Source organism: Phocoena phocoena, chromosome 2 (assembly GCF_963924675.1).
Source record: "Phocoena phocoena chromosome 2, mPhoPho1.1, whole genome shotgun sequence".
NCBI lineage: Eukaryota > Metazoa > Chordata > Mammalia > Artiodactyla > Phocoenidae > Phocoena > Phocoena phocoena.
In genome coordinates, this window is record NC_089220.1 from 93,554,304 (window position 1) to 93,626,392 (window position 72,089).

General features: G+C 44.7%; 1 protein-coding gene across 1 annotated transcript; it reads right to left on the minus strand.

The window, feature by feature from the left end:
- Nucleotides 1-1,172: 1,172 nt before the first annotated feature.
- Nucleotides 1,173-50,411, minus strand: TNFAIP8L3 (TNF alpha induced protein 8 like 3). The gene is given in 6 exon segments (XM_065872567.1): nucleotides 1,173-1,735; nucleotides 40,331-40,384; nucleotides 40,387-40,455; nucleotides 40,785-40,809; nucleotides 48,909-48,922; nucleotides 50,264-50,411. Coding segments are annotated over 6 exon segments (873 nt in total).
- Nucleotides 50,412-72,089: the final 21,678 nt, after the last annotated feature.

The following is a 72,089-nucleotide window of genomic DNA, read 5'->3' on the forward strand; positions in this document are numbered from 1 at the left end:
CGGTCACAGTGTCTATGAACTAGCTCCCCACTAACCAGGGGAACAGGCTCCACCCTATACGTGCTACCCCAGGGGCTACTTTCCCTTAGGGTCTGAGTGCAAAGCTCTTACTCTTCATTGTCTTCTTCCTTTCAATCCCATTATTCCTAACACTGTATCTAACTCCAAGGAATTTGATTTTTGAATCACAACTCCAAAACCTCTTATTTGAAGGGTAATTTCAGTTTATTAACAAACCAGAGAAAACAGCACAGAATGACTGTGAAAGACCAAGAAAGATGGATAGGGCTTCATTCTGCCCAACTCTCCTGTGCGTGCCAGCATAAACCTTCCCTGTGCCTCCCGGATGGTGCCCCTCAGATGGGGAGAGGCCAGTCCTGCAGGGGCAGGGGGAGCACAGTTCTTCTCTGCTTCTGCATGATGGGTGGGAAACTCTCTCTCCATTCTCCCCCTCCCCACCCCAGAAAGTTTCCCTCTGCAGGACCATAAACCTGCACATCTAAGACCTAAAAAACATAGCTCTTGAAAAATATTTTTCCAATTTGCAGCTATACTTTTTCACACCTTTGGATTCATTTTTATTTTGTTTGAAACAGCACATCTAGAGACAAATTGCAAACCCAGCCCATTAGAAACTATTGTTCTTTTCTCTGCTGCTTAATAGTCTAGATCCAGGTTGATCCCTGCCACATGCCAAAGAGAAACTAGTTAGACCTTTTATTAGTTTTTAAAAGCATGAACATAATCTCATTTGATCCTCACAGCAGCCCTGGGAGGTAGGCAGGTGGGCATGATGGTTCCAGGATCCAGAGGACAAGATTGTAACCGATGGAGCTGGGAACCAAACCAATGTCCTCTGACCCCTGGTCCAGGGCTCCTTCCATTCCACAAGATGAACTGGGCCCACCTAGATGAGTAGGGCAGCTTTTCTGCTTAGAATAGATGAGATGTCCTTTGGGCTTGCAAACAAAGGAGATTTTAAGTACAGACCTCAGCAGAGAGCTTAGGTGATAAACACACCTGAGCTCAATCTAGCATCAACATCAGAGGGATGAACAGGACAGAACATGGGCATCTTTGACAAGGGTTTCTTCTTGTTTTCCTGATTCTCACCTGGAACACGCTGGGTGCTGTAACACGAATGCAGCCAAGTCCAGGAGGAGGGAAGACATTCAGAGGACTTTCTCATCTAGCAATTTATTGATTCCTTCACAAATCCTCTTGAGGTTGGGCCTACAGTCTCCATCCAGGCTATAAAGGGTGGAGAGGAACTCCATATCAGCAAAGTGGTTGAAGACATGGTTGATGCGCCCGTGGCTCCTGGGTGTCAGGTGTCTCTGTACCAGTTCATGCACCAGGTCCTTGCACTCATGTAGGAGCTTGGAGAGCACATTTCTATCGAAGGTGTATTCTACCTCATAGAAGCTGACGATTGTCATGGCTGTCTGGTTCAGTTTCTTCCTGAGCTTCTCCACGATAACAACCTCCTCCTGGCTGAACTGGCTGTTCCGGTAGAGGATCCCAATTTTGATCGCCACCTTGATTAAGTCTTTCATGATCTTGTGGGCTTCCTTCTTGTTGTGTGTGTGCTCTTTGGTGACTTTGTAGAGCTCATCAAAGATCTCGCTGCTGGTGTCATCAATCAGCATGTTGGCCACAGTTTTACTGGCTATTTTGCTCAGAATCTTCTTCTGGGCTTGAAGGGCAAGGTTCTTTGAACTAAAAACATCAGGACCTATGGTAAGAAAAGAAATAAAAGTTATAGAAATACTGGAACTGTTTATTATGTTTCTACAAGTGAAACATACTAACTTGAGCTTACGTTCTTACAGCAAAAATTCATGCCTTCATACCCCACGACTCTTTTATGGAACCCCACCCCAGCCCGGTTACTCCACTGTGCTTGCCACATGACATGCTTGTCTACCCTCTTGAACCTTTTAAATTGTGCTCTTTCCTCTCTAGACGTGGTCTCCTCATGTCCGGGCCAAATCTCACGCTTTTGACTTACTTCATGCAAAAAGCCTCCTTGACTCTATTTGCTCACAAAGAACTCCCTACAATGATTACTGCCCAGGAAACTATTCAGTTTTGCAAATTTACAGAAGGAAATTATTGCTTAATGATAAGAACGTAGCACCAATGCCAACCCCATTCTTAGGACAGACCTGGGTGGTTGATCATGGTAGTATTTTTTCTTTTCTTTTTTTTTTTTTTTTTTTTTGCGGTACGTGGGCCTCTCACTGTTGTGGCCTCTCCCGTTGCGGAGCACAGGCTCCGGACGCGCAGGCTCAGTGGCCATGGCTCGCGGGTCCAGCCACTCCGCGGCATGTGGGATCTTCCTGGACCGGGGCACGAACCCGTGTCCCATGCATCGGCAGGCGGACTCTCAACCACTGTGCCACCAGGGAAGCCCCGTGGTAGTGTTTTTTGACTGACTCTCAGAATTCATATTTCATTGAGTCTAAGATGTATTTTTTTTCATGTTTGATATCTTGGAAATTGGGATGTGTCTTATAGTCACTGTTGCGAGGTGGTACTTGTGCTGTGGTTGCATTACCTGTGTGTGCATCAGTTTACACAATAGGAGACAGATTTGGAATAAGTCATGAGTACTCTTGTAAGAAATGTTGCTCACCAATGTTCTCGATGGCACACAGAACCACATTTTGTGGGAAACACAGACATCAACAGTTCTAAGCAAAGATGCTTCAGCTGAGTACAGAAGTACCCTGAATGTGGGGAAGCTTAGAAAAACCAAAGCCACTTTATTTCCCCGTTACTTTCCACTTTATGAACGAATGAGAACAATATATGTTAAAAGAAATAACACTATGTACAAGTAAGTCTAAAAGGGATCTTTCAATAAGTATAAAATAAAAATTCTAAGCAATAAGAATGCAACCATTTGCAGTTTAATTGGCAGCATTTTCTTCTTTCTTAAGAGCATAAAAGGCATCTTATAATCGATGGTGTCTTAGATTGGATCGAATACTCCATGAAGTCACCAGTTAGCTGGAACTGATATTTGACAGTCAGCAGTACGTGTGTGCATCGTTCTTATCTTCCCAAGGACATTCAAGTCCCTGGAGGACAGAGACAACATCTCCTACAGCACCTAGCTCAGTTCTGGGCACAGGGATGGAATGGTGTTTGTTAAGTTAAATGCCAGAATAATACTGCAGAAGAATAAATTTTCCTTTGAGAACTGACGGCTCTAGGATCTCTAGAGTTTTTGTCCAGTGCTCTGTGGCAACATGGAAGTGACAGGCAGCATGGACAGATAGGTGGCCACACATACTAGCTTTTGCAATCCTGTCTGGCCCCTCCCCAACTCATATCCCACCCCCTCTGCCCACCTCAGACCCATCCCCTCAGTGGAATGCTATTAATCCCTGGTGCTTAGGTCTTGCAGACACGGACTCAGTTAACACTTAAACACAATTCAGACATATGCCGCAGCACTTCCTCCACCCGCATATCCCCTCATGGACTGACTCCCTCCCTCCCAGCCCAGGCTTGCTCCCTCAGCCCTGGGTCTTTCCAGGACAGGTACTTCTGCTAACGGACCTCTTCCAGATGTAAGCTGCAGGGTCATGGCCTTGAGTGGGGTCACTAAAGTGGGATCAGCAGAACTAAAGCAGCAGGCACCACGGGTCTCCCACAGCCCCAGGAAGCTCTCTCCTAAAAGTCTGAGACCATAGACTCTTTAAGCAACTTTGGAGCAAGTGACTCTGATACAGCCAGGATTTTCCCTTCAGCTTCAGTGTGAAGGGAATAAACAGTAATTCTTGACTTTTCCTTACGGTGAGATTTATGCCCTTCCAGAGTTTGAGACAAATAATATTTCTGCCCGGTCTGATCATCTACCATGGTCACCCAGACCTTTGTGTAAATAACCTTTGTTCCAAAAACATCAAATTCCTCCTCCCCAAACAAATATTTACCAGCATTAAGGATGTTTAAAAGATTGTGCTGTATGCTTTGAAATCAGTTCCACAGGAGAAACTTAAAGACTTTGAGCTTTGGCCCTGTCACCGAAATAAGTATATGCCTCCTTAGGTGATTATTTTGATGGGAACAATGGAATCTAGATGGATCTGTTCTGGAATATCAAAAAATGAGTCATTTCTTTGTAGACACAACTCCTAAAAACTGCTTGAGAAGAAGGTATTTGAAGAGGTTCTCTGGAAATGCAGCACACACGCATTTACACAGACGCAACAGACCAACTGTGTGTCCACTGGAATGTAAGCTCTGTGGGAGCAGGGATTTGTGTCCAAGCCCCACTGGACGTCCCAAGCCCAGGGCATTGGTGGCCCATGGCAGCTGTTGTTGAATGAGGAAGCACTGGCTCTGTGCCAGGCACTTCATGGCTTTAACCCTAAGAGCTGGGTGAAGCTGGTGTTTTTAACCAAGGCTTCCCTGCTAGCTGGATTCCAAACCCTGCTCTTTTCACCACCAGCATTCCCAGAAGTTTTATCCAGAGCAGTGGTCATCACACCTTTTGCTGTTACAGCCCCATAAGAATTTTGAAAAGATAGTGCCTCCTTGCATATTTTTTAACTTGACAGCAAGTATTTTTCACCTTATGGTTAAATAGTTAGAATTTCTAAGTAGATTAAATGTCTAGATATTATAAATATTGATACTTTAAAATCAATGTGTTAAATTATTCTTTTAAAAGTGTCCAGTGTACATACCACATACCACAGTGATACAACATCCATTATTGTCCGTTTTAAAATGACAGGAGCAAGCTCTCCTTTAAAAATTAGAGCTGCTGCCATAAACAAGACAAAAAGACAACCCTCAGAATGGGAGAAAATATTTGCAAACGAAGCAACTGACAAAGGATTAATCTCCAAAATTTACAAGTAGCTCATGCAGCTCAATGTCAAAAGAACAAACAACCCAATCCAAAAATGGGCAGAAAACCTAAATAGACATTTCTCCAAAGAAGATATACAGATTGCCAGCAAACACATGAAAGGATCTCAACATCACTAATCATTAGAGACATGCAAATCAAAACTACAATGAGGTATCACCTCACACCGGTCAGAATGGCCATCATCAAAAAATCTACAAACAATAAATGCTGAAGAGGGTGTGGAGAAAAGGAACCCTCTTGCACTGTTGGTGGGAATGTAAATTGATACAGCCACTATGGAGAACAGTATGGAGGTTCCTTAAAAAACTAAAAATAGAACTACCATACGACCCAGCAATCCCACTATTGGGCATATACCCTGAGAAAACCATAATTCAAGAAGAGTCATGTACCACAAGGTTCACTGCAGCTCTATTTACAATAGCCAGGACATGGAAGCAACCTACGTGTCCATCATCGGATGAATGGATAAAGAGGATGTGGCAGATATATACAATGGAATATTACTCAGCCATAAAAGGAAACAAAATTGAGTTATTTGTGGTGAGGTGGATGGACCTAGAGACTCATACAGAGTGAAATTAAGTCAGAAAGAGAAAAACAAATACCGTATGCTAACACATATATATGTCATCTAAAAAAAAAAAAGGTTCTCCAGAACCTAGGGGCAGGACAGGAATAAAGATGCAGACGTAGAGAACGGACTTGAGGACATGGGAACGGGTAACGGTAAGCTGGGACGAAGTGAGAGAGTGGTATGGACATATATACACTACGAAATGTAAGTAGATAGCTAGTGGGAAGCAGCTGCATAGCACAGGGAGAGCAGCTCGGCGCTTTGTGTCCATCTAGAGGGGTGGGATAGGGAGGGTGGGAGGGAGACGCAAGAGGGAGGGGATATGGGGATATATGTATATGTATAGCTGATTCACTTTGTTATAAAGCAGAAACTAACACACCACTGTAAAGCAATTATACTCCAATAAAGATGTTAAAAAAAATTAGAGTTGCTACATTATTCTTTTTTCTCCTTGAAATTGTATCTCTATTCTATGACATTCAGAAACTTTAACTTGATATCTGTTTTTATGCTTGAAAATGTTTTATTTGATCAATCTGTCATAATTCTCTATAGCCAAAGGATCCATACATATTGAAATTTAAATTAAAAGACGATTCCAGTGATCAAAATCTCCAGTCCTTAAAAAAATTCCTTCTGGAGTGAGTTATCATTCTAATTATTTTGGGTACAAGTATTAAACTTTTGATAAATACTAAACATAAAAAATAAAGTTTTAATGGAAATGCACCTCCAAATGAGATGGGGTAGGGGCAGGTTATAGTGCTTTGATTAAGAGAGGCATCACCAACACCAAAGCTTCACATCATCCCTTTGTTTGACCAGGTTTTCCAACCCAGGAAAATGTATTTGTTGCAATAAGATTCCTTATGGGTGGGAACCCCATGACTGAAACAGTGGAAAGAAGGAAAGTTCACCACCCTGTGACCTCATATTGTTGCTCTCACAGATGAATTTCGAAGAGTATTGCGGCTTCCTTGGTGGCGCAGTGGTTAAGAATCCGCCTGCCAACACAGGGGACACAGCTTCAAGTCCTTGTCTGGGAAGATCCCACATGCCATGGAGCAACTAAGCCCGTGTGCCACAACTACTGAAGCCTACACGCCTAGAGCATGTGCCCCACAACAAGAGAAGCCACCGCAATGAGAAGCCCTCGCACCTCAACGAAGAGTAGCCCCTGCTCGCTGCAACTAGAGAAAGCCCACACGCAGCAACGAAGACCCAACGCAGCCAAAAAAAAAAAAATTAAATACTTTTATATAAGAAAAGAGTATTGAAGTGAGAAAGAGGAATTGGATTTATAAATCAGTTCCCCCAAAACTCTCCTCATCTGCTCATCGCATGGAAAGTCTCTGGTCTCTCCGTGGTGCGCACACCAGTTTGAGTCCTGCTCTTTTGTAAGAGCAGCAGCATTCCATGAGATGTTAAGTGGTGTTCTTTGGGGGATGGGGGTGGGAGAGGGGAGTAAAGAGGTTTTTTTTTTTTTTTTAAAGGTTATACTCCATTTATAATTATAAAATATTGGCTATATTCCCCATGTTGTACAATATATCCTTGTAGCTTATTCTTTGCATAATAGTTTGTACCTCTGAATTCTCTACCCCTATCTTGCCCCTCCCCTCTTCCCTCTCCCCACTGGTAACCATTAGTCTGTTTTCTGTATCTGTGAGTCTGCTTCTTTTTTGTTATATTCACTAGTTTGTTGCTGTATGTTTTAGATCCCACATGAGTGATATCATACAGTATTTGCCTTTCCCTGACCGACTCATTTCACTTCTCATAGTACTCTCTGAATAAAGTTTCTTGATCAAATAAGTTTGGAAAACACTGGGTTAAGCAACATTAAACAGAATCTTGTAAGACTTTTAAAATATTTCTTTAATTGATTAGGGTGTTTTATCAACTGTCAGAGAGGCGTGGGTATGGTAGGCAGAATCATGACCCCCAAAGATGTCCACATCCTAGTCCTGGAACCTGTGCGTGTGTTACCTCATCTGGTAAAAGAGACTTTGCAGACATGACTAAAGTTAAGGATTTGGGGATGGAGAAATCACCCTGGATTAGCCAGTGAGCCTGATGCAATCACAGGGGCCTTTATCAGTGAAAGAGGGAGAGAGAGTCAGAAAAGGAGATGTGGTGGTGGGAGGAGAGGATCGAAGGGATGTAAAATGGCTGGCTTCAAAGATGGAGGAGGGAACCGCCAGCCAAGGAACATAGGCAGCCTCTAGAAGCTGAAAAAGGCAAGGGAACAGATTACCCCTAGAGCCTCCAGAAAAAATGCAGCCCTGCTGACACAATGATTTTCAGACCTGTATAACTCATTTAGGATGTCTGACCTCCAAAGCTGTGAGATGATAAATTTATGTTGTTTTAAATCACTGAGTTTGTGGTAATTTGTTTCTGTAGCTCTAGGAAACTACTTCAGGTGAGTAGAGTGTGGTAAAGCATTTCTCAGTTTTATCTGGTCAGGAAACTCTGGTTTATTCATTGTTGTTTTTTTGTTTTTTGGCGCACTGCAAGGCGTGCGGGATCTTAGTTCCCCGACCAGCAATTGAACCTGTGCCCCCTGCAGTGGAAGCACTGGACGGTCAGGGAAGTCCCAGAAAACTGTGTTTTTTGAGTAGAGTTACCAACTGCCCTGATTTGCCAGGATTGAGGGGTTTCCTGCATGGTAGACTTTCAGGGCTAAAATTGGAAAAGTCCAGACAACTTGAGACAAGTTGGTCACCCTATTCCTGAGCCACTAGTGATACATATTATCATTGACCTAAAAAATGAAGAACAGGGAAGTAACAAAGGAAAAATTCCAGAGGGAGGAAGATGATACATACCTAATATTGAAGATCCTATCATCTCAGCAGGGTAAGCTGTATACTCTTGTTGCCACACTTATTTTTTGCGGTACACGGGCCTCTCACCGTTGTGGCCTCTCCTGTTGCAGAGCACAGGCTCCGGACGCGCAGGCTCAGTGGCCGTGGCTCACAGGCCTAGCCGCTCCGCGGCATGTGGGATCCTCCCGGATCAGGGCACAAACCTGCATCCCCTGCATCGGCAGGCGGACTCTCAACCACTGCGCCACCAGGGAAGCCCCCTTCTCTACTTTTAAATTCTAGAGTCAATCTCAACCTTTTTTTTTGGGGGGGGGGGTCTCTTTTGGGCCAAGGTTTCTTTTGTCCCTTGGTTGCTCTGCAATTATTGAGCATTTACTATTTGTTCAACTCTGTAAGAAGTGCTATGGGGGACGTCCTCCCACCCCCCAATATTTAATTGGGTCCTACTCTGAATATTGTCCTGCAGGAAGGAGAGATATAGACAAATGAAACAAAATACTTAAATATGTGAAACAGCCCAAATTGGCATGAGTGAGAACAGCTGGGGGAAGCTCTATGGGCTCTGAAGGTAGACTTGAATGTGGATACATGGGGATGGCTACAATATCAGGGAGTGGTTTCTAAAGTTATCCAAACAGGCCAGCAATTTTCCCCCAATCACAAAGGCCTTGGGTGGTTTCCCTCATATGTTCTCAGCTATTTCTCTTGTAAAAGAACATGTTATTTACCTACAAAGGGACTTGAGGTACAAGCTTCTATGGTGTGGGCTCAGGAGGGTCACAGGTATCAAATCTCTGAAGCCCAACAATCAAGAGGCTAGAGCAGAGGAATTACAGATCATCAAATTATAAGGGAAGCTTTAACAACAAGCAAGTAGATTCCCACACTTAACTCCAGACTGTCAGTATTAAAATCTTTAGGAGTAGGGCCAGTAATCACAAGCTCTCTAACATTCAGCATGATTCTGACATGCTGAAGGTAGGGCCCACTGATCACGGCATGCCCCAATGTGTATCTTACAGAATACTAGTCCCATCAGATGTTCCAGGGGAGAAAGTTTTGTGGTGAGCTAAATGAGTTTGTAGATGACTACACATTGTGGCTGGCTTTTCATGGTGTGCCATGCCAGGTAGCTTATTAAAGGCTCTGAGAAGTCCTGTAGTAAAGATACCTGTGTAGTTTTGTTATTTATTTGATGAAATAACATCAAGACACCAATCTGGTCAACTCTGACAACTCCCAGGGGGAGGGCTGGAGAGCCAGTACTGTTTCCAACACGCACACACGATTTAAGGGAGAGTGTGTGCACTGAGGGAGAGCTGGATGGGGCAGACTTTTGTAGATGGAAATCTTGGGCTTGTTTCCTTCCATCCATCCTTCTGTCTCCACCTTTTACAGAGGGACCATGTTGGTGACCCATCAGGGAGGAACACTATGGGCTGAGAGGAAGAGTGTGAGCCTTGGAAGCCAAAGTCAGGAGTGCAGTTGGGATACCTGGGGAAACAGGCCTAACTGGCATGCACACGTTTGTTTGTGGGAAACACAGGGAAGATCTAGGATAGGTCGTGGCAAAAACTATTCTTTTTTTCTTGCGTACAAGCCTTAAGAAGGCTCTTTTAGCCAGCAATGATTCTCTGGACCATTTTTGAACAAAAGTTCCCATTTCCCAGCCATGAAAAGTAAGGGATTGTTTACAGTAGCTTAGAATCTCTGAGAATGGAAATAAAAATGTGATTATGCAGCTATTATTATGCAGCTCACCTAACTAGCACAAGGAGAGGAGACTGAGGAAGCTGCAAAGTTCATCCTTGTAGGAAAAAACGGGCTTCCTTAAACCAAATCTGATGGAGAAGCTCAGATGAAAGGATTATGGAGTCAGTGCTCTGAGAATAAGCACCCTTGGAACATTACAAGGAAAGAAAAAGTACCAGAAGTATATTGGGAAAATGGTGTGACAATGGGAGTGAACTAGTTTGAAGAGAGAAGGCAAAAGATAATTTAAGTGGGCCCTTCACTGCATGGAAAAATGCTGGGGCTAGTCTGAGCTGATGCTTCTATAAATGATGTTCAGCTGTAGCACAGGTGATGTTTCCACGTTTCTAGAAAACACTAAGCTCTCCCGGATGGTGAAATGCCAAGCTGGTGGTGATAAACAGCAGGAAGATCTTACCAAGTCAAGGGTGAGTGGGCAGAAAAGAGGCAGATGAACTTCGGCATGGTAAGGACAAAGTAATACATTCCGGGAAATGTAAATGATAGTTATGAAAGATGACAGGCTCTCAGCTGTCAGTTACAGCCCAGAGAGGAGCTTTGAGCATCAAGCCAGGATGGATTGTGGCAGAGAGGGGCTAGGGGACAGACTCATCTCTTCTCTCCTTACTCTCAGGACTTGGTAACTTCTCTACCTCTGGTTAAGGAGTGTGTGGAAAACTTGCATATGAGGATGGATAGCTGTTTCAAAATTATAAAGTTATCTGTAATAGCACTCACACAATATCACTTCACTTCTGTAAACGGCTTAGGATAATGGCAAGGAAGAGAGTTAGCTAAAAATGTTAAGTAGAAGTTAGGGGTGGAGACGGTACCCTGAGAAAAACAATCTGTGGTGCTTAATAAGCACCATCTGTCAAAGTCCAAGGTCCAGAGTACAAGGAAGGTGGGAGGGGAGTCTCTGGGGCATGGGGAGGGGAAGGCCTGGGCAAAGGGTGATTTGAGGTAGTCCAAGTTTCTGGCACTCAATCACTTACATTTAACTGTTGGAAATAAAGTTCAAGCAAGCTTCCTTGAGACGGAGCAGCCTTACAAACTACTTTGAATGTGAACTTTCACAATGAGCACCTGTCCTGCTCACCTGCACAGGCACCCAGAAAAGCTGATTGGGCCAGTCATGTCCCTTAAGCTCCATCCTTCACAGCCAATAAGGGGCCAGGAGCCGGGGGAGAGTAATACCCTCCCCCCTCCCTTCCTGCTTCCTGGTCGGTTCTCTGGATGAATGATAAGGAAGGGGTTGGCTCTGGGGGTGAGGTGGTCTGCAGGATGGGATATCCATGACAAGGATACAACACCTTCTAGAGAAGACATTGCCTCTGCTTAAGTTCTAGGTCCCTATGTAGCTATGGGGACAAAACTATTAAGGAACCTTAAGTAGTTTTTTGAAATGCAAACCTAACACTGTTACAGTTTCCAGAAAGACTAACTGAGGTGTTGCATCTCCAGTGGAGTCAAACTGGAGAACATTTTCCTTCCCTTGTATAGTAAGACTGTGGTTTGTATACTGCCGGAGTATTAAAGAAAAAAGACGGCACTGGAGGAGGTACAATGAAGTGAAATGGTCAAGGGATGGTAGGATCTTTGAGTTAGAGACAAGCAAAATCTTGATCCTTCCCTCCCCCCACAGAAAATGATCAATGCTTGGCAGCTCATGAAAAATGCCTTTTAGGTCTAATCCCTGTCATACTTGAATGAGATGGCCTTTTCTAGGCTTAAGAAAGGTACTTTGGGATAATTTAAAAGGCATCACAGTAAAACTTAGATGACCTAGGAGGGATAGGAAATAGACTTTTCTGACTGGGGGTTAATCCAGCACACCCTTGAGGCTTTCTTAGGTTTGGTCTCTTCCCCACCCTCCAAGAGAGCCTTGAGGACATGTCCCCTGGGCTCACCTCTGATGCTGAGAAGACCTGAGGTCCCCAGATTTCCACTGACTGCAATAAGAAGCAAGCAGCTTGTGGGTCCTGTCAGTGGGTCACCGTGACTTGAAGGGCTGCAGCTTCCACCAGGCACTCTGAGGGCGTGTGCAAAATGAAAACATTAGAACCTTTATTTCTGTTTCCTTGTTTTCTAATGAGATGGGTTAAGCTTTACTAATATTTAACATTCAGGCTAACCTTGGGACCCACTGGTGTGTGGCATTCTAAGGAAAGGGGAAGATCCCCCTGTTTCCCGGGGAGTATTTTAGTGTGTCTCTCTCATTTGTTTGTTGCCTTTCAGCAGTTTTGATTTTTTTTGGCATATGTTTGCGTGTGCTTGGTTAAACAGACTCACTGATTATATTATTTAGTTCTAACTAAACTAACCCTTATGAAATGGACCAATGATTTCAAAAGATTCCTGCAAGAAACAAAACTGAGGCCTGAAGACAATACACTAATCATGCCAGCACAAGTAAATGGCAAGAACATGGCAGAGCTGACGATTATCCTCCTCATTGTAAGAGCTTTTCTGCAGCCAAATTATAAGGTAACAGTACTGATCTAGTCAGATCAAACAAGAAATGGGCTATAAAAATTTCAAAAATTCTAATAAGATGATTTGAAATATGGATTTTACACACTTTTACTTGCCTCGAGATATTCCCCAAGGCAGTAGGAAGCCACAGCAATTAGCAAGACAGACATATTGTGATTTTGATCTTAGCTTGTCCTGTGGGTGACGGGGAGAGGCAATAAGGAACAGACTGTGTGACTTTGGGGGAGAGGGATGCGTCAGGGATGATGCTGAGTGCTGCTTCTAGCTTGGGAGATGTGGGGTGGGGAACATTAGGCAGCACCAACTGAAACAGGCATCTGGGAGCATGTGTGGGGAAGGTGACTTCAGTCCTGAGCACGCTGAGTTCGAGGGGTTCCGGGTGGGCATCTAGGTAGAGATGGTCACATGAGCCTGTACAGTAGGCACCTCCAACTCAACATGTTCTACCCTGAGCTCCCCATTTCCCCATTCAAACCATGTCCCTATCCATCAAGCAATTGATGGTGAAAAGACCTAGTTTCCCTAAATAATTAGCCAATTAAAGACGCAGACGTAGAGGATGGACTTGAGGACACAGGGAGGGGGAAGGGTAAACTGGGATGAAGTGAGAGAGTGGCATGGACATATATACACTACCAAATGTAAAATAGCTAGCTAGAGGGAAGCAGCTGCATAGCACAGGGAGATCAGCTTGGTGATTTGTGACCACTTAGAGGGATGGGATAGGTAGGGTGGGAGGGAGACGCAAGAGGGAAGAGATGTGGGAACATATGTATATGTATAGCTGATTCACTTTGTTATACAGCAGAAACAAACATACCATTGTAAAGCAATTATACTCCAATAAAGATGTTAAAAAATAAAAAGATCCCGAGGGATAAACAGGTTATTCCTTTAAAATGCAAATTCCTACTTCAGTGGTTAAAATGTACTCTGTGTTCAAAGCTTGCTGGGGATCAAGTTAGTCAGAACCACACGATAGCCCTCCTAGGGCTACTCTCTCCCCTTCGTGGCCCACCACCAAATCGCCCCTCCTTCCCCACCAAGAAAATGGATTATTTTAAAATGAGGATAGGAAGTGAGAGGCAGGCTTGGGTACAGTAGGATTGGGGTGGAGAGTGGAAGGAGGAAGGATTGAATTGCTAGAGACAGCCAAATGCAGGGGAGGGGTGTTGCATTAGCCAGTCTTCACCACTTTGCATTACCCTTCATGTGGCCAGTCGTCCTGCCTCTAGCTCGGGCTTGGGTGCCCCTGAAATCTTGCCTTTGGGTCAGGCCTGGGAACAGGCACAGAGTTTTGCTTTGCCCTGGGTGGCCGCTCAGTCCTAGACATTCATTCATCCAGCAGTCAGGAGTGAGGATTTGAGTGTTTTGGGGGGACCAGATATGATGAAATTTCCTAGTTAATACTGGATGTTTTAGGGTGCTGAGAAAGGACATGCAATAGTAGACAAAACAGGGTGTTTCTTATAGGAAAGCAGATTCAGATCATTGTGACACCTTACACTGAGTAATTACACTTTAAAACCAGCATTTGATGACATTCAAGATGAAGACTTTTTTTTTTCATTTCAAAAAAATTTCCTGGGCCTTGAAATAACATCGTTTCAGGTGAAGTGAAGCAATTTTGGCAGGGTCAGCTGTAAGACCTTCCAGCTCATTATCTCATTTTATCGTAGATGCCCCCAATCCACTCATTCATTCGCACTGAGGGATTCATAGTTCAATTAATAATCATGTCAGAGATAATGTTAATTACATGTACCTGAGGTAGTATATACTATGTATTTGATCCTCACAAGAGGTCTGCAAAAGAAAGACTGTAATAAGTCCCATTTTATAGATAAGGAAACTGAGGAACAGCAGATTTAAGTAATTCATTCAAAGCTCCGAGGCTAGTAAGAGAGCTGCAGTTGAGTCAAATCAAATCTAGACAAAGCCTGCAATCCTTGCCTTCCTGCATCTGCTTTTAGAAGATTTTCCCAGGCTCCCTAATGACTGTGATTTCTCACTTATTTGAGACATTAATCATGCCTCAATTAAAATTCCTATCTAGCAACAAGATTTACATTTCATAATTTTTTTCTTAAATACAAAAAAAGCCAGTCTTATGATGTGATAGAACAATACTACCTATTCATCAAAACTTGAAGGTAGATGTAGCTCTCATCTTTAGAGGGCATTCTATATATTTGAACAGAGTTGCGTGGTGGTTTTGTTTTTCATATTGATTTTACAGCTAGCTCTGAAAAGTGAATGAGTGATCATTTTACTTACCAGAGCTAACTGAAGCAGATACTTGAGAAGTCACTGGGGTGGGGGTGGGGGGGGCAGGGTGAATCATCTCCAACTCAACAGGTTAATTTTGGAGATCTGAGAGATATTTTTTGTCTCACTGCAGTAGAAGAGCAATCATCACTAAAAACAACATCTACTTACATGATTTCTTTAAACAAAGCTTATTCATCCCCTCCCCCACTCTCTTTTGCATCTAAAAAAAACTAGTGTCTCTCTGAATAGTAGGTCGTACTCAGGCATAATAAAATAAAAATAGAGTCTATGTATATAGTGCATTATGCACAGTAACTCATTGTATCCTTGTAACAACTTAACATGCATGTACTAATATCACTACCACCACCACCATCATCATCATCATCATCATCATCATCATCATCATCATCAATTTACATCCAAGGAAACCACGCAAAGGGAGATTAAGCAGCTTGTTTAAAACTACCATTTGGGAAGTGGCAGAGCTCAATTCAGACCCAGGCAGACTGCCCCAGAGTCCCGTGCTTCAAGCCGCCACACTAAACTGCCATTCCTGAGGTGATAAACATCAATTAGTTTAAATGTGTTTTTGAATTATTGCCCATTTTAAGATGGAGATTGAGCTGTTTTTTTGCTCCGAAGAATTAATGTTTTAAAAAACCATGGGGCTTCCCTTGTGGCACAGTGGTTGGGAGTCCGCCTGCCGATGCAGGGAACGCGGGTTCGTGCCCCAGTCCGGGAAGATCCCACATGCCGCAGAGTGGCTGGGCCCGTGAGCCATGGCTGCTGAGCCTGCGCGTCCGGAGCCTGTGCTCCGCAACGGGAGAGGCCACAACAGTGAGAGGCCCACGTACCGCAAAAAAATAAATAAATAAATAAATAATAAATAAATAAAATAAAAAACCATGAAGCATTTCAAATATACAGACAAAACAGAAGATAATATAACAAACTCTACTTGTATGGCCACCACCCAGATGGAACAAATCTTAATATTCTGCCCTCAAAGACAGAGGCGGGGGTGAAGCCCTCTTTGTTTTCAACTCCCTTTCTTTTGTTTTCAACTCCCTTTCTTTCCCTTCTATCTCCTCAGATCTAATTGCACTTCAGAAGTCGAGGTGTCTTTTTGTCTCATCCATGTTTTTATACGTTTGCCTCATGAGTATGCATGCATCAGCATTATATTGTTCAGATTGTTTGTAAACTTCAGTTAAAGGTGTCACATTGCACAGATCCTTCTGCATCTCTTCATTCAACATCTTTCTTGCAAGATTTATCTAATTAGTCATTTCATTGCTTATATGAATATATTCTTTATCCATGTTTCCTATTGATGGACATTTACATTATTTCCACTTTCTGCAAGCAAATAAGTCCACAGTCGTGTCTCCTTGTGCACACACACAATAGCCTCCCAGGTTCTATACCTAGAACACAACTTCCAAGTCCTGTATCACAGCTGCCAATTGCTTCCAGCGAGATTGCACTAATTTTCACTCCCAGCAGCAGTGTGTGAGTTCCTGTGGATCTACTTCCTCATCAACACTTCAGATAGTCCACCTTTAAAATTTTTGCCAATTTGCTAAGTACAAAATGGTATCTTGTTTCAATATGCCTTTTCCTGATTGTTACTGAGATTCAATATATTTTTGTATGTATTGAGCAGTCAGGTCTTTCTCATCTGTGAATTGCTTATGTAGTCATTTCCCCCCTAATTGGATTGTATGTCTTTTTCTTGTTAATTTGTAGGAGGTTTTATGTATTATGGATTCTAATTCTTTGCTGATCACATGACTTGTAAAAATCTCCTCCCAGTCTGTAGCATTACCTTTTAACTTTATTTATCGTGTCTTTAACTGTATAGAAATTAAAATTTTTACTCTAGTTAAATTTAACTAATTTATCAGTCTTTCCCTTTATGGTTAGTGGTTTTTATATTTTGTGTTAAAAGAATCCTTTCCTGCCATGAGTTGATAAATGAGTCTTATATATTTTCCAAAAGTTTTAAGGTTTTGCTTTTCACATTTAGGTCTTTAATCTATCTGGAAATTATTTGGGGATGTTGTAGGAGGTACATTTTTCTCCTCATAATTTATTCAATGTATTGAATAGTTCATCCTTCTGCTACTGATCTGTTAGGCCACCTTCTTCTTAACAAGTTCCCTTATTGCATGGGTCTGAGTTTTTTACTTTATTCTATTGGTCAGTTTGTCTATTTCAGTACCAAAACCACACTCTCCTAATAACTGTAACTCATAATAAGTCTTGATTGGCCATAGAGAAGTTCCCCCCATTTTATTCTTCTTAGAAATTATTTTGATTATTCTTTTTTTTTTTTTTTTGCAGTACACGGGCCTCTCACTGTTGTGGCCTCTCCCGTTGCGGAGCACAGGCTCCGGACGCGCAGGCTCAGCGGCCATGGCTCACGGGCCCAGCCGCTCTGCGGCATGTGGGATCTTCCCAGACTGGGGCACGAACCCATGTCCCCCGTGTCCCCTGCATCGGCAGGCGGACTCTCAACCACTGCGCCACCAGGGAAGCCCTGTTTTGATTATTCTTGCCTTTACTCCTTCAACTGAATTTTTGGGTCATTTGACCAAATGCCATGAACACCTTGTATTAATCTGAGGTAAGCTGGTATCTTTATGATCGTAAGCTTCCCATCCATTAACATGATATATCTCTCCATTTAGTCAGAACATCTTCTCTGTTCTTCAATAATGTTTTATAGTCATCCCCATAAAGCTCTTGCATATCTTTCATTATTGTTACTTCTAGGTACCGAATAGTTTTGGTTGCTACTCTAAGTGTAATTTTTTTCTCTTATAGTTTCTAAATGGTTATTAATGAAGTATAGGAACCCAACTGATTCCTGTATATTTATCTCCAATTGAAAAATTTTGCTAAGTTCTGTTATTAGTCCTAACTTGCTTGGGTTTTTTAATGTGGACAACTACACTGCCTGCACAAAATGATTGTTTCCTTCTACCTCCCATTTCTTTTTCTTCCCTTATTGTACTGGTGGGAAACTCTAGTACAATGCTGAATAGTAAGGGTGCTATTTGGGATCCCTGTCTTGTTCTTGACTTAAACAGGGTTGCTTCTAAAATTTCCCCACCATGTATAATGTCTGCTGTAGATTTTTGATGGATACTACTTATTAAGAAATCTTCCTTATGTTCCTAGTTTGCTAAGGCTTTTGTTTGTTTTAAGGTAAAAATGTATATCTAATTTTATCAAATACTTTCTTTGTACCTACTGAGATGATTATATGGTTTATCTCTCTTAATATCTCTCTTAACCAGTTATTAAGAGTTAACCAGTTATTAATTAACCAGTTATTAATATGGTTTATCTCTCTTAATATCTCTCTTAACCAGTTATTAAGAGACTTTTCATTTAAATCATCATTGCATTCCAAGGATAAGCCCTACTTGATCATGTATTTAATATACTGAAGAATTCTATATTCATAAATATCATATTCAGCATTTTGCAACTATGCTCAAAGGTGAGATTGGTCTGTAAGTTTCTCCTAGTATAGTCCTTGTCTGATTTTGATGTCAGAGTAAACTAGCTTCATAAAATGGATTGGGTTGCTTTTTCTTTTTCTATTCTCTGAGACTGTATGTGTTAGACAAGGATTAACGGCTTTCTGAAAGTTTAGTAAAATGCGTCCACAAAGCCACTTGTGACACCAAGTAGCCACTCTTTAGAGTTTAAAATCTAAAATCTTTAGATTTTTATTTCTTTCCCTAGAGCATCTACAAAGTAGGTAGTCACTCTGAATGGTATATCACTCTCAGGAATAGATAATTCCTGAGAATTATCTCAGGAATTGAGATAATTCTGAGAATCTATGCCAGTAGATGCATATCTAGTAGATATGCATCTACTGGCATAATTTTTTTAAAAATTATTTATTTTTGGCTGCGTTGGGTCTTCGTTGCTGTGCGCGGCCTTTCTCTAGTTGTGGCAAGCAGGGGCTACTCTTCATTGCGGTGCGCGGGCTTCTCATTGTGGTTGCTTCTCTTGTTGTGGAGCACAGGCTCTAGGCGCACGGGCTTCAGTAGTTGTGGAACGTGGGCTCAGCAGTTGTGGCTTGCAGGCTCTAGAGCGCAGGCTCAGTAGTTGTGGTGCACAGGCTTAGTTGCTCTGCGGCATGTGGGATCTTCCCAGACCAGGGCTCAAACCCATGTCCCCTGCACTGGCAGGCAGATTCTTAACCACTGTGCCACCAGGGAAGCCCTACTGGCATAATTTTAAATACCATTCTCCTTGTTTTATTTTAAGAGGGGAAACTGAGGAGATATTTCTCAAAATATTTTCTTTCTTTAATAAGTTTATTATAAAAACTGATACATGAGCACTGAGAACAGTCAGAAAACACAGATAAGCTAAAGGAAAAAAATGAATATGCCATGATCCCACCATGCACCATGGTTAGCATGTATATATTCTTCCAAATACTCTCCCAGGCATATGCACTTTAATATTCACAAACATGGGATCAATGAACACTATTTTTTAATCTGCATTTTCAGTCAACACTCTGTGGATATCTTTCTTTGTCAATAAATGGATTATATCATCATCTTGATGATATAATTTCCTCTCCCAATTCTCCCATTTCCTCTCCCAATCCTCTCCTGATAGACTTTAATTTGTTCCCAGGTTTTGCTATAAAGGGTCTGGGGACAGTAACGAATAACCCAGCACCAGTCTGCATGTAGGGAGAAAGGGTGTCCAAAGGTTTCTCTTGGCATATGGCAGTATTCCCTCCTAATGCTCCTTCCTGAGCCAGGAGGTGGCAGGTGATGCTGAGAGGGAGCCCCACAGACAGACCCCTTGTTTCCACCTACCCCCATCCCAGCCCTCCCACCAGAGGCCTGCTTGTCCATGTCAGTCAGAAGTCATATTGAAATCAGAAGCCAAAGGGCGGCTCACCCCTTCACAAGGATGGCTGTGCCCTAGCCCAACTCGCTAAAGATAGTCAGACAGATGAGATCCAAATAGTACCAGCAGGGCCTCTCATGCCCACAGGTGAATCCAATGGACCCTTGCCTAGGTAGAAGGGGCATAGCCACAGCTTGTCTGTTCCAGCTGAAGGCCTCCTCCCACTGTGAGCCCATGGCCATCCCTCACATCCTTCTTCCCGGGGATGGTGGCCCTCGCACCCGACTCCAGCACAGTCCTTTCCCCATGCTGCTGCACTGTGACTGGTGCTGAGTTCTCACAGGACCAATGCTCGGGGGACTTGTGACCCCTCACAACTAGGGCAGTGTCCACCCAGTAGAAGTAGTCCAATACATGTCTGTTAAATGAATGACTGAATGAATGATTTTCTCAGGCTTTGAGGCCCAGTCTGTCTGTTCAGGATACATACTGGAATGAGGTGTGTATTCACAAAACGTAGACCGAACCGAACACACTAAAAAAAAAATGTACTGAACTCAGCGTGAGGTCCGTCCCTTGCCTTTCACACAGAGCTGACTGTCTGTGCCCCACAAGCAGCAGCATCACCTGGGGGCCGAGATGCGTCACCCCACCCCACCCTCAGTGCTCAATTCCATCAGGAACGCTCTGTCCATGGCAGCAGCATCCATCCCTCCTGCCACCCCCAGAGCCTCCCCATTCACGTCCCTTCATGCTTACAAGCTATTTTAAAACTCAGGGGCTGTTGGGGATCAGAATAGCACAGGCCATGTCTGTCTCTCTGGGTGATCCTCTCTCTCTGTTGGCAGATCTCAAACTGTTCACTATGGCAGGTGCTCAAAAACTCAGGCTCAGGCCACCAGACTGCTAACAAGGATGCCAGCAGGATGCTGAATTCAGAGCCGTGGGAGGATGCCAACTTGGTAATACGTGAAATTAGTAAATAGACTGATGCAATAAAAATGTCAGTCTTTGGAATTCTCCAATTTTTGGATAGATATAAAGCCTAAAAAGTTTTTTAAAAATAGCAGGCAATAAAATGGAACAAACTCTAATCTATATTTGCAAAAAATATAGCCTGAGACAGTGGGTATTTAAGCCTAAAGAACTGAGGCTCCTGGAAGGTACTGTAATTAGATTAATACAATAATATGTTAACCCTCAGTTTAGCTTAAAAAAAAAGATAAACAGTTAGCTGTACTAGGGAGGTTGAAACACATGAGGGAGAGGAAACCAGAAGGTACTTCTGGATGGGAGATGATTTGGCAGCCAGCAGTATGCCTTGCTCAATGTTTTACTTAATTTCTTTTTAGTGAAGTACGAATTTTGTACAATGACATTTTTGGATTTCAGTCAGTATGAGAGTGAAACAACAGGAAAGGGGCATATGTAATATATCACTTATAACACCCCTTACCTGTATTCTGTAGTAACTGTTTTTTGTTGTTCTTGTTCATGCATCTGAGATCTGAGACATGAGTAAGACACAGTTTGGATATCCACTGGTGCCACGGTCGTATCTGGCCCAGTTTGCAAATGGGAGGTGGGGTGGCGGATAGCTTGCTCTCCTGCAAGGTACCCTGAGGTTGGGCTCCTTAGTTCTGCTGGTAGCCTTCCTCTGATGGAACTACTCTGAACAGGGGAGTAGCTGTGGAAACTTGCCTCTCTGGAAGTTGCCCATAAATGTGTCTTTCTCTGAGGCTTCCTTTCTAAATTAAACTTTCCTCATACTTGTCTCTAAGGTAGTAAAAGCTTCCAAATAAAATTCTTTATACTTCATGGTAATATAAGACAATACCACCCAAAACTTTCACCGTTTCAAATCAAGTCACTGGGTGAAGTCACTCTAAGATGCTGATAATGGCTGTCCTGGGGAGTCAGGATGCCAGGGCTGTGGCCATGGAGTTGATCCCCAAGTATGGGGAAAAACCCCAATACAGGGAAAACCGGAGAGCCAACCCCTGGTCCTGACTCTCACCACTGAGCCCACAGCAGGGGGTGAAGGAGCCCAGCACCCAGGCCTGCCCCTGCTGCCCCCCAGGGCACTCACTGTGTGTGCTGGGCCCAAGTCTTCACCTTCCTGGTATCTTCGTCTATTAGGGAGTTGGACTAGATGATTCCACTAATTTGTTTTATATTCTCAATTTAATAATAACCTCTTCTGAATCAGAAACTGAGTTTTTAAGTCCATTAAAAAAAAAAAAAACAAAAAAACCCCACACTGGGTATTCATGAGATGAGAGCCCATGTCAGTGGGAGGGATTCTCAGCTTTCCTTCTCTCACACTGATTTCCCTCCAGCCACCAAGCTCTCTCCCAGCTCTGCAAATGCCAGTGCTTCAGCAATGGAACGCCTCCTGCTTTTCCCTCCTTCTGAAAGCCTGGGGCATTGACCTTGGAGCCTCCAGCTTTCCTTTCCTTTGGCTTTCCTCCAAAATGCATCCCCCCCCACCCCCTGGCTTCCTGGGGCCCTTGACTCCTCTGTCAGCCGTCAGCCTGTGCTTGCCACAGAGCAGCGGTCAGCAGGCTCTCCCCAAGGCTTCTCCCTGTGCTGACCTCAGCACCCAAAGACCAAGCTGCAGATGGCCAGCCCCAGCAGACTGCCCTGTGCTGACGCAGCTGCATACAGGAGTTGTATCCAAAACCCTAGGACCAGTTCTTCTCATCAGGACTCACATCCCTGTTATCCCACTTCTCTGCCCCCAAGAGAAAGTAGCTCATCCTTTTCCTGGTCTCACCCATTGCTTGGTGCATGTTCTCTCCAGATCCAAGCACCCCTTGCTGTCCTCTTTCCCACCCCTCCCCTGAGCCCTCCCTCTATCCAGAACAAACTCTCTACTTGGGGCCTGTTCAAGGACCTCCCACCTGGTGTCACCTGTTTGTTCACTGCAAGTTCCAGGAGAGGGGAACCTGGACTGCTGTGTCCACCATGGTGTCCCTGGCACATAGAAGGAGCTCAATAATATTTAGATTTAAACCTCAAAACCCAACACTGACTGGTCAACCCAGGAAGTGATGTCATGGGGAAAAGAATGGGGATTGAGGAGAGGAGAGCCTGGGGGCCCAGGAAGAGGCCTGAGGAGGGACGGCCACAGTAGGACAGAGGAACTGTGGTCTTGTCCTTCCCTGGCTTTCACCCCAAACTCAATGGCAATGGCTCTCACAAGGTGCCTTCTAATTGTCCATGAGGAGTGTTTGGAAACATGGGAAGACATTTTTGTTGTCACAGCACGTGAGTGGAGGGTTCTACAGGCATTGGTGGGCATGGCCAGATATGCTAACTATCCTGTAATTTCTGGGACAGGGAATGCCAGCAGCACCCCGAGACACACACCTGGGTCCTTGGCTCACCTGACCTCTAGTGGCACTCGAACCTCCCTCGTTCTCTGCTTTCCTGATCTCCCCTCTTGGTCCTTCTCAGCCTTTGCCAGGACTCCTTTTCCTCTGTCCATGCCTGAAGTCTAGGTGTTCTGAGTTTACTCAAGGCCCTCTTCTCTCTTGCCACGCACTGTCCCTGAGTGTGAGATGTCACCGCTTGCCCACCCCCACAGGTTACTGCTTGCCAGACCTCTCCACCTAGATTCCCACAGACCTCTCACCCTCCACATGCTCAAAACTTCCCTCATCCCCTTTCTCCCACTCCCCCTGCACCCTCCTCCTTGTATTATATGTGGCCCTGCCCCCTGCCCAGTGTCTGGACAAGAACCTGGGGGCCATCCTTGCCTTCTTTCTCTCTCACCTCCCACATCTAATGGGGCATCAGACTGTCAATTCAGCCTCCTTCACATCTTCAATTGTATCCGCCTTTCTCTGTCTCACTGATACCACCTTGGTACTGACCCTCATCATTTCTCACCTGAATGATTGTCCATCTCCCCACTTACCTCTCTACCTCAGCTTCCATTCTGATTTCCACACTGGGATGAGAACTGGCTTTGATGATGCTACTCCACCAGTGAGAACACTAACTGGCTTCCCATGGCCTTGAAGACAAAGTCCAGACTCTTGAGCATGGCATGCTGGTTGCTGAGCTGATAATCTATCTTCTGTTCATCTCTCCAGCTTCATCCTGTACAAACTCTAAGCTTCTGACTTCAGGCCACACACAGGTGTCACCTGTCCTGCTCTGTTATGCCTGGGTCCCCTCTGCACCTGTGCATATTCTGTTCCCCTGTGCTTGGACATCGGCTCCCCCCTCACCCTCCAGGGCTCCCTTGAAGGACTTCTGACCTCTGAGGGACTTTTCTCTGCAACCACCTTTCCCTCTGGTATATTCTTATCACCATGGAGAGCAATCATCCATTGGCTGGATGAGTGACTTTATATCTCACCAGTCTGTGAACTCCTTGAGGGCAGGAATCATGATTTATTCATTGCTGCGACTTTAGCCAGGGATTGAAACATAGAGACTGTTTGTTGCATGAACGAATGGCTAACAGTCTTGACATTTTATTGAAATGCACTCACACTCATGTCAGGAAAAATAATGATAACTGGAGCTGGCGGGGCCTCGGGACACTGACGCCTACTTCCTCCACTCAGGGGCCTGAGGTTGCCCCACTGTGCCCCTTCCCCACCTGGGCATGGTTGCCCTGGGCTGACCAGTCACTTTCTTTTTCATTTTATTTTTAAAAACTTATTTTCAAAGTAATATTACATTATTTAAAAAGGTACATTATTTAAAAAGTCAAACCATTCTATAAGGCTTATAACGAAACGCAGCATCCTCTGGCCCACTTCTGATGCTGGCTCTTTGGAGGCAAAACACTTTAAATTATTTTAGCTGTTGCAACTAATAATTATCTCTACATATTTAAATTACATGCTTATACTGTTAGTTCTTGATTTTATTTGCTTTTAACTTCCTATTAAGGAAGGTGAGAATTTAGCTCTCTTCTCCATTCATTTCTCCTTCCACCTTCCGATTTTATTCTATTTCAATATTTGGTTAAATCAAACTTCAGTGATTACATTACTGGGATTGAGATGCCATTCATAGCTGAGTCATATATGTTCTATAACTTCCATGACTGCATTTCCTTTCTTATTCATCTTGTTCTCCCAGGCGTTAAACGCTGCCTTGTTTTTCTTTTGATTAGTTTTCTATCTAATTCACTCTCAAAATTCTTAGCAGAATATAAGGTTCTTCTCAAAAGGTTCAAACACATCAACTTATCTACCACTTCAGTTTTCTTTTTTGGAGACTCTTCTGGGAGCGCTCTGTGCTCTGGCGCAAATCTGGGTGCATTTCCCTCTAAGCCTGCTCCAGGCTCTCAGCCCGGTTCTCCCTTCCTCCTTCATCCCTTCTCTCCTGTGTCCATCTCCTGCTTCTTGGGTCTTACAGCTTCCTCTTTCTTAACTTGCTCTCCATTTCAGTGGAACACTTTGTCCAGCACAGGCATCAGCAAACTACCTTAAAGAGCTAGAGAATAAAGGGCCCAAAGTATCAAAAGGTACCTATAAAACCATTTATAATGTAACCATTAAAAAAAGTAAAAATGCTTTTAGCTTGTTGGACATACAAAAGCAGGAAACAGGCTTGACTGGGCCTGGGAGCCTCAGTTGGCTGACTCCTGACCTGGCAGCTCCCTGAGGAAGGGAACACGGTAAGGTAATTTTTTTGAGATTTAACTTATCATACAATGACTTTAGTCCAGGGGTCCCTAATCCCCTGGTACCAGTCCATGGTCTGTTAGGAACCAGGCCGCACACCAGGAGGTGAGCGGCAGGTGAGTGAGCGAAGCTTCATCTGTATTTACAGGCCCTCCCCATCGCTCGCATTATCGCCTGAGCTCCGCCTTCTGTCAGATCAGCGGCGGCATTAGATTCTCACAGGACCGCGAACCCTACTGTGAACTGTGCGTGTGAAGGATCTAGGTTGCGTGCTCCTTAGGAGAATCTAATGCCTGATGATCTGAGGTGGAGCTGAGGCGGTGATTCTAGGGCTGGGGAGCGGCTGCAAATACAGATTATCATTAGCAGAGAGGTCTGACTGCACAGAGACCATAATAAATCAATTGCTTGCAGGCTCACAGCAAAACCCTATCAGTGAGCTACTGGGAAGTAGCTGCATGGCACAGGGAGATCAGCTCAGTGCTCTGAGACCACCTAGAGGGGTGGGATAAGGAGGGTGGGAGGGAGATGCAAGGGGGAGGCGATATGGGGATGTACGTATGCATATAGCTGATTCATTTTGTTATACAGCAGAAACTAACACAACATTGTAAAGCAATTATACTCCAATAAAGATGTTTTAAAAAACCCCAAAACCCTATCAGTGAGTGGCAAGTGAAAACAAGCTCAGGGCTCCCACTGATCCTGCATTATGGTGAGTTGTATAATTATTACATTATATATTACAAGGTAATAATAATAGAAATAAAGTGCACAATAAATGTAATGCGCTTGGATCATCCCGAAACCATCCTCCCCCTGACCCCCACCAGGTCCGTGGAAAAATTGTCTTCCACAAAACCGGTCCCTGATGCCAAAATGTTGGGGACTGCTGCTGTAGTCTAGCTGCACACTTGACTGATGGTTTGACTGGGTTCAGAACTCTACATCACCAGTCATTCGCCTTGAGAATTCAAAGACACTGCACCATTGTTGTTTAGCCCTCGGTGTTGCTGTTTGGAAAACTAGTGCGTTAAGGGCCTGGTTTTTCTCTCTGGAAGCTTAAAGATCTTCGCTTCATGACAAGTCTCCACTCACAAGCCATACTTCTCCATCTCCAAGTTTCCACTGCCTTAGTCCCTCTAGCACCCAGGAGGGCTCTTGTGATGGGTGGGGGGACCAAGGCAGAGGAAATGGAGAGGAGCACCTGGGTGCGAGGGGCTGCAGGGAAGGGAGGCACCAAGGATGAGGCAGGGAGATCTGGGGCCAGGGAGATGGGCTGGAAGGGAAGTCAGGAGAAGGACTTGCTCCTGGGGTAGAGGTCAGAGGCCGGAGGGCCCCTGCTGGAAGCCAGCTTTTCTCAAAGTTTTGGACTCTTTAATATTAAAAGGGGCTACTATCCGGGTGGAGAGGCCCAAGAAGGCTGGGGCAGCTGTGACTGGCAGACCTGCTGCAGGCCAAGTGACCCTCAAGAGCATGGGCCTGGCCTACAGCCCCTTGCCCCTCTGGCTTCCCTGCCACATGACCCAACCCCCTGACCAGCTGCGTTTAGTCCTTGCCTGGCCTGCATCCTGCCTGTATGACAGTCTCAGCCCCTAATGATCACCAACCTTCACCCCTCTTCAGACTTGGCTCAGACCTCAGCCACTCTCTTGGGTTACAACAATATGGCAGAGCTATATTTATGTGGAGAGGTTTTTTTTTTTTTAATAACAAAAATGAAACAAAGAAAACCAAGGATGGTTGGAACTAGACTTCTTCACGCATCAGCATCAGCCCATCACTGACTTGCCTCCTGGGGTGAAGGGAAAGCTGGGTGACAACTCTCTAGAGATAATGCCTGGGTGCTTACTACACCTGCTGGTCTTAGGATGTACCATCCATCATTCTCGACATAAACACCTGCTTTCTGTAAGAATTTACTCCTATCTCAATTATTCTGTCTCTCATATCCTCTTATCTCTCCCTTAAAAATCACAGTGGTCATATTCACCCACTTGCCATTAATAAGACAATATGGCTGCTTAATAAGGAAACTCATACTGCTTTCCTCTTGAAGATTAAGAAAGTGATTTTTTTTTTTTTCAATGGAAGGAAGAACTTTTCTGGAAGGGTTGAAAATGCATAGTTAATATATATTATGTTTTTAAATCTGAAAAGGGGTAAAATAATTATATTTTATAATATAAATCAAGAAAGTAAAGATAGGGCTTCCCTGGTGGCACAGTGGTTGAGAGTCCTCCTGCCGATGCAGGGGACACGGGTTCGTGCCCCAGTCCGGGAAGATCCCACATGCCTTGGATTGGCTGGGCCCGTGAGCCATGGCCGCTGAGCCTGCGCGTCCGGAGCCTGTGCTCCGCAACGGGAGAGGCCACAGCAGTGAGAGGCCCATGTACCGCAAAAAAAAAAAAAAGTAAAGATAGACAAAATCCTGGTTGATGGGGAATATCAATCATTAAGGGTGGTTGGGGCTAATTTAAAACTAGGTTAGAAACTCTGATAAATGTGAGTCTAAAGGGTGAGCACTTCTGTTTTCTACAAGCTTCCTGACTGGGCTACCCCTATTTGATGGACTAGAGTAAAATAAGGTGGAGACAGGAAGGCAGTGAAGAATACCAGGACCATGATATCTCTTATCTTCAGCTCCAAGATGCACAAGAAATCCTCAATACATTTTCTTGTTTTAAAATTGAAGTATAGTTAATTTACCATGTTGTGTTAGTTTCAGGTGTACAGCAAAGTGATTCAGTTACAGATATTCTTTTTCAGATTCTTTTCCATTATAGGTTATTACAAGACCTCAATACATTTCTGTCTAATTCCTTCAGAAATAGATACATATAATATTATCATATAGCTTTTCTTTTTTTTAAAGGAATTTTATTTATTTATTTATGGCTGCATCAGGTCTTAGTTGTGTCACGCAGCATCTTCATTGAGGCCCGCGGGATCTTTCGTTGCGATGTGCGGGCTCTTTGTTATGGTGTGCGGGTTCTTCGTTAACGTGCGCGGGCTTCTCTCTGGTTGTGGCGTGCGGGTTTTTTCTTTTCTCTAGTTGTAGCACATGGGCTCTGTAGTTGTGGCACATGGGCTCCAGAGCGCATGGGCTCTGTAGTTTGCAGCATGTGGGCTCTCTAGTTCAGGGGTGTGAGCTCAGTAGTTGTGGCATGTGGGCATAGGTGCCCCGCGGCATGTGGGATCTTAGTTCCCTGACCAGGGATTGAAACCCCATCCCCTGCATTGGAAGGCGATTCTTTACCACTGGACCACCAGGGAAGTCCCTCATATAACTTTTCAATAATGAGTTTTTTGGGAAAGACCAAACTTGGGGGTGGCAGACCAATACCTACTAAAAGCAAATAATCCTGTTATAACAGAATTTTAAATGCCCCCCTCTTTTTTTTTTAATTGTAAAAGTAATAAAGACACAAAATCAATGTGTAGATGAACAAGTGGAAAGTGAAAGTCATTCATGTTTGGGATGGGGGTCAGGGAGGGAGTGAGCGTCAGGGATGCCAGCTACACACACTGCTGGTCAGTGAGCAACAGTAAGGCCACAGTCTAGAGCCAAAATGGCGGAGTCAGCAAGCTCACCCAGCAGGTCTGTTTGGCCGGTGAGGCTCTGGTGCCCTTGGCCTCAAACCTATGAGCTCATCATCCACCTTGACTATTTATACTTCCTCTATCTGGCGTGAGGGCCCAGGCCAGGTGGGCTCAGAGGGGAGGGTGTGATGAGGGGGAGAGAGGCTGCAGAGCCGAAGCCAGGGAAATGGGTGAGTAGGAAGAAGGCTGAAGAGAGAAGCCTGGAATCACACCCCCACCAGTGGGCGGGCAGGAAGGACCCACTGAGGCCTGGCCTGATGGGAAAGTGGATCACAGAGGACGGAGGGAAGAAAGAGTTTCAAGAAAGAAAATAGAGGGACTTGGGACAAAACTGCAAGAAAGTCAGAAGGACAGCCAGTGGATAAGTCCACTGAATCTCATTTGGTGGTTGTTTTTAAAATAATAACCTGCTGAAAGTTATACATACGCATTGAGAAAAAATCTGGAAGGAAAGCACAAAGAAGGAAATTAAAATTGCCTATAAACTCATCATATAGAATGGTTAATTCTGTTCCAGCATTAAAAAAAAAATGCATGTATGTGAATGTGAGGGAGAGATTTTCCTCCCCTTCTCTCTATAAAAAAGGGGTGTCTGGGCTTCCCTGGTGGCGCAGTGGTTGAGAGTCCGCCTGCCGATGCAGGGGACATGGGTTCGTGCCCCGTTCCGGGAGGATCCCACATGCCGCGGAGCGGCTGGGACCGTGAGCCATGGCCGCTGGGCCTGCGTGTCCGGAGCCTGTGCTCCGCAACGGGAGAGGCCGCAACAGTGAGAGGCCCGCATACTGCAAAAAAAAAAAAAAACAAAAAGGGGTGTCTGATCTACGAAACAAAAACAGACTCACAGACATAGAGAACAGACATGTGTTTGCCGGGGGAGAGGGGAGAGGGATGGATTGGGAGTTTGGGATTAGCAGATGTAAACTATTATATATAGGATGGATAAACAACAAGGTCCTACTGTATAGCACACGGAACTATGTTCAATATCCTGTGATAAACCATAATGGAAAAGGATGAAAAAGAATATATATATGTTTAACTGAGTCACTTAGCTGTACAGCAGAAATTAAACACAACACTGTAAATCAATTATACTTCAATAAAATCTTTAAAAAAGGGGTGTATGTATATATAGGTATGTGGTTATATATGCATGAATAAATAAATATACATGTATATATATTTTATCAAGCTTTCTTCATACATTATAATGCAAACACCTATAACAGGTTTTTCAAATTAAGTTTTCTTAGCAGCTGAGTAATATTCCTCTGTGTGGAAATGTCATTATGTATTTAGTAATTCAATAACTATTTAATTGAATATTTACTTATATGTTTAGGTTGGATATTTAGATTTGTTTCTGCTCCCCCTTTGTGGGGAGCAGCTTTAAATAATGAAAATCTACCACTTACTTTGTGATTTGGGGTAATCTCTGTGAATCTGTTTCTTTATCTGTAAACTGTAAATAATACCTGCTTTCTCCATGTCCCGGTTTTGCTATGAAATCATGTGTGTAGGATATTTCATTGTTCTTATGACTTCACAATTTAACTCTGAATGACTTGGCAGCTGGTGAGGCCACCAGAGTTGTTGAGATAAAGTGATGGAAAGTTAGCAGTCCGGGTGTAGCTGAGCTGAGCTGACGTGTCTCTTGGACAGTGAGCAGATGAGGTCCAGACGACTTTGAAAGGCAGGATTCTTGCTCTGGAGAGAGGAACGGGTTAGACCACAGCTTTGGGAATCTTTAGCTTCACGGTGGAAAAACGGGTGGTCTTTTCCAAATGAAAGTGTATTGTTAGAAAAGAACAAGGCCGAGAGCTCAGCCTTAGGAGACACAGGTAGGAAAAAGATATTAATGAGGGATGCAGAAGGAGCAATTGAGGAGGCATGCAGGGAAACCAGGATTATACAAAGTCAGAGAAAAAAGGAAAAAAAAAGTCAAGAAAATTCAGGTTTAATTCCCATCAGATACTGCTCTGGGCTCGCTAAAAGTTGACTCTGTATTAACTTAGCTCTGCCTGCTTCATGTGACTGAGATTGAATCACTGAATTAAACATTAAGGGTGAGAGAGGCTAACACAGGTGAACAAATTTTCCTCTTTCCTTACAAAATGAAAAATCAATTTAAACAAAGATTTAAAAACATAATTGGAGAACTAGAGGCCAATAAATCTATTTCTGAAGCTGGAAGCTATTAAAGTAAACTAACCTTTGCAATTGTCACTGTCCATCTGTAAAACCTACCAAATTCCTCTCGGGTATTAAAAAAATGTAAGAATCTTCTGAGGGCTCCGTGTAGGGCTCTCCTGACCTGGAAAGTGGGCGGGTACACGGGAAGGGCCTGGTGTGGGCCTGTAGTGTCTGACCTCTGGGCAGCTGTGCTGGGAGGGAGAAAGCTCAGGAGAGGAAAAGGGGAGAGGGGTGTCAAGAACACAGTGGAAGGTGTCAGAAGGAAACATAGCAGGGGTCCCTTAGATATCCCAACACCCAGAATAACTCTGATCCTTTTAAAAAATTATATATGTTTTGGGGGAACGATAGAGGAGCCAGAGTGTGTGGGCTCCAATTCTGGTTCTGATGCTGCCTGGCAGTGTAGCCAATGTTCTTAGTGTCCCCAAGTAAATATTTCAGAAGGGGGACTCTTGTTTTCTTACAAAACCCCTTCTTCCCCAAATAAAGGTCTCTTGCATCTTTTCAGGAATGCTTTTGGACGACATTCTTCTGGAAAAGCACATCTATTCTTAGGGCTCAATCTGATTTTCCTCTTTGTACTGTTTTCACATATTCTACCATGAGCTTGCATTCCTTTGGTGGAAAATAAATGTTACTAAAAAACAATACGTAAGAGACACCACTAAAAACTCAAACCCCAGTTGTCCAGCTCAGAATCTCAAGTTCTCTTCATTGCACTACAGTCTCATCTTCGAGTTTTCTCTTGCCCTTGAGTCCAACTGGTCACCCTGTCCTAGGGATTCTGTATCTGGAATGATTCTAAATGCTGGAGTGGAAAAAGTACTTTAGGACCCAACCCAAGTACACTCTGATAGAGGGAACATTTGTTTGTCTTTGCACCTCTCTTGACTCTGCTTCTCAACCCTTCTCTCCTCTTGGGGTTTGCCACATTCACCACCCACCAGGTTCCCAGGACCCTAGACATGAACGTGGCTGCAGGGTCCTCCCAGGACCTTCTCGCTCTGACAGCTGCTTTGTGCTGCTCCCCTCATCTTCCCTCCCAAACCACCCCTCACCAGCCCCTGTTCTGGAGCCTGTGACAGCCCATCCTTGCCCGTGTGTTATTGGGCCACTGCAGGTAATGTCTGCAGCTTAAAGCAGGGCTTTCTGGAGATATAATGTCCTAACCTACCAGAAGGAGCCTAATGAAGGAACTTAATGGTCTGAGGGCCCTGTGTGGGAGCTGGTGGGGGACGTAAAGGAACCTGGTGGCATCCATCGATCTAACTACATAGTCTACCTGGTAAAGAGCACTGTTTTGGGAGTTAGTTAGACTGGCTTCATATCCACTGAGAAGCTGCACATCCCTGAGCAAATTACTTAATCTCTCTGTGCCTCAGTTTCCTGGTCTATAAAATGAGGTTATTTATAGTACCTAGCCCAGAAGGCCTATAGAAGGCTTAAATACCATATAAACAGTTAACCCAGTCTGAAATACATTGTATGTGCTTAATTAATAGAAAATTAAATAAAAATTCAAAACATCATTATTATTTTACATTCAGTACTAGCCCTCTGGGGCTGGACTCTGGCTGGCAAAGACTATACTCACAATTTCTCATCTTGTTTGATATATGCACAACTTCTTAAACCTAGTTTCTCTACCCTGTAACCTGAACCCCAGCCTTCTCTCCCTGACTTTCTTAACGTTACTCCAAGGAACCAGACAAACGTGGTAGGAAAGCTGCTGCAGAGGCCAGCTGACAGCCCCCATCACTTCCCTCCCATATTACTCACTGAAAATCTGTTTACCTTCCCAGCATAACTCCCAGGCCCCAAATCAGGGATGCAGGACATGTGTGCTCACCAGAACAACCTTTTACAGAATTTCCTCCTGCACATGAAACTGGATGCCTCTACCATACAGATATCAACTGGGAATCTCCATGAAGCTACGCATCACCAAAATGCTTCCTTTCAGGGCTAGAATCGTTTCCCGGAAAGCATATTTTACTTTCCAGAAGACAACCTAGAAGCTAGTGGCTGCTGCTGTGGTTTTTCAACTGTTTAAACCAGTATTTGGATACCACCAAAGTGTCCCCTTTTTTTTCCTGGAGAACTGAATTACAAAATACTGGTTTCTATTAGGGTGTGTCTAGCACTTTCTGTGCTGCCAAGCCTTCCATGTTTATAGTCTGCACACTAGATTTTCCATGAACAGGCTCAAATTTATTCCCAGGCAATGATGTTTAGGAAACCCAATATGAACGTGAAGATTGTCCTAAAGCAGTTTCAGAATTTGTGTTATGCAGTTGCCTAAAAAGAGCATGTCTGATGTATAAAAAAATAATATATTTTGGGGGCATGTCTTAATATATGTTGGGGAAAAGGTACTCACTCTCATATGTTTTCTTGGATTGAGGTATCACAGGAAACTTATTTTTTATATTCTTCTTCTCTATCCTTTATTTCTATACTTGTATAGAATACAGCCCAAACACCCACCTACACAGGCATTTTACAGAAAGAGTTGGAAGCCAAGTGACTGAAAAACAAAACAAAATTATGTATATCGTGTCTTTAAAGAGATTTACATGTGAATTCAAATGGGAGCCAATGGTAACTCTGTAGGACAATGAACCAGTTAGAGAAAAGTACTAATGGGAAGTGTGACTATGATTTGGTTTTGATGAGAAATAAAACAGCAGGTGCCGTGTTTTTAGAGAAAAATAAAGTAGGAAATAGAGCTTTACATTTACACACACATTCTGTCTCCAGCTCCCAGAAACTTACATGCTGGCCACAATCACCACAACATCCAGTGTTATGTTTTGAGCAGGTCCGCCCTCTCCTCCCTTTTAGCCCTCTAAGGGGGCCCCACTGCTCCAGGCCATGCTTCTCACAGGCTCCTGTCCTTGCCACCTCCTCTGTTTCCCCTGACTTGCTCTTCTCCCCCATCTAAATCCTTCACTCCTTCCAGGCTATCCTCAAGGCCCATCTCCTCCATGAAGCCTCCCCACCAGAACCCCAAGCCACGATGCCCCGTGCTCCAAAACCGACACTGTTTATTGCCGATGCCGCCCAGTCTTGCAGATTCCTTTTGGGTGGGTGTTTTCTCTCCCTCTGGCTGCAAGCCTCTTGAGGGCGGGGCCACATCTAATTCCATTTCGGTGTACTACCATAGCACCTCCACACACTGAACACAAAACAGGGGATCAGCCAATATCTACTGGATCTGTGAGGTCTAAAATGGCTAATTCCATCTGGCTATCTAAATTGCCCTAATGAGGTCTAGATAATGTTTATAGCTCAACAACTATCCCCTGAACTCTGCCCGTATGCAGGGCTGCCATCCATCATGAAACATCCCTGAGGAACTTTGGAAGCCATCTGTGGTGAATGCATGATGTATGATGTACGTATGGCCCAGGTTCCCTTCTGGAATGAAGGACTAAGCACTTCACAAGCTGCTGGTAGTGATGTCTGCAGACAGCCCTCAGCTGAAGGGAACAGCTTCGCCCAAGATGCAGGGATGGCATGAATCTAATGACTAATCATTATGTCAGGGGATATAAAGGCCTGGCCCCTCACCCCAATTCAGTTCTTTTTTCTTTTTTTTTAACATTTATTTATCGGGCTGCACTGGGTCTTAGTTTCGGCACATGGGATCTTTAGTTGCAGCATGTGGGATCTAGTTCCCTGACCAGGGATCAAACCTGGGCCCCCGGTATTAGGAGTGTGGAGTGTTAACCACTGTACCGCCAGGGAAGTCCCCCAACTCAGTTCTGAAGGGTTTTCCAGCTCCAGAGCTCGAGGCTATTGTTGGGTCTGCATTGCAGCTCAGCTTCTCACTCTCTCCAGTCTGGCATCCCTCCCCTCCCTTTCTCTTTCCCAGGTATTGATCCCAAGAGCATCCCCAAATAAACACACTGCATGCTAACCTCCATCTCAGAGTCTGCTTCCTGGGGAACCAACCTACAACATCATCTATACATCTGTCCATCTATCTAGCCAGCCAGCCAGCCAGCAACCTATCACTGTGTTTAGGGCATGCAGGTGGTGTTTGTGGGTGCTGATACAGGTGAAAAAGACCCAGTCTTTACCCAGTCTTTACCTCCTTAGGGAGCGAAGGCCAGTACAAGAGATGAGACATGTACAGGAATAACTGTGAAGCACACAGTGGAAAGTGGATGGTGTCAAGAGAGAACATATAAACAGAGACACAGCCTGGGTATAATCCCAGGGCAAGGGGGTGAGAGTCTTCTGGCACTGGCTTAAGATGTGGCCATGGGTATATGCTTCCTATCTCCCTATCTGATCCCAAGCCCTGGAGACAGGATGGACTATGTCCTTATCTCTCTTTGCACTTCCCATACTTCCCAACACAGAGTCCCAGACAGTGCAAGAAATCTTAAAACACTGAAGCAAAACACTGAAGGACAGCGTTGGCAGTTCTACTTTATAGGACAGGTTTCTGGCTGCCTGTCTGGCCTTTCGGTGCAGAGTTCTCAGGAGGCTCCTCAAGATGCTCATTCATTTATTATGTCCATAAAACCTTGGGAACATGAAAGCACAAGACAAGGCCCTGACCCTCAAAGCAGCCCACTATGTGGATGAGGCAGAGGCCCCTGAAAATTTCCACAGATAAGAACAAGACCTGGGACTATGACTAATAGCCAAGTAGTACGTCATCCCCAGGTGGTCCCTGCCCTTGGTCGGCCAGTCCATCAATCGTCAAAGGTTACTCTGTCAGTTGACAAAGGTTACTGAATAGCCTCCATGAATAACCCAACAATGAGAATCAACAAACTCCAGAACCTCATGAGCCTCCATGAGGGGGAAAAGCACCTTTAAGAAAATTTAAGTAACCACTATTAAGTGTCCGATGGAAAGAAAAGAAGCACTGGCAGGGTAGGGAAGCCAGTCTCCTGCATTTCTCTGCTTCAGCCCAACTCAACATGCCAGTCCCCTTCCACTCTCCCTCTCCTTTTACTGCTTTTGTACAATCTGTCACCAACTTCTGTTGTTTGTTTCTCTGAAATGGCATTTGCATCCTTCCTCTTCTGCCTCGCTTAGTGCTACCATCCCCTCCGATTGTGTGGCCACGAGGCTCCAAGCCTAGGCCATCCCTGCGCTTCATGTCTGTCTGATGTGGCTTCTGAAAACCCAGATCTCAGTCGGTCATGTCTCTGCTCTACTATCAGCTCAACGGGGGCTCCTTCGGCACCATCAGGTACTAGTTATTAAGACCCCCTGTTGTCAGTGGCTCTCCCTACACTCACCTAACTTTACTTCCCAGTACCCCTTAGTATATGTCCTCCACTCCAGTCACCTCCCTCTTTATCTGTGCCTTTGTTCAATGGTGTCTGACTTCTGAAACGCCTTGTCTTCTCTTGGCCAACTATTGAATCCTACCCACTCCTTGCCACTTTGTTCACAAGGACCAAGCTTAGGACCGAGGCGATGGGAAAGACAGGAAGGACAAAGTCAGCGGCCTGCTGTTTTCCTACTTCTTTTATTATTTTGAAGTTTCCCTACCACATCCTGATTCCATCACACAGAAATGCTTTTCTGTAGCACCTACCCAGCCACAGGGATGCTCCATCAGCTTGACTGCCCCAGACCACCTAGCTCTGGGTGGAAGGAGCTTGTCGTCTTGAGCCGGGTAGACTATCTCTGTCTTATAAGTCAGAAAGGGAAAAGGCTGACACTGCTAATGTTTACTCGCTTGTTATTTCCTAGGAAAGACTCAAATCATTGCCGAGTTAATACACCAAGCTCTAGGATTTCTGAGAGATGGATGGTGGGCTTGTCAAAGGAGAGACTGCCAAGTTGGGTCTCTGGAAAGAATCCAGTGTTCCATAAACCCTGTCTCCTTCCTTATCATAGAAAGAACCATAAAATGACAGAAAGGCAGAGGAGAGCTGCAGGCAGCAGAATGACTTAGAAGCACCATCCTGTGCTTCCTGAAAAACAGAAAATGCAGATTAAGGCAAATCTCATCCATACACACCCCCTTTACTTCCTATGCAGGGTATTGCTTGATGAGAGAGCTGCACAGCAGATACTGGGGAGCTCTTTGGAAAAGTCTCTTGAAAGGGGTACAGTAAAGAGTAGGTGGTGCTCAGAGATTTCCTCACTCTGCCAATTTTTGACTGGGAAGGCTACGACATGGGCAAAAATGGAGAGGAGAATGGTGAGTACCTCCTGTTTCTCCTGTTACCTTGAAGGGAAAAGGTGCACCAGTGTGTGGGGGGCAGTTAACGCCTCTTCTTCTATTGGAAGTGGCACGAAAGTGGCTAATCTCCAGGTTATCAGGTGGACTGGGTAAGGCCACCTTCTCTACTTTGTGCAAGTTTCTCTAGAGCTGAAAGAAAAGGATGGTGAAAGCAGTAGTTTTGAATGTTCCCATCTTTATGACTTCAGCTGGAAGATGATGTGCATGAGAAGACAAAGCTCTGGGGTACATTATTTAGCAGTATTCTTACAACATAATCCAATCAGATGATAAAAATAGCAGCTGCCATTTACTGAATGATTACCAGGAGGAACACTTTTCATGTGTTATTTAATCCTCACATCCCCCCCCTCAGCTTGTACTATTGTTTCCCCATTTTACAGAGGGGGAAACTGAGGTTTAGAGATGTTAAGTAACTTGCCCATCAGGTAGAGATTGAGACCTGAGTCTTTCTGATTCCAGAGTCCACGCTCAGGACCTTAATAAGGTCTGTCTTATGGCAGGGCTTTTTCATAAGTTCAGGAAGGGGAGGGCACTGAGGAGGAAGCAGCCCTTCATCTTATCTCCCTGTGAGGTAGGTACACACAGACACACACATTAATACTCCGAGAGATCCCACTTCTTCTACTGTGCTTCTCAGTTATAAACCCATCCAGCTTGCACAGATACAGGTCCACAGATGAATGTCATGTTACTTACAGGGACGATGGTCAACTCCTATGGATAATTTAACCAGTATCTGAAGCTGCAACAGGAGTTTCCATTTGATAGGATGCAGCCATAGCAAGGCGATGAATTAGCAACTAGTTTTGAAGCTTTGTCACGAAGAATACTTTAAGACAAAATAATGAGGGAGACTGAATGCCATTTAGCAGAATGGCTTGTGACATTCAAATAAATGTTCAACTTGAGATTCAAGCACAGAGAGGAAGAAGAAATGACTGTAGAAAACGGTAAGGCACAAACAAATGGTGACAGCTCAGAGAGCTGGCTGCCCTATTCTTCATCAGACCCATCTGACCTCAGTAGTCACAACTGCTGTTAGTTGTGCAGAGGTCTTCTGACACAAACACACATGAACACCCTGGGATACTCCTTGCTGGGCAGGCTGTGGGGAGAAGCAACTGGACCCTTAAGAACTCCTTCCCTCCCCTTTCATCCAAGTACCAACTCTTCTGAGTGTCTCCTGCCTCCCCCTTCCCCTCCCCTCCTCTTTCTCAAAGCCTCCTTATCCTCCTCCCCTTCTCCATCAACTGGCATGAAAGATCTGAGGGTGAGAGTAGGGAGAGCATGTTAGTTCCTCCGATTTTGAGAGAGTAAAGTGTCAGTGTCAATGTACTCACTCCCCCTCCTTTTGAGCTCTAGAGATATACTTAGATAGACGCAAAACACCCACTGGAACTTTTAAATGATGTGAAGAGATCCACAAGCCACCTGTGAAACAAAATCTTGGTGCTTCACAGTCACAGGAACATACAGATTCGAGAAGGGCTCATGTTTATTACTTATGTCCACACATACCTACACAAAGCAGGTGGCCGTTGCACACACACAGGCATCCTCACACACGGGCATCTTGACGATGCCATCTTTCTTTTCCTCCATCCTCATCTCTTCCCACCCAGCTGTAGGTGTTGACCACAGCCGCCCTGTGAGAGGCTGAGGGGTATGATGCAGTAAAAAGGGAGTCACTCCGCCCTTGGCTACTCCCTGGCTCTGATTCGTGGGTAAGCCACTTAGCCTTTCTGAACCTTTGTAAAATGGAGATAACAACCACCTGGCTAGGTGCTGTGAAGATAAAGGAGAATAGTATACGTAGGGCCCTTGGTACAGCTCCTGGCGCTGTCCCGCCTGCTTCCTGAGCCTGCCTTCCTACACCCACACCTGGGCTGATGGTGCCTCCGGTCTCCCCGTCCCCACCCTCAGGACACTGGCCTGACACTGGGAAGACTGGGGACTAGTCCGGGCCCTCAGGCCTGTACCAGGAGGGTTCCAGCTCTCAGGCCACAGGTCTGCTGGCCAGGGCTAGCCTGCAGGGCCACGAGGGCGTGGGGAGCCACGGTCACGTGGGAGGGCCATAGGTCTCCCGCCCGTGGACCTGCAGAAGGCGGGCAGAGCGGGCTGGTGGAGGGGGGCCAGAGCCCGCGGTTAAGTCGACCCAAGGCTGTGGGTGGCTTCCTCCTGTTGCTCAGTATCAGGGAGAGGCGGGGGAGGACATTCATTATTTCCTAAGTAAGCGTCCACCCGTCGCTTCAATAACTATCGATTGTGAAAAGCTGGCGGCGCCCCTTAAAGGCGAAGCCGGGACCCCGCGCGCCGCCGCCGCGTCTGTCTTCCCGGACCCTTCGTGGGGACCTCCTCCGCGCATGCAGGGCAGCGATGGGCCAACGCTTCTGCATCGGCTCATCTAGCAGCTTCGGGAACCGCAACCACGAGCTGTGGTTTGACTCCTGCCCGCCCACCCGCGGGGGCCTTTCCTTCCCAGAGCGTCGTGTCACGCCCTCGGAGCGGGTCACCTGTTCCGCAGCGTCCCTGGCGCCCGGGGTTCGAGGAGCCGGCCGGCGCTCGGAAAGTTATTTCCAAAAGCAGATATGCAGCAACCCTCGCTGCAGCAAACTACAGGACGCGGAATACCCGAACCCTGCCCCACCGCCACCAGCCCGGCGACCGGAGCCCGCTGCCGGAGTCCCGCAGCGCCGAGAGCCACCCGCAAATGCACCTACTCTCCCTCCAGCGCCCGAGTGCAATGGGGAGAAAGCCCCAAAGCAAACTCACAGCGCAGAGCCATCCTAGTCCCGGCCCGGAAGGGATCGGGCTGCTGGGGATCGGCCTCCCGCCTGGCCGCTCCGAGAAATACTCGCGATTTCCCGCCCCGGCCTCCCCTCCTATCTGCCCCATCTGCCCCAGCCTTCCCGGCTGGGCTGCTGCGACCCCTCGTACCTGCGGCGGTCCCGGGCTCGCCCTCGCTCTGCTCGCCGGAATCCGAATCCATGCCGCCGGCCGGGCGTCCACAGACCCCCGCCCGTCCGCGGGGCGCACGGGACCGGCCGGCGTCCGGACTCGGGCTGCCGCGTCGCACTCCGGCCAGGCAGTGCGCTGCGGCCGCGGCCAGGGGGCCGCTCGGCAGAGGCTAGCGCCGCCCGCGCCCCGTTCCCCGCTCCCCGAGCCCGCCGGCCGGTGCCTGCTTGCCAGGCGAGCGCGGGGCGGAGGGTGGGGTGCGCCGGGAAAGCGCGGGGAGGAGGGTGGGGAGGCGTTAGTGGGGAGGAGCAGGAGCGTCCGGCGCCCCGCGCGCTCCAGCCTGGGGTTAAATACCCGGGGGGCGGTGCCGCTCCTCCACCCGCGCCCCCATCGGGCGCCCGGAGTCCTGAACTTGTGGAGCCGGACGAGGTCGTGCGAGCCGGCGAGGCTGAGCCCCTTCCCTTGGAGGTGGCCAAGTTTGGAGAAGTTTTAGGTGAAAAAGCGCCTCTACCCAAGTAGGAAAAGGGGAGGTTCAGAGTGGGCGTGCTGGGGCTGCCCGGGTTCGAGTCTAACTCCACAGTTCGGAGACCTTGGCCGAGTGACTTAACTTCTCTGTGCCCGTTTCCTCACCTGGAAAATGGAGACAATCAGAGTTCCCTTTTGTCCGGGAGGTTGTGAGGGGAGTATATAAATTATGCGTGTGAGGGGCCGAGAGCAGGGCCTGGCACTTAGCGAGGAAGTAAACGACGCGCGGAGGCAACGCTGACGCTGGTGGTTCTTCTCCCGGCGCGGGCGGGGGCGGGCAGGTTGGGCAAGCCGCTGTGGGGCGGGTTCCAGGACGGGGAGCCCTCGCGGGCGTCCCAGGCAGGACCTCTCTGCTGCTAGTCAAGGAGCCAGGCCACTTCCAGGCCCCGACTCAGGGGCAAGAACGGATTTTAAAACCTTTAGTTTGTCTTTAACACAGAGTGCTAATCTTTCTCAATATCCCCTCCTTCCACTTTCCAAAAAAGAAAAGAGACAGAGAGAGAGAGAGAGAGAGAGAGAGAGAGAAGCGGCTGTATATAAACTAGGGGGGGAAATGCACGGAGCAGTAAGGCCTGAGGGGATCCTTTGTTGTTAATTCGTGATTATCCACGCAGTCTTATTTTCTCCCTGAATTATCAGCTGCAACACTTACATAACCTTAGCCTGGCTTCTCAACATACAAATTGTGGGCAGAGAATACAAACACACTTTATTGACCTGCGCAAAATGAAATTGGGAAGAGAAAAGTCTACCAAAAATCGCCGTTTATTGTTTCCTGTGTGCACCCATTTACTCTATACAACGACCTAGTGAGGAATTTACATCGAATGATTTGAAAATGCTTTTTTGGAGGTCAAAAATGGTTGAAAGTTGGCAGTTTCGTAGAATTTAACCTATATTGTTATCTCCATTTTGAGATGTGGAAGCTGAGTCTCAGAGTAGATAACTTTCCTGTGGTCTCAGGTCCAGTATGTGGGTGAGTTGGGCCTTGAAATCTGGTCTGATGTGTGGACCTGCTACTGACCGCTACAGTATAGTGTCACAAGTGTGTTTGGCCTCTTGGCTCCCTGAAGTCTACCTCCTTTGGTGAAGGTATGGGTTTCTCAGAGTGCACATACAGCTCTCCTTTGTGTTCTCAGAAAACGGTTTTTGGATGGCCAAACTCATGGACTTTAGCTGGTAAAAGTTGGATGGATTGGAAGGGTCAGAAGAACCCCACGCTAGAAGTGTGATCTTGGGCAAATGGCTTGACCTCCCTCAGTTTCCTCAGGTGATGGCATTTCCTTCATAGGGTGGTTGTAAGGAAGTGAATGAAATAATGAGTGTGGAATTTAGTACCCAATGCCTGGCACACAGTTGATGTTTGATAAATGGAAAGAATGTTCTTAGATCTAATGGGTCCCATTTAGAAAAACAAAATATTTTAAAAGCACATATTTAAGTGAAAAGAAAAAAGTAGCAGCAACATTTGGATAAAAGTTGACACTCAAAAAACAAATAGCTGGGATCATTTTAAAAGTTTGGCATCATAGCTTTGTAGTCTTGAGGAAAAACAACGATGATAGCGTCAGAGAACAGAGCGTATTGGATTGAAAAGTTATCCAGCTTGCTCTAAGAAGTTGTTGCCTAGGTTCAACAACAGGAAATGTGAAACTTTCTCTGTTCGCTTAGACTTCCTTTCCTGGCACTTGATGGAAGCGTTTTTGTTTTTGTTTGTTTGTGTGTTTGTTTTAATGGACAAGTCGTCTGGGTTGAAGACAGAAATACCACTGAGACATCTGTGTATCTCAGAGAAAACAGGGAAGCTCACTACTGGAACTTGATCAACAGTAAACAAAGTACTTGGAGTGCAGTTTCACAATACAGATATGTCCATCAGTCATCAGATCTTTACTGAGTACGAAGTTCGCTTTAGACCAGAGATAAAACTCTGCGGGCAGAGGGAAGGGGAGGGCTAGTCACAGTGCTCCTGAAAAGTCTATGAGGTGAGTCTTTAATAAACAACACCTATTCATTTATTTGTCCCTGTGTTCAGTCATAGAATATTTCTGTAAAAGGAGGCAGACGTAGAATGAAAAATTGAATGTGGAATTAAACAATGGAGAAGAGAGATCCAAACTAAATAAGATCTCCATTCCAATTTCCTATGATATTCAATCTGTTGTCATGGGATAGCAAGACAAAGGGAAATGACTGCTGGCACGCATGTGTGTTTAATGAAGAACATTAGTGGAACATACCTTATCTGTCCTCCCAGTGTGGAAAAATCTGTATAAGAGAAGGAAATCCTTAAAATAGTATCCCACAGCCGTCACCCCCATGAAAACAGTGAAATCTGAGGTGGTGAATCTCCTTTACAAACCAATCGTAGTATATTTCTTTAAAAGAAAGAAAGAAAGAAAGAAAGCTCTTAGAAAAGAGGAAAGGACTTCAGTAGTTCCTCTGTGTATTTTTAGAAGAATGGCATCGCTTTGCAGACTTGAATCTAGAGTCTGAGGGTTATAAACTGCTTTCCTCAGTGTTTCCACTACATCTTTTCAGCTTGGCTACTCTTCAGACACAAAAATTTCTAACTCTTATTGGTCATTTCTTAGCTTCAGCTAATGAAATCGGTAGCTTTTTAAGGAACTTGTCTGTCTGGTGGGAAAAGCATGTTTATTTGTAAGGCGTCAAGAAACAGATCATAAAATAGATCCATTTCTGCTAACACAATAATACTCCTTTGATCCAAGCCAGTGCTATGACTCATCTGCCTGTCTTCTCTTGTGGGATGGAAAGGGAGCTGTCTGCAACCTTCGGCAGACAGCCGGGAGAAGGGAGGGAGGGAGGTTCCTCTCACAAACCAGGGCTGTGATTCTACTTCGAAAACCCACAGGGTCCTGGAACTGCTGTTTTTCTGGGCTGAAGTGGCCCTTGGTACTTTGGAATGAGATCTTGGCCAGGATAGCCCCATTTTAAATAACTTGTCTCAAGGTGGATATTGGCACCAAGGAAGCTTCTGCCCAGAGCCAGGGTGACCTCCATGGGGCTCTAGGCAAGCTGGACAGCGGGGTCTGAGCTGGCTTCGTATCCATCTGGCAGAACAAGATGCTGGGAGACAGCCTTGAAAGAGGGGGATTCTCCTATTTTTTTTCTCCTGGCTAGCAAAAATAAGTTTTATTGCCCCCCCCACCTTATTTCAAAAGCAATGCACATCACTGTAGAAAAAAATGGAAAAAACTTATAAGCAAAGAAAGAAGAAAATTTTAAAATCCATTCATAATTCTACCAGTTGCAATGGCTTTAACATCTTTTGAAAAATTTCCTTGTTTGTGTGTACAGTATTCTGCTTTTGTAAATTGTTTTTCCTTTTAACGATGGTGAACATCATTCCATCTACTCTCTGACAATAGGATTTTTAATAGGTGCACAGTATTCTATTGTATAGGTGGGTGTACCATAAGGTATTTCAGCAATCCTCTATTGTTGGGCATACCGGTTGTTTCCAATTTTCTGCTAAAATAGGTAGCATCAGTGAACATCCTCATGTCCAAATCTTTGCACACATTTTAAAATTTTATTTATTTATTTTATTTATTTATTTTTGGCTGCATTGGGTCTTCACTGCTGTGGGCTCTCTCTAATTGTGGTGAGTGGGGGGGCTACTCTTCATTGTGGTGCACGGGCTTCTAATTGCAGTGGCTTCTCTTGTCCTGGAGCACAGGCTCTAGAGCGCAGGCTCAGTAGTTGTGGCACACGGGCTCAGTAGTTGTGGTGCACAGGCTCAGTAGTTGTGGCGCATGGGCCTAGTTGCTCCATGGCATGTAGGATCTTCCTGGACCAGGGCTTGAACCTGTGTCCCTTGCATTGGCAGGCAGATTCTTAACCAATGTGCCACCAGGGAAGCCCTGCACACATCTTTAATCAATGTCTGTGAACCTTCAGCAGTCTCCTTCATTCTTGGGAGAAAGAAACAAGACAGAAGATTATAGCTAACAAAATAATTGCTATATCTATGCTGAGACATTAAGGTTATCAAGAATTTTAATGAGCATGATCCCTCTCGGCAGAGGGTGGGTTAGTTGAATTCATGCTTGAATTTATCAAGCATTGCTTGAGCCCAGGGGGCGTTCGTATAGGTTGAGGAGAGAAATGGAAAACATCCTTCTGCATTTCTTTGTGGGCAGTATGTCCTCTACAGAGGCCCATCCATATCTAGACACCTGTGGGAGGTAGGGGTGGGAGAGGCTGGCAATCTGGGCATCAGGCTGTTCTCCCAAGCTTTTAGCTTCTGCCCTCATGGGCTGCCTACAGGACAGCTTCCTGGGCAGTGAATGCAGTGATAGTGACTGTAAAGCACTGATTCAGAGGGAGAGGGAAATTGAGAAAGAAGGAAGAGGAAGAGAAAGAGGGAGAAAGAGGAAAACTCTATGGGCCCAATCTCTGTTGTGCTTTGGCTCAGATTCCTATGGGGTTGTTTGTAAGCCTTTCAAATTGTCTTACAAACAGGATGAGGATCATAGGTTCAGCACTGCTGGGAGTCTCTCCGATTGCCACATATGGTGTCTTGGGCCCCCTGTGGCATTCACTCTTGGGGCTGCAGGACGTGACTGTGCTGTATTGGAGCTGTTCTTACAACCATCCACTGGGCTCATACATGGGCACCCTAAGTGACTGTTTTAGCTGTGCTCTGTGTCTTCCCTCCCATCTTCCTGGATCCTTACACAGCTCTGTGGCGTGGAAACCGTCTATTTATTCCTACTGGGGAGAAGAGGGACTCAAGACCCATGAGGCTCAAGCAGCAACTAGAGTCCTGACAGTTTAGGAAGAAGAGAGCATACTCAAAGGCTGGATAGGGGCAATTATTGTTCCAGTTTTCAAAAGTAAGAAAGGAGGGGATTTCAGGAATAACAGATTGATGGCCTTTTTGCCACTCTCTAGCAAAAGTCTGGAACAAGCACGTTTATAGACGTTTAAAGAAGAAAGCGGTGATCACTAGCAGCCAACATGGGTTCATTATCATGTCCCATTAAAATGACCATGTTAACTTTCTTTAAACAGGGTCATTAGGTGTATAAATCAAGATAATTTTATTCAACTTCGAGGCAGCAAGTATTAGTTAAGCCCCCTCTGTGCGTCAGGTGCAAAGTAAAGGGAACTGACTGCCACAGATATTACATGTTGTGATTTAAGTAAAGAATTTAATGAAGTCTTATGTAGAGAATGGACTTGAGGACACGGGGAGGGGGAAGGGTAAGCTGGGACGAAGTGAGAGAGTAGCATTGACATATATACACTACCAAATGTAAAATAGATAGCTAGAGGGAAGCAGCTGCATAGCACAGGGAGATCAGCTCAGTGCTTTGTGACCACCTAGAGGGGTGGGATAGGGAGGGTGGGAGGGAGGGAGACGCAAGAGGGAAGAGATGTGGGAACATATGTATATGTATAGCTGATTCACTTTGTTATACAGCAGAAACTAACACACCACTGTAAAGCAGTTATACTCCAATAAAGATGTTAAAAAAAGAAAAAAGAATTTGATGAAGTCTTAACTGAATTCCCTTGCTGTTAGGTAGATCTAGAACTGGTTGAACAGCCCTACCCAGTGAGCCTTGATTCATGGTTCTGAGTTAACTTGGAGGGAGTTCTCCAATGGAGTGACACAGAGCTCTGTCTTGGCTGTGGTCTATTCTGTTTTTGTTTTTTTTTTTTACTTTTTTTAAATCAGTGCTTTAGAGGTTGAATTTGGTTGTGCTTATCAAATGTGTAGCTGCCCTGCTAGGACAGGTCAGGGAAGACTTGGAATCACATGGAAAAGGTATATGGGTCTTGACTGTCCGTGAATTCCACGAGTCCACAGTGGGATAACAGCTGCATTGCTACAAGAAGGGCAGGAATAGTCCTCTGTATTTGATCTGGTATTATGGACACCAGGGGTCTTGTGAACATCTGGTGCCACATTTTAAGAAGACATACCAGGGACCTCCCAGAGGAGGGGAACCAGAGCAGTGAAGGAGGTTTGGAAAATATTCTGTATGAGGAGGTTTGAGTGTCAGGCTTGGGAAAGAAAGAAAACAAGACATGACCAGATGGATGTCCTCAAATGTGTGAAGACCTAGACTCAAGGCTGATACAGAACTGATAGATAGATGTTATAAGAAAGCAGAATTTGGATCTAGGGCCAGTCTCGGCCTGCTGGCCCTCAGATCCATCTGTGCCCTTTCTCTGCTCTGTATGGAGGAAGGGCTGACCCTTGCAGGCTGCGTTTGCCATCCTGTAAGCTAGGTGCCAGCTGGATCCAGCCAATGTGAGGCACTGGCAGAAGATTGGAGGGCAGGGCAAGGGAGAGCCAAGATATTCTCTTCAACCCTCTATCCCTCAGTTCTATGATAGTGGCTGCATCTCCTCTGTGGCTCCAACTCCTTCCAGATGGACCCACTGTAGTTCCAGCTTCCATCAGGTGACCACGGCTTCTGGGTTCCAGGAACAGTACCTCCTCCCTTGTGTCCCTCCAGCCCAGGGTGGCAGTGGCTTCCTGCTGTTGCTAATATCTAGGTTGCATTACTGTCCTCTGGGTTCTCAGCTTTTCTGTCACCACTGTAGTTGGTTCCCTGTGTTACTCTTTTGAAAATTATATATTTTCAGAGTTGGGATTAGAACTCAAGGCTCCTGACCCAAGATCAGCACTCTTTTCCTTTTATGTTGGCTCTCCTCCTGCATATATCTTTATTAACTATCCACTCGTGGATTATATTAATCACTCTTTTGATCTATAGGAGGGAAAACTGAGTCTCCTAAATCCTTTTTTAAAAAAAATTCTCTTATGATTATGTGACAACCTAGTTCAATAATGCTTACTCGCTAGTTATTTTACAGAACAAATACTGCTCGCCAATGTTACTGAAACCTTTTTTTCCTCCCTTCAAAGCATTTTTTACTTAGAAAAGCTAAATACATGTTCCAATCTGGAATATTCCATTTATGTAAGTCTCTGATTTCATAATGTCTATGTTGAATCAAGGGCTGTAGAAAAGGGAAGGAATGCTCGAGGTCACTAATCCCATCACCTTAGATATAAAGAAACAGGTTCAGAAAGATGGAGTGGCTTGCCCAACATTAGGGGCAGAAGTGGGGCTAGAACCCAGGTCTCAGGCCTGAGTTCAGGATACTCATCATACTGCCATGCTCCCATAAGGGAGCTCCCGTGATCCTTTATGGGAGCATGGCAGTATGAGTTTACTGTTTACTCTCCTTCACTACAAGCAGTTTTCCATCTGCCTCTGCCTTCGGTTCCCAAATCTCTTCCCCAATGCTGATCTTTCCCCTCTTTTCAACTCCTGCTTACCAGGAGTTTTAGTAGCCCATCTCCACTTGGAATGGAATTATCAAAAGCAGGACTTGACCAACCCCTCTTTTTAATTTCTTTATCTCATCAACATCTTCCTTCAGTTCCCTGTCTTTCCTACCCTTCTCCCCTCCCCTTCTTTTCTGGTTTTTCAGACTTTCCATTCTTCTCTCTTCTCAAGCCAACATTTTCCTTCCCACCAAGTCTTCTCTTGGCATTGTCCTTTAATCGATCCCTCTCTTTTGTGTTCAAAGCCAATCTGCCCAGTTGAAGCCATCAACACTTCTAAGGGAGGAATCTTTCAAACAGTGGATCTGATTCCTGGTTGCCATAAACCTTTGATCATTCTCTGAGGAAAGCCATAAATTAATGTCATCTTTTGGCAGAACTCCTGGGACTATCCAGATTACTTCCCTGGCCTCTTGATTGTGGATGTGATCATCTTAACACCTCAAACACTATGGCATAGATGGGAAATCCTCCCATAGCCAAGAATAAAGCATTTATTTTAGGTCAAACCATTAACACGTATCATCCCATGGGAATTTCCAGTGTTTCAACAACTTTCTCTTTTGGCTGTCAGTATCAGTCTCAGCTGGTTTTTAAATCTTTCCAAATTTGTGTTATCTAGACATTCATGAGTGGTTAGATTTATCGAAGCTCTTTCAGGATAACATCATTACAATATAATATTTGAGTCACAGTGACCTTGTTCAAATGAACTAATCCTACCCCCAGACAGACACATTGACACCATATTTCCAGTTGGCTTAATTATATTCTTCTATCCTTCCAAATTTTTGTTACTTTCTTCCAATGTGGATTTTGTCAAGTCACATACTTAAGAATCCAAGAACTCAGTTCACCCTTCCCATTCCTGTAGCTCACACTTTCATTTCTCTTGATGAAGTTGATAAGTCCAAGGATCAAGTATTGGATTTCTGTCCCAGAAAATAAGTGTGGGGGACACCTGCCTCCTTCCTTAGTCCAGGTGATAGTGCTGCAATAGCTAGCAGGAATGGGGAGTGGCCCAGAGGAAAGAGGGCAGCCTTGGACACCAGGATCTGAACTGCATCATGTTCTCCTCTCCTAGATAGAGTGGAGGGTGGGTCATAGCGATGCCAACTCTCAGTTCCAAATAATCACATCTTTCCAAAATCTCCATAGTTACCCAAGGTGCCAATAGCCTCCCAGTTCCCCAGACTTGTAATCTTCATATTAGTTCTGTGATTTTTTTGGGTCTTACTTCCACTTTGGCGTTCACCGTTCTATCAAATTCTAATGCTATTTCTTATACAAGTTTCTTGATTTTACCCTTTCCTTTCCAAATCCACGGTCTCCCTCCTCCCAGCTCTTCACCCGTATCTTGATTGCTGCAGCAACACTTCTCCAGCGTTGCCCAAATCTCCCTACACACAAGCCAGAGCTCAGGCTCCCTCAACCGTCACTCTTTTTTCACTTGAGAGCTTGTGTCTTTACCATCATTCTCTGTTCCCTATGCACAGGAGAGCCTTGACTATGTATCAAAATAATGATGGGTTTATCCCAGTCCATCCCATTTCAGTCTCTCCCTGCTTCCTGCCTTAATTTCTCTGGCTCTCTGTTTGCTGCAGCTCCATCCCTGATGTGTGGGCTCCTCCCACTGCCTTCCCCTAGCACAAGGCCTGTCTCCTTCCTGCCAGCCTGGATGCTGTGCTGTGATAGTTGGAGGTTTTGACTCTCTCTGGCTTGGCCTCAGGCCCTTGTCCCCAGAATTATGTTCTAGGGAACTTTGGGCCAGCATGCCCTGGTGTTCCTGGAACCTACATCTTCTTCTTGGCTTTGCTTCTGGACCACTAAGTGTTGGGTAATTTCTGGCATGTTGGAGTGAAGACACCTGGATTTTTGTCCTGGCTGTTCATGAACTCAATGTGTGAGTTTAAATACGTCAGGGCTGCGTGCCCCAGCCCTCTTCAGATGCCAGTTCTGAGGACCTTCAGCTTGACATCTTGCATGCCTTGAACATATCCCGCACGTCCCTGCTAATGCCTGAGCCTGTCCTGACCAATTCCCTTTCCCCCCACAAGATGAGGAGGGGATGAGTCTTGTTTGTAACCCGGCATTCAGCATACCCTGGGTCCCTGCTTATTCACTGACCCACAGTTTCTCCCTTGGATCTGTCCCACAGACTGTGTAAACCAATGTGCTTTGGTTTTGCCTCAGTTTCCCCATTTGCGCTCACGTGTTCTTCTTGGGGTGGTGGCCCCACCTTAGACACCGACTCTGAGGTCTGGCCATTTCCTATTACTTGAGGTAGCAAGAGCAAGGCAGTTTTCATCTCTAGAGTTTGCCCAGTACAAGCTACTCTTTGTAGACTCTTACTTTGCTTCAAAAATTAATTTGATTGGATATTTTTGAATGGCCAAAAATTTTTTTTGATTATCAGTTGTCTTACAGCACCTTTTAAGAACATAACCAAGAACCAGGAGAAGTCAGATAGTAAAAACCCTTGAGCTATCAGAAAAGTAAAAGCTATCTTTTAGTCAGAGGAGAGTCCCTTAGACTCTCACTCATAGTCTAGCTTTTCAAGTTCTGTCAGGTATGAGGACAAGAGGGAGGGGTGGAGCAGCCACTCCAGGCAGCACTGGAGCCAGAGTGGAGGAGCTTCTGTCCTCGCCCACATCCCCGAGGTGCTCACCTTCCCCTATGTCCTGGTGGCTTCCCACTGCAAACGCCTGCAGGCTTCTGGGAGTGCCGGGTTGCTAATGGCAGCAGCCTTCAAAGAATGGTGGACAGAATTTGGGAATAAAATCTAGGTTTCCACCCCTTGTGTGGGACAGCTCTACACAGTCTTGTAGAGGCCCCAGCTGCCCACAAGGGTAAATTCCACCTGTAATCTATGCACCTGTGTGGGCTGCTTTCCCTTTCCTGTCACTCTCCCAGCCCCCTGCTGGAGCTTCCTGGAATTACCACCCTAACAAAAAACTTGTTAAATCCTTATCTCAGGGTCCACGTCACAGGAAGCTATCCTAAATCACATGTCAAGCAAAAAGGCCGGGACATGATGGAAAGAGAAAATAGAAGAACGTTGAAAAGGCAGAGACAAGAACTAAAGTATCAGGGCCCTGGGCTCATCTAGCAGGGACCATTGGGATGAGGGTATGTGACATAATTATTGCCACACTGAGGGCTATAGTGGTGATCTGTGGATAGTGTATTCTCTCCTGGAGGCCTGGGAAATAAGTACAACATTTTAGAAAGGTTTCTGCCTGAAGGAGTAAAAATAGGTTGGGATGCTGAAAGGAATAATTCATTGGCTCTCTAGAGGCTTGCGTTTCTTGGATGCCCCTTTCCCTGATAGCTAGGATTTAACTGGGTTTTCAGTTGAGCTAAAATTATTGCTTTCAAGCTTCAAAGCTCCTGGTTCCCACAGTTTGATTCTTTGAGATTTGTATTCTTCATGTTTTTCATACTGTTCGGTTTTATCCCTTCTCATCTCCTGTTTGCATAATGGAGTTCTCTTTTTAAAGTCTGCCTTCCCACAGAAGCCCCTTTCCCTCCTTGGTCATTCCAACGGCCCTTCTTGTGTACCATTATCTCATTCTTGGGGTATGGGGATTGTCTCTGTGTTCAGTATTCCAAGGGCCAGTGTACTGAGATTTGTACTTCTGTTTTGTTTCCAATCCAAATTGATTATTTTTTTGCAGTTTTCATCCAGATGTTTGATATCATGTAAACACAGCTTGAAAGTGTTCCTGAACTGCTTACAGATGTACACCAGTGAAATCCTTTCCAAATTATATATAATGATGCTCTATTTATATCTGTGTCATAGTCTCTGGCTTGAGTTTTAGCTATAAGACTAAATTGGAAAGCAAGTGAAAAATTCACATGTGTGGGTGATTTGCCTACTTGATTAAAGATTTCGGATATTTGGAAATATTCAGGAATTGACATCATTTAACACTGAGTTCTGGCATATCTGTAGCCATGGTGTTCTGAACTGAATGTTTGTGCCCCCATTCGTATGTTGAAGCCCTAAGCCCCAGTGTGATGGTGTTTGGAGATGAGTTCTTTGCGAGGTGATTAGGGTTAGATGAGGTCATAAAGGTGGGGCCCTTATAATGGGATGAGAGTCCTTATAGGAAGAGATATCAGAGACCTTTCCCTCTCTCTCTGTTTCTCTCTCCCCACCACCTCTTTCTCTCCCTGTGCTCACATAAAGAAGGGGTCACGTGGGCTTCCCTGGTGGCACAGTGGTTGAGAGTCTGCCTGCCGATGCAGGGAACACGGGTTCGTGCCCCGGTCCGGGAAGATCCCACATGCTGCAGAGCGGCTGGGCCCGTGAGCCATGGCTACCGAGCCTGTGTGTCTGGAGCCTGTGCTCCGCAACGGGAGAGGCCACAACAGTGAGAGGCACGCGTACTGCAAAAAAAAAAAAAAAAAAAAAGAAGGGGTCATGTGAACACATAGTGAGAAGGTGGCCATCTGCAACCCAAGAAGAGAACTCTCACCAGAACCTGACCATGCTGGCACTTTGATCGTAGACTTCCGGCCTCCAGACCTGTGAGTAAATAGGATTTCTGTTGTTTAAGCACCCAGTCTATGGTATTTTGTTGTGGGGCCTGAGCAGAATAATACATATGGGGACCCAGATCTGTTGATCCCTTTAGTGTATGGTCACTGTGCCTCTCAAACCTGTTCTATACAATTTAGACCAAGCCGAGACCTCCTTCCTTGGTGTTTGGCATCAGAAAGACACCTCTAAGCCCTTAATCCTGGATCTACTTAATTCTTATCAAAGGCTTGGTTGCAGATACAGTATTTAGTGGTGATTGCATAAAGGATATTATAGCATATTGTATTTTTTAAAGATGGCAGCAACAATATCTCCCATCCACATACTTTTCTGCAATGTGACCTTGACAGGTCTGCTACCAAGAAGTGGGGTCTTTGTCCTCTCCCCACAATCTGGGTGGGCTTGTGACTTGTTTGTAACCAACTGAATGCAGTGAAAGGGACTTTGTATACTTCTGAGGTAGGCAAGAAGTATGCAAAGTATATAGCTTCTGTCTGGCTCTCTGGGACACTCACCTTCAGAGCCCTGAACTGGCATGTAAGAATTCCAACTACGTTGAGGACTCCATGCAAGGAAGCGTTGGCCATGTGAAGAGGCCATGTGTGAGCCCTCCTGTTCCAGCCAACAGCCAATCAACCACCAGACATGTAAGTGAAGATGCCTCCATCTGCCAGCTTTTGAGTTGCCACTAGATGAGTCCCCAACATTGTGGAGCAGAAACAAGCTATCTGTGTTGTAGCGTGCCCAAATTTCTGGCCCACAAAATTGTAAGCAAAATAAAATATTTTTAAGTCATCTTAAAAATTTAAGTCATAATTTTGTTATGCATCTACAGTAACTGAAAGAGATATGCATTTCATTTGATTCCTGTGAGTAAAATCCCATCTGTGGATCAAGCCAGACCAACAGAAACCTACCTTGTTTGGATCATTGAGTAGCCCTCAGGTGTGGTGCCCTGGTTTGTACCATCAGGCAGGATCAGAGGCAGCTCTTCTGTAGAGATACTGTTGCGGATGGGACAGAGTTCACTTAGAGCTTAGTGCAGGAAAAATTGTGTTTCCTGGAAGCAATTGGTATCTTGCAAGCACTATGCATCTTATTATTGCTCAGCTTTCCCTCTTTGCTTTGGCTTCTAGGAAACTCAGGACTAACTCTGTGACCAACCTGTAACAACTAATCTTATCTCTTTGTATCCTGCTGTATCTATTCTTTTTAGCCCCTCAAAATACTTTTGGAATAAGGTGGGGTATAAATGGATTAACGTGGGAATGAATGCCTCTCAAATCACTCTAGTATTTGAGAGTGTTATTAGATTGAGCTAGTGTTATTAGATTGAGTTAGTTCCAACATATAGCTTTATTAAAAACCAAACATATCTTACATATCAAACATATCTAAAACAAAAATACAAGAAGCTAAAAGGGGCCATCTAGACCAGAAGTTAAAAGAAATAATAATCCACTACAGAGTAATATAACATCATTTAGTAAGCTAAACAATAAGGCATTTCAACAGGGAAAGTATATTTATTGGGCATCCACTAGCTCTCAGGCATTTTCTAGATCCTTTATTTACGTAAGTGCATTTAATCATGTTTAATCCTGATAGCACCATGGACATAAGGTTATCTTATGTTGCAAATGAAAAAACTGAGGCTCAGAGAGGTTAATAAGCTTGTCCCAGTCACACAGCTAAGTGACAGAGCTAAGGTTCAGACTCCATGCCCTTTCCAGCTATGGTGGGATTGATGACAGCTTTGATGTGCACATAAGTTAGAATACTTCTCCGGGCATAAATCAAACACTGTTCAAGTGCGGATGAATCTGTTTCGTGGGGATGGGGCTTTGTTGCAACTTGTCATGGTGGAGGAGGGATCCAGGGCCCTGGGGTGCAGCTGGCAGGGAAGGCTGAGCCGCTGCAGGAGAGGAAGCAGTGACATGCCCCCAAGGGACAGCCTTTTACACAGTCCCCACTTTCTGAGCCCACACTTTCAGAATGGGTGTTTTCTTTTCTTTTTCCCCTTCCATGTTATCACCACCACACCCCACCCTCCACAGGAGAATATCATTACTTCTTCAAGGAGGCTCCCTGGAAAACCTCTCAGATGTTGGCCACACCTGTGGGTGAGGTTTCTGTCACACGCACCAGTGTGAGAGCCTGCTTGTTTCTGGGCACTGTCACATAGAGAGGCGTTTGCCATTTCTCCTCACATATGGATAGACCCTGAAGAAATGTGTTCTTGGTACCGAAATAATTCCTCTCAATGGATTCAGCCACGAGATCAGGCAAGCGTCGTGACCATGGGCTTCTGGGTGGGGCCTGGACCTTCTTGCATTTTGCGTCAAGAATTGTTCAGTAATGATACCCTGCTTGCTGCGTCCTTTGCCAGCCAGTGATTTTAACCACCAGAGAAAAGAAAGCCCGACCTGTGGGCAAGAACTTCATCCAAGCCCTAGCCACATGCCGTCATTTATCTGGGTAATGCCATGGAAACTATGACTTAAATTCTCTCATCTCTTTAATGGTGTGTCTGCATAAATGACCCTTTGGTTGCTATTGGAGTTAGCCTTTAAGGCATGAGGTGACATGCAATTTGGGGCAGCCAAGTAGCTAGACACCTTCTCCCCTGCTGGCCATGGTGCCTGAAGTACCACCATCAGGGATTCAGGCCACTGAATCAAGAGGAAGCTTTCAGTGTACAAGAGCCTCCCAATAAATGGATGGTTACTTGAAGCAGGTATAGGGAAGCCCCAAGCTGAGCTGCTGCCTTCGTTATGCTCAGCCCCTCCTCCCTGTTCCCAAGGCACCAGTAACTGGTACATACGACATTCATTAGGCCATATGTACTCAATCCTGGTCAGTTCTGGAGCCAATTCAGTATGTTAGTGACCTTTACCTACCAGCAGATGGGGTTTGGCAGTTCACCCACTCATTCATTCATTCATCCAGTTTTTATTGAGCAGCTACGTGCTCAGGTGTTAGACATTTGGCTGGACTCTGGGGATACTGGAGTGAGCACCGGTCCCTGCCATCATGGGGCATTCATTATGGTATAGGAGGTAGACAAGGTCACCAATAAATGTGTCATGGGTCGGATGGCAATGAGCGCTGTGAAGAAAATAAGGGGCCAGAGAGTGATAGGAATGGGGAAAGATGTGTGTGATATTTCACATGGGCAGACAGCAAAGTTCTCCTGGATGAAGTGACAATTGGACAGAAGCTGTATACAGTGAACCAGCTAGTGAGCTAGCGACATGGGGAAGGGCATCCCAGGCAGAGGGGCACAGGGTGTGCTGGAGGACCATCAAGGAGCCTGGGGGCTGGGGGAGGCATGGGGAGGTGGTCAGTGAGGAGGACAAAGAGGGAGGTGGGCAGGAGCATTTACTCCTCATTCCTTGTCCGAGTGCCTAGAAGGCTTGGGGTAAACCCTGGTAGACAGTACTCGCCAAGCTGCAGTCTCTCTCCCAGAGAGCTTCATCCAGAGCTCCAGTTTACCTGGAGGAGGCCTTAGAAACTGCCTGCCAATTCCCCTGGGAATTGGGGAATGCAATTCCCCAGTTGAATTGGGGAACTGTAACCCCACCCTCCCCTCTGCATTGGCAAGTACCATCCCTCTGCAGGCTCCTGTACCCTACCCCCACCATGGTCCCTACAACCTTCACTTGGCCACCCCCCATTCCCCCACCCATGAAACCAGGGTGAGAGCAGGCCACCTTGCAGGTTGGTTCTTCTTAACCCCAGCCCTGCCTCGTATAGGCTTCTGTGCCACCCACTGTGTTCCTAGACAGTCCTCCCACCCCACTTCTGAGGCTGGCCTGTTTGCACAGAATCACTGCTGGGGAAAAGAGCTACGAGAGGGCTTGCGGACAAACACCTTCCACATTGTGATTTTGTCCAAGGCTCACCCTGGGTAAGCCTCTCCTACCGTTGGGAAATTCACTGAGTGCTTGGTGTGTGCTAGGCACTATGCTTTACATGTGTCAAGATTTCCCAGTGAGATAGGTATTACTAAATTTTATCCCCATTTTACAGATGAGAAAATGGAGGCTCAGAAAGGCTAAATCATTTGCTGAAGGTCACACAGCTGGTAAGTGGTGAAGTTTTGGTTGAAACCCAAATCAACCATAAAAACAATAAGAGTTGAATATATTCAGAAAGAGCTTTTGAATTGAGAATTGTAGCAGGGACAGCTCTGCAGCTCCAGGCATGGAGGAGCTGATCCATATATCTTGCCCGCACTGTTTGCCCACCAAGAATGAAGATCTTGGAAACTCTCCTGCCATTCCTCACCAGTGATGGCTCTGCTATGCCAGTATCCAAAATGATGCTGCCCCTCTGGCCTGGAGTTCCCTGATTGCAAAGAGAAAAATGTCTGCATTTGTAGTACTTCCCCTGATGCATAAATGTTCTTTTTCCTGGCCCTAATGCCTGGCCTCTTACATCAAACATTCACCTTCTGGGTACCAAGGATTGGGAACACAAAGCTAATTATGGCTCGGTCCCTGCTGTCATGGGCACCCCAAAGAGAGGACCTTTTGAGATGGCTGCCTCCTGTCCCTGTTTTCCTGAGGAAAAGCCCATGCTGCTGCCTTTCCCCACAATTCCATTCAGATCTGTATGTTCTTATTGAGCACCTATTACCTGTGAGGTTTGGTCTTGTGCCTGCTTAGTGAGAAATGAGACCCTCTCAATCTTAAGTAATCAATAAGCTAGATAGAGGGTGGGGGTAGAAGCAGGGTACATGGAAGACAATTACCCAAAAAACTCTACTAGTAGGCAGAACAGAGCCTTCTTCTTGCTTGGCTGTATGCTTAAAAACAAAACAAAATAAAAATTAAAGACAATGTTATTTCAAAAAAAATGAGCCTGAGATGAAAATGTACATGATATGAAAATTTTTTCATAGAACATTCAAACTGCAAGTTATTTTTCAGTAAACTGTTTTTTTTTTTGAAAACTTCCACATTTACCTCACATTGTTTTTTGAGAGATTTTCAGGAGATTCTGAAGCTTCTGTGCAATTGTTTAAGTCTGTTTTCATTCAGTCTCCAGATGTAAAAATCATAGGGTAAGTCGACCCCCTATTTCTAGGAATAATGGCAAAAACATAGAATTGTACACAATTTCCCTTGGTTCATTTAGAGACATCTCAGTATAATTTGTTTTCTGTTGCTGTTTCATTAGGGTCTCCCCACTTCCACAGGGATTGCTGGTGAGGCTCCTGACCAGCCGGAGAGGGTCTGGTCGTCCCCAGGGGTGCTTCGGGGAGATAATTTCTTCAGGCGGCACCTTGGGGCACAAGGGAGGAGTAAGCTGCTGGCAGGGAGTGTGATTTGGAAGGTGCCAAAATCCTCCCTGCCACCAAGTGTGGCCCCAAAAACCTGCCGCAGTACCCAAAATTCCACTAGTAAGGATTTATTCCCTCTGGTGATATTTGCAAACATTTTTTGAGGGGATGATGGTAATACACTGGAGCTCTTTCTGCAAATGAATCCTTGTACCAAGGGCTTGGATGTACAGAACTCAGATGTGAATTAGGGAGCTCCTTCTCTTTCTTTGCATTCTAGACATCACTAGGCATCCTCCCCCACCATCATCCTACCTATTTCCACAGCTTGATGAAGCCCTGGGTGTGACAGTCTTGTGGTCCCCTCAGCTTCTGGCTCCTGCATCCTGTTTTCTCTCGCATCTACCCTGATGTGGCAATCAGCCACACTCTAGTTTCCGTGGGACACTTATCATGGCAAGCATTTTGTGAGGTTTGCAGACGTCCCTGAAGATTTTGAGATCAAAGGAGAGTTCAGTCCTCTGTCAGGCTCACCTCTTTGTCCTCTGTCTTCTCTCACACCCTGATTCTTCTCTCACCTCTCCCAAGTCCTTGCTCTTCATTCTAGCCTCACACACCTGTTTCCTGTTTTCAGTGCACTGTGTGCACTCATGGTATTTGCATAGGCTACTCCATCTGCCTGTAACACTCTCCATCCCCATCACCTGGTGAAGCCCTCTGTGTCTCAGCTTAACCTCCCAGTTAGACATCACTACCTCTGGGATGAGTCACTCAAGTCATAGGCTACCTTATAGGGTGCCAGCCTAGGGATTATTTTTGGCTGCAGATAATAATAATATAGTCACCTAGATTGAGGGCTTCCCTTGCTGACAGAATGTGGCAGTCCTGCTGTCCTGAAAAGCCAACCTGCTCAAGGTTGTATCCCCAGTATCTGGTACAAGCTTGCCACATAGTAGGTGCCCGGTAAATATGTGCTGAATGAATGAATGAATGAACAGAGTGCCAAAGGGATGTTTCCATATGAAAATAGATCTCATGATGTTTCTACAGGAACAGAGACAACAGGCAGGGGTGGGAGGCTGTGCATGGGCATTAACCTGAGGTTGCTGTGAGACATTGTTGGAGGATTAGAAATAATGTGTGTAAAGCACAGAGCACAGCATCTGGGGCTCAGTAAACTTTCACTGAAGGACAATTTCCATCCCCTTTTGTCCCCTTGTATCCATTCCTGCAAACCCCAACCTCCAACAACAGATTGAATTAGAGGCAACAAGCAGAGTTCAGAGAAGCAGGTTTCTGTGCCTGGGAAGGAGAACTTTCTAACAGAGAATTCTGGAAATGGAATGGGATCCTGGTGACATCCCCTCCTCATAATCATATAATGTTGAAACAGAGGCATCATATACCAGATATGTGGGTAGGGGGTGGGCCAGATATCTTTTAGGTTTCCCTCCCTCCCCAAGGAGCTCTGATTCTATTATGTCATTACAAAAATTCTTTTGTTGCCTTGATTTAAAATAGGTATGGAGATGCTGCAAATTCAAATATAAGAGAAATCTCAGGAAAATTATGTTACTAGGAAACCAAAAAGGTTTGGCATTCTTTCAAGAGAATTTCTATTCTGCCACCATATATTGTTCCTGAGGTCTTGCCAAGCCAAATTCTTTCTCTGTGGCTAGTCTTCTTTGGGCTGGACTCTCTCCCACAATGAGTCTTGGCCACTGAGCACCAAAAGCCACTTGTTGGCTACTGCCTTTCCTGCTTTTACGTATTAAGGCAGAAAGCAGAGTTTTCAAGCATACTTCTTATGCCAAGCATGAATGTGGATTTATCCTGGACATTTTGGGCTCTGTTAATAAAAGATACAAGATGTCTAGGTCAGGGTTTCTCAACCTTGGCACTATGATATTTTAGGCCAGATAGTTCTTTGTTGCGGGCGACTACCCTGTGCATTATACAATGTTTTAGCAACATCCTTGTTTTCTACCAACTAGATTCCAGTAGTACCTCCCTAGCTGTGACAGCCCCAAATTTCTCCAGATATTGTCAAATGTCCCCTGGGGGAGCAAAATCTCCAGTGGTTGAGGACCACTGGTCTTAATAAAGACTGGAAGTAAGTCAGTCATCTAGATGTTTTGTTGATCTAGGTAACACACTGAACCTGAAATCCAGTTTTTCTGACCTCAAAACCTGGGCTTAGGAGGCAGGACCTCAGTGTGATTAAGATCCAGGATCCATTAGACAAAAGACCTGGATTCAAATTCTGACCCTCTTACCTCCAAGTTATTAACCTCTTTAAGCTTTAGTTTCTTCATCTGTGAAATGAGGCAATGATAGTAAAATATTTACCCTGCTGGGTGGTCGAGAGGATTGAATGAGGTAATGTTTGCGGAAGTGCTTATCACCTTATCTGACACTTAATAAGGCTGCAATCCCTGTAGCCTATTATTGTGACAAAACTCCCCAGGCTGAAAAAGATTATCTATTCTTTGGCAGATATCTTAAAAACCTGTATGTATTCTGCATTAGGCAGCAAAGGCTAAGTGCAATAACAAATAACCCTGAAGTTTAAGTGGCTAAACCCAATAAAAACATATTTCTCACCCACCCAATAGTCCATCCCTGACGTTTCTTGTAGGGCTGCTCTCCTGGGCAGCTGCAAGCAGACTCTGGGACGTAGGTTCCTTCTATCTTGTGGCTCCTCTTACAAGGATCCTTCCTGAGTGTGAATATTCTGTGAAAAAAAAAAACAAAACCAAAAGACTTCTGGGGTCAAATAAATTTGAGAAATAATGCACTTATAACTTCTTTCTTAGAGATTCAAAGTTTTCATTAGCATATGAAGAACTGTGATGAGTTCTACAGTGAAGAAACCTGTTGAACTTTGTTTAACCCAATGTTTCTCATTAAGTCAAACTTATTTGGTCATTGCCCTCCCCCCTTTTTATTTTGCTCTATCAGCTATTAACAACCCATGGAACAAGTGTTCTGTGGAATGGCCTGTGGGAAATCTGAATTTTGGTTTTGAGCAGAGAAATGACATCATCAGGCTGTGTTTCAGGAAGGGAATACTGGTCTGAGCTTGAGGGATGGTGTGTAAAGGTGAGTGACTCAGGGAAGAGGGTTTTGTCACAATCCAAGCAATGACAGGGACCTAAACCAGGGCAGTGGCAGTGGGGTGGGAGAAGGGGGACTAGAGATTTAACATGTATCTTAGTCTGATGGAGCTGCCATAACAAAATAACACAGACTGGGTGGCTTAAACAACAGACATTTATTTTTCACAGTTTGGGAGGCTGGGAAGTCCAAGATCAATATTCTGGCAGGTTTGGTTCTGGGGGACTCTCTTTCTGGCTTGCAGATGGCTGCCTTCTGGGTGTGTCCTCACATGGTGGAAAGAGAGCTCTAGTGTCTCTTCCTCTTCATATAAGGACACTAATCCCATCAGAGGGACCCCACCCTCATGACCTTATCTAAACCTAATCACCTCCTGAATGTCCACCTTCTAATACCATCACAGTGGGGGTTAGGGCTTCAGTGTATGAATTTTGGGGGGAACAAACATTCAGTTCATAACAAGACATTTCAGCAGTAGAATTACTTGGACTTAGCAGGTAATTGACAGTGGATATGAAAATATCAGCACTATCTATCCCATGTGACAGAAAAAACTAGATGCTAAGAGCTGAAACAGAGAACTCGGAGGTTTGGAGGAAAGATGATGAGTCTCTGATGTAGGTAAGATTACCCAGGAGAAGAGTGTCAAAAAGCAGAGCAGAAGGTTCAGGGCAGAGTCTTGGGGAAATACCCAACTAGGAGGGTTTGGAAATGAGCAGTCAAAGAGGAGGGAGAAGGGCTGGGGCTGCAGCTTGTCCTAGAAGCCATGGAAAAGGGTGTTTCAAGAAGGCCAATGCAGGTATTAAAAGCTGCAGAGGAGTCTTCTAGGAAAGGAAAAGAAAAGCCACCATTGGATTTGATCTGCATTTAAGAGCACAATGTTTTAGAGGGGGGAGGTGGAAGCAAGACTTAAAGAGGCAATATAGCTAGCAAGGGTAGACACCTCTCTGGGGAGTTTGGCTGGATGGGAGGGAATGGGGGAAGGGTTTTAGGGGAGATTTCTGAATCTCTGTGTTGGGAAGGAAGCCAGGAATAAGGGGGAGACAAGACAACAGAGAAAAGGGGCCTGGGAGAGGGGAGAGGAAGGGACTTCCTCTGAGAGGAGGGCAGCAGGCAATATGGGGAGTAATGCAGAGAAACTGCTAGGTGCAAGGCAGGAAAACGGAGGGGGTTCCCTTTCTTTTTAGGGCTGTAGACTGTGAGGGCTTCTGTTAGGAGACAGAAAAGGAAGAAGGGATGTGTAAGAGAGGTGCTTCTGAGGAGATGTCACCAAGCTCCCAGGACTTGTTTTACATCAGATTTTTTTTCCAAAATGGAAGCATCTTTATTGCATGTATTGATCATGAGTAATAATATTTATAAAATTCTAATTATTCAAAAATATAGACAGATGACAGTGGAAATCAAAATTTGCCTATGATCTCACATCCCAGAAATAACCAGGTATGGATCTTTCCAGATTCCTCTCTCTCTAACTCTGTTTCTCTCTCTTTCTCTCCATCTCCATTTCTCTCTCTTGCGGTTTTGTTACAAAAATGGGATTATGCCTACTGCTTTGCACCCTGCTTTAAAAAGCCAATTCTGGGCATCTTTTCATGTCTATTCATGTGATTCTTACCTTTTCATCATCTTAATGGCTGCATAGCATTCCATTTTGTGGATATATCATAAAGACTTCTGTTCCTTAAATTACATGATTTAAAAAGTTTTAAAGGCCACCTGGGGTTACATGGACTCAGGATGAGACACCCAGAAAAATTTCTGAAGACAGGAAGAAAACCACAGGCTCTGGTGTCATCTTGGAAAACAACTCCGTTGTCTACAGTTGTTCCTACTATGGTTCCTTTAGGAGCTGTTTGTTCTCATTTTTATAGTTAAACATAGTTTTGGCATAATCATTCTCAGAAAAATCACTCCTTATAATACGTTATATTTTATTTTTAAATGAAAACATACTGCCTCCTCATACGAGACATTTAGTAGAACTCAGTATTACTTATGTGGCATTCCTACCAAAAGGGCATAATCTGAATTTAATGATGACAAAACGTCAGACAAACCCAACTGAGGACATTCTACAAAATAACTAGCTACTCTTGCAACTTTTCTGTGAGTCTGAAATGATGTCTATAAAAAATAAAACAAAATAAATTTGAATGAAATTATAAATGTAACTCTCTCATTTTTATTACTGCCCAAAGACCTAGATATGCAGCTTGAAATGTTTACTTGCAAGTGGTTGACTCGTAACTCATTAACCTTCAGAAAAATCACAAAAATTTAGCTTTCTTTGTCAGTGTTGCTGGTCACTTACTATCTTTTGTGCCCAGTTCCGGTGACACACAATCAATCAGCTCACCACGCTCCCATGCTTACTCTCCTCTCATTGAATATGTCCATCCATCCACTGACTTCCCAAACATAAAAAAACTGTGTGTATCCAATCTATCTGTAACATTTCAGGGTCAGATCAATAATTATAGACATTTTTCTAAAACTCCATATTTCATCATCACTACAGTGATGGTATAAAATATATGTAGGCTTGAATATTCCCTTCTCTCCTCTTGATTTGGAGAATGCTGCCTTTACGCCTCAACTTTGTTCCTTGTATTACATCCTCACTCTTTCCCTCCCCACTCCCATGCTTAAGAGTGTTTCCATTTGCCAGAAGTGCTCCAAGACTTTTGCAATATAGAAAGATTGGAGCAGAGAGGTTGGAGGGAAAGGGGAAGAACTTAGCTAGAAAGTTGAACTCTGGAGTAGTATGTATGGAGGAAGAGAGGGAACAAAAAAAAGTATTCAAGAAACGTTGCTGGGAGTTATGAATGGGAGAGATGGAAGTAAACGACTGGAATTCTTTTTGTTGTTAACTGATGGGACTGTTCCGTTTTTTTTTTTTTTTTTTTTTTTTTTGCGGTACACGGGCCTCTCACTGCTGTGGCCTCTCCCGTTGCGGAGCACAGGCTCCGGACACGCAGGCTCAGCGGCCATGGCTCACGGGCCCAGCCACTCTGCGGCATGTGGGATCTTCCTGGACCGGGGCACGAACCCCTGTCCCCTGCATCGGCAGGCGGACTCTCAACCACTGGGCCACCAGGGAAGCCCGGGACTGTGCTTTTTTATTGTAACTCCATATAGAGATTGGACATATGGATCTGGGATTTATAAGGGTCATGCTATTCCTAACCTTTCATTAGCTCCCTATTGCCTATAAGATAACTTCTAAACTCTTTAATCTTGTCATTTGAGCCCCCTACTCCATCCCTGGTCTGGCCCTTTGCAATCTTACATCCCTTGTAGGAACCCTCCTCTCCAACTAAATTGACTGACTCACTGATCCCCAACTATGCCGTGTGGTGTGCACACTCTGTGCCTTTTCTCACCATTCCCCATTTGGAGTCTGACTTACAAGTCTCTCATTTTGAAAACTGGCTCTGCTGGAAGCCCTAGGCTGAGAGGGTATCTCACACCTCTGTATCCCCACAGCACTTCCTGGCTCATCTTGCTCTGTAGTTCTCATTCTACCATCTCTTCTTGTTAGTTACCTTTTCCTGTGTGTGACTGGCCTCCCACGGCAGAAGTGCCTCCCCCACAGTGTCTACCTCAGTGGCTGACACTAGTAGGTTACAAACCTTTCCGTGATCTTAGTGGCTGCCCCATCGACTCAACTACTTTCCACAGCCTGACTTTTGCAGCCAGAGGCTCTCTGAGCTCTCTTTCTCCCTGTCCAGAGAGCTGGATGTTACTTACTGCAGCCCCTTCCATCCTTTGATTTACTTAAAAAATGTTTAACAGATATTTGAAAGCACTTTCTACCCTCTCTCCCACATGGCTATGCCTCTGGCTAGGACTTTGATCATTTTATATTTGCAGATTTCACCTTTAAGAAGGTTATCATCTTCTCTCCCCAAATATTGGGTGTGCTGACCCCTGGCAATGGGAACTCAAACACATGATCTGTCCTACAAGGCAAAGTCTGCTTGAGATCTACCTACAGTCATGGCATCTTCAGTCCTTTTTTTATAACAAATTTTCTTTATTAAGACATTTAAGATATATTAAATAATCCGTATACTTAAAGATCATATTTTATAGCAACTTTTAAAGAAATCAATATGCCAGAATATTGTTTTATTATAAATTCTTCCTTAACATGCAGGAGTCAAAAGCTATTCCTGGCTGTTTTGTTCTCTAGGCCACTTAACTTTAAGATCTTTCTGGCTACTTATTTTTCTACACCAGAAACTTAAAGTGTTTACGTATCTTCCTCTGGCTTCCGTGTTGGTCAAAGGAGAGACCTTACTCTGTCTTCCTACGTCATCCCTCCCTTTACTCCCCACCCACTTCCTCTTTACAATATTAAGCTAAATATAGTTTTGTATGGTGTGTGCCTGTGCTGAAAGCGTTACTGAACCCCTCGAGTCAGTCCCCAACAAGGGTCCCCCTGCCCCCTGTGTCACTCGTGCCAACCCAACGAGACCGCTGTCAACTCAGAAGCAAGGGAAAGCTTTATTCTTTCATCAAATAATGGAACTCTCGCCCTAGAGCACACGCTCTCCCAAAAAGCCCTCAGCAACGGCCGACAGCAGCGCTGCTTTGTAGGTTTCTTGTCAGCGGGGAGGGGGCGGAGTTCTTCCCGGTTGCGCACAGCTGTGCAGCTCGACGGTGCTCCAGCTTGAACTGCCAGGCTCAGCGTCTCTGCACACAGCACGCTGCCGCCGCCATCTTGAATTGAAGTGTCATGTGCGGAGCTTCTGCACACGGCCCGCCGAGCTGAGGTGCCCGGTGCAGCATCTCTACACACGGCACACTGCTGCCGCCATCTTGAATCACAGAGTCATCTGCGGCGTCTAAGCTGAGGTGCCGGCGCGGTCGTTTCGCACTAGAACTCTCGTCTGAAGTGCCCGGCCCACATGTGGTACCCTACGAGCGAGTGAAACTAGACTAAGCACAAAGGACGAAAAAAGGTTAGACTTTATTCTGTTTTTCTTTCCTGGGAATTGTTAATGGGCTTTGCCAGTGACAAATGCATAACAGGGCCTCTCAACTAGGATCTTTCCAATCCTGGGACACTTTCTCAGTTTGAATTTAGTTCCCGCTCTCCCTCCCTTCCTAACTTTTTGTGAAGAAGCCCTCCAATTCAGACAGATCCCTTACTTCTCTGTGACTGAAAGTCTCTGAGTCTCCTTTTCTTCATCTGTAGGATGGGGGAGTACCACCTTACTTATATATATATAAAATCAGACTGCCCTAGCATTTTGGCATATAGGAGGAGTTTGAGATGTGAAGTCCTTTCCACCCTCTTTCTACCTAAACAGTACCTTAGAACAGGGGCCCTCAAACTAATTCATATAAGAAACACCTGGGGTCCTTGGAAAAAAACCAGATTCCAGTGCCCCATCCCCAGAGTGTGTGACTCACTAGGTCTGGATGGGGCCAAGGAATCTGCCTTTTCAACAACCAGTGATTCTAACATAGGTGGTTGACAGACTACCTTCTGAGAGATCCTGCTTTAGAATCATAAGATTATATGAAGGTAGAGCTGGAAGGGCCTCTTGATTACCTCATTCAACACTCACTCCCCATTTGGGTGATAGAGACACTGAGTTTAGGTGACTCACCCAAGATCATGTAGGGAGGCAGTGGCTGAGCTAAAGTGGGAACTTAGGTTCCCAGACTCACAGTGTGAGTGGCTATGCCAGGCGGCCACCTCCTCTTTATTAGGAAACAGAGCCTTTCCTGGCTCGAGTTGAGGTTGCCCTGAGCAACTCCTTGGCAATGAATTAAGGGCTCAGACTTAGTCAAAAGGTCTTATAGAAATTGTTCTCTGTAAGGAATACTCTTGTATAGCAGCTTATACATCCTTTCCATTGCCTTGTTGAGAGCATCTTCAGCTTAGGAAAAATTTATTCAGTTATTTCTTTGATTATAGTGGGTATCTTGCTGCCCTTTTAAATTTTGTTGTGGCATCCTTTTTTTAAAAAATTAATTATTTAAAATTTTTTGGCTGTGTTGGGTCTTTGCTGCTGTGCACGGGCTTTCTCTAGTTACAGTGAGTGGGGGCTACTCTTCGTTGTGGTGCGTGGGCTTCTCATTGTCGTGGCTTCTCTTGTTGCGGAGCACAGGCTCTAGGTGTGCAGGCTTCAGTAGTTGTGGCTCGCAGGCTCTAGAGCGCAGGCTCAGTAGTTGTGGTGCACGGGCTTAGTTGTTTCGCGGCATGTGGGATCTTCTCGGATCAGGGCTTGAACCCGTGTCCCCTGCATTGGCAGGCAGATTCTTAACCACTGTGCCACCAGGGAAGCTCCTGGCATCCTTGTTTTTTTTTTTTTTTTTTTTTCCCCCGGTACGCGGGCCTCTCACTGTTGTGGCTTCTCCCGTTGCGGAGCACAGGCTCCGTTGCGCAGGCCCAGCGGCCATGGCTCCTGGGCCCAGCCGCTCCGCAGCATGTGGGATCCTACCAGACCCGGGCACGAAACCCGCGTCCCCTGCATGGGCAGGTGGACTCTCAACCACCGCGCCACCAGGGAAGCCCTGATCATAACTTTTATGGTAATCACTTCCTTGCATATCTTCACAGTTTGATTACCCCCATCGTGCATCTCTAGACAACAGAGTTTACTTTTGCTCTTTAACAACACTGATCTGTCTCTTAAATCTCTTAAACTGCATGTTCCTGTCCATCCCTTTCTTCTTCTTACAGTTTATCTTTTGAAGAACCTGATCTATTTGACCTATAGAGTTTTTCACAGTTTTAGTTTTGCTGATTACCAGAGGTTTGATCAAACTCATAACTGATCGTTTTAACTGGATTGTTAGTGTTATGTGTTCTTTCATCAGGAGGCATGTAATGTCTGTTTTTCAGTCTTTTTCTCTTCTATTAGCAGTCGTTGATGCTCAATGCTTTTATCCATTAATTTGTTGGAGGATGCAAGATGGTGATATTCTATAATTTCATTTTCATTTATTTATTGGAATAATTTTATAAGAGGCCATTCCTCATCTACTACTCTTCAGTTGGCCACATTTTCACCTGGGTGAAAGATACATTTCCCTGCGTTCCTTGTAGCTAGGTATGACCATATGACTATGTTCTGGCCAATGAGCTATAAATGGAAATGTCCTGTGTCTAGAAAGTCTCTCTTTTTTTTAATTTTTAAAATTTTATTGGACTTTAGTTGATTTACAATGTTGTGTTAGTTTCAGGTGTACAGCAAAGTGATTCAGTTATACATATATTCATTCTTTTTCAGATTCTTTTCCCATATAGGTTATTACAGAAAATTGAGTAGAGTTCCCTGTGCTATACAGTAGGTCCTTGTTGGTTACCTGTCTTATATATAGTAGTGTGTGTATATTAATCCCAGGCTCCTAATTTATCCCTCTCCGCAACATTTCTCCTTTGGTAACCATAAGTTTGTTTTTGAAGTCTGTGAGTATGTTTCTGTTTTGTATACAAGTTCATTTGTATCATTTTTTAAAATTAGATTCCAAATATGAGTGATATTCTATGCTATTTGGCTTTCTCTGACTTACTTCACTTAGTGTGATAATGTCTAGCTTCATCCATGTTGCTACAAATGGCATTGTTTCGTTCTTTTTTTTTTAGCCTAAAATGAAAGTTTATTGTCTTGGGTAGTATTAATTTCAAAGGTAAGTAGTTTTTACAAAATTGGTTCAGTGGCCCAATGATTTTAAAACCCTGAGTTACCTTCTCAGTGATTCTTTTGAGTTTTACGATCACATGGATAACTATAGTAATTCCTCTAACAATTGCAATCCAAAGCAGGAACAAGGGGAAAGGTGCAAGTCTGAAATTCTTTATGCCCATCTCTTTCTTTTTATTAAGGAGGAAAATCTTTCTCAGAAAATTCCCCTCAGGTCTCATTAGTCCTAACAGGTTATTTGCCCACCTTTAGAAACCAGGGGAGAAATGGATTGTCTAAGGGCTGACATACCCTGAAAATAGTGCCACTCATATCCCAAAAAATTGGGTTTTGAAGAAAAAAAATTGTAGGTGACCAGAAGTGATTGTCACTTATATTCATTTTAATCTTTTATTTTTATATATGCTTCTCCCTCCTGCCATTGATGATTCTGTCCTTAAAAATAAATGATATATGAATATGTAAAGATGTGGTTTTATGAATAAGAGATATTGAAGCTATTTTGTCACTACAAAAAAATCTGAAAATGCTGATTATTATCTAAACTTTTTGCCGAATAATGCAGACTCCTTTCTTAATTTTAGGCAAGTTTATTAGGGTTGAATTAATAATAACTTCTCTAATCTGTTTTCATCTGTAACACTCTTGTCCTCTTTCTATTGTTAAAAACAAGACAATAGGCCTCAAATGGAGTCACTTATGCTAAGCCTCATGTCACGAAACTGAGAGGAGACTTAATTACAGTTTCTGCTCTCCCAAAAATGGAATCTTAAACCAGTCCGTCAGGAATCAACTAATCAGCACTAGTTAGGTAATCTGCCATCCCCTAAAGGAAAGTGGCCTTGCCATAACCATTCTGCTTTTTGCCTAGTGTAACTCCCTTGTTCCCATTCCCTTCTGCATATTAAGTCTTTTGCATTTTGTACAGCTCCTCAGAGCTCTCTGTCTGCTAGATTGGATGCTGTTCGATTCATGAATCATTGAATAAAGCTATTAAGATCTTTAAAATATGCTCACTTGAATTTTTTTAACATTATCCTTCTCTCCCTAGTATTCTGCATCCTTCTAATACTTTTATTTTAGTCTCCTTTCCAAATTTTTTTGGTCTTTTATTTGTCATTTTTCAATTTTGCCTACTTTCCTTCTTTTTTTCACCTTTCCAGACTTTCACTTTCTCTTTCCTTCTTTTATTTGTTTATAATCAGTAGAAATCTACACAAGCACATGGAAGACTGAAAGAAAGGAGTATATCCTAACAGTAGAAGTTTGACTAACATTTATCCCCCTATTATACCCAATTAAATAAGATTTGAATGATATCAAATCTTGTGATTCAACTGAATTTTCAGAAAACCTTCTCAGTATCTCTTGTAACACTTATAATTCTACCATGTGTCACGAAAATATAGCAAGTAGCATATAGTGAATTTTGAGTTATTACAAGTAATTTGTACATATTTTCTTGTCTGATGGCTACAGTGACCATATGAGAAGCTATTCAAGTAAGATCTTATGGCTTGTTCAATGATTCAGTGTATACGTGGCAGATCTCAGGTCATCCAGTTGGTTGATAGAAAAATAAGAAATATTTAAAATCAGTTTTTCTGATTCCTAGTCAGAATTCTCCAAAATTTGCAGATAAGAGCATCAACTTCCTTCTCTCTGCACTTGTTAAATTCACCAAAATCCAGGTTCTAGTTCTCATTCTTGGATATCTTTCCCTTGGACTCTGGCTTTGAGAGGGACTCTAAGTAGATAGTAATTCAGGAAAGAGAGCAATACAGGGAAGCCCTTCAGTCTTTCCACTTCCCCCGTAGATGTCACACAGCTCACCCACTAACTCTTCATTCAGGAAACCTGCTGGTCTTGGAGAGTCTCCTAAAGAGGCGGAGGGCAGCTTCAGCTCATGCTGGGGCAGAAATATTTAGGCGCTCGTTGTACCGTGACAAGCCAGTGCCAGCGGGCGCCACTGTGGGGGTTCCTCCCTCTTGCTTGTTTGTGCTAGACCTCTCGTTCTTTTTTATGGCTGAGTAATATTCCATTGTATATATGTACCACATCTTCTTTATCCGTCCCTCTGAATGGACATTTAGGTTGCTTCCATGTCTTGGCTATTGTAAATAGTGCTGCAGTGAACTATGGGGTGCATGTATCTTTTCGAATTATGGGGTTTTTCCAGATATATGCCCAGGAGTGGGATTGCTGGAACATATGGTAGTTCTGTTTTTAGTTTTTTAAGGAACCTCCATACTGTTTTCCACAGTGGTTGTACCAATTTACATTTCAACCAACAGTGTAGAAGGGTTCCCTTTTCTCCACACCCTCTCTAGCATTTATTGTTTGTAGACCTTTTGATGATGGCCATTCTGACTCATGTGAGGTGATATCTCATTGTAGTTTTTATTTGCATTTCTCTGATAATTAGCGATGTTGAGCATCTTTTCATGTGTTTTTTTGCCATCTGTATGTCTTCTTTGGAGAAATGTCTATTTAGATCTTCTGCCCATTTTTTTTTTTTTTTTTTTTTTGCGGTATGCCCTCTCACTGTTGTGGCCTCTCCCATTGCGGAGCATAGTCTCCAGACGCGCAGGCTCAGCGGCCATGGCTCACAGGCCTAGCCGCTCCACGGCATGTGGGATCTTCCTGGACCGGGGCATGAACCCATGTCCCCTGCATCGGCAGGTGGACTCTCAACCACTGTGCCACCAGGGAAGCCCCAAAATATTTATTTATTTATTATTAATTTATTTTTGCGGTATGCGGGCCTCTGACTGTTGTGGCCTCTCCCATTGGGGAGCACAGGCTCCGGACGCGCAGGCTCAGCGGCCATGGTGCACGGGCCTAGCCGCTCCACGGCATGTGGGATCTTCCCGGACCGGGGCACAAACCCACGTCCCCTGCATAGGCAGGCAGACTCTCAACCACTGCACCACCAGGGAAGCTCTGCCCATTTTTTGATTGGGTTTGTTTTTTTGACATAGAGCTGCATGAGCTGTTTGTATATTTTGGAAATTAATCCCCTGTCTGTTGCATCATTTGCAAATATTTTCTCCCGTTCTGAGGGTTGTCTTTTTGTTTTGTTGATGGTTTCCTTTGCTGTGCAAAAGCTTTTAAGTTTAATTAGATCCCATTTGTTTATTTTTGTTTTTATTTTCATTACTCTAAGAGGTGGATCAAAAAAGATATTGCTGCAATTTATGTCAAAGAGTGTTCTGCCTATGTTTTTCTCTAAGAGTTTTATAGTGTCCCGCTTTACATTT